The sequence below is a fragment of the Malus domestica genome, chromosome 07 (assembly GCF_042453785.1).
Source record: "Malus domestica chromosome 07, GDT2T_hap1".
NCBI lineage: Eukaryota > Viridiplantae > Streptophyta > Magnoliopsida > Rosales > Rosaceae > Malus > Malus domestica.
The window spans coordinates 2,517,546-2,586,371 of NC_091667.1; the positions used below are offsets into that span (position 1 = coordinate 2,517,546).

The 68,826-nt window shown below is 39.0% G+C and overlaps 5 protein-coding genes across 7 annotated transcripts in view; 2 read left to right on the plus strand and 3 right to left on the minus strand.

Annotated features, from left to right (window-relative positions):
* Nucleotides 1-3,137: 3,137 nt before the first annotated feature.
* Nucleotides 3,138-7,485, plus strand: LOC103438481 (putative disease resistance protein At1g50180). Of its 2 annotated transcripts, none has more exons than XM_070824396.1 (4): nucleotides 3,138-4,230; nucleotides 5,121-6,870; nucleotides 6,985-7,057; nucleotides 7,155-7,485. In XM_070824396.1, coding segments are annotated over exons 1-3 (2,793 nt in total). In that variant the 5' UTR covers nucleotides 3,138-3,188; the 3' UTR covers nucleotides 6,986-7,057; nucleotides 7,155-7,485. The 2 variants fall into 2 exon arrangements, with proteins under 2 accessions (XP_070680497.1, XP_028960945.2); XM_029105112.2 differs by having other exon boundaries at nucleotides 6,985-7,061; nucleotides 7,155-7,360.
* A 9,994-nt stretch (nucleotides 7,486-17,479) lies between these two features.
* LOC103438482 (putative disease resistance RPP13-like protein 1) lies at nucleotides 17,480-32,914 on the minus strand. 2 transcript variants are annotated; one of them, XM_070824398.1, is made up of 7 exons: nucleotides 29,067-32,914; nucleotides 20,082-20,196; nucleotides 19,754-19,886; nucleotides 18,384-18,570; nucleotides 18,070-18,263; nucleotides 17,875-17,962; nucleotides 17,480-17,783 (listed from the first exon to the last, which is right to left on the minus strand). In XM_070824398.1, exon 1 carries the CDS (start codon nucleotides 32,817-32,819, stop codon nucleotides 31,038-31,040), a length of 1,782 nt encoding a protein of 593 aa, XP_070680499.1. In that variant the 5' UTR covers nucleotides 32,820-32,914; the 3' UTR covers nucleotides 17,480-17,783; nucleotides 17,875-17,962; nucleotides 18,070-18,263; nucleotides 18,384-18,570; nucleotides 19,754-19,886; nucleotides 20,082-20,196; nucleotides 29,067-31,037. The 2 variants fall into 2 exon arrangements, with proteins under 2 accessions (XP_070680499.1, XP_070680498.1); XM_070824397.1 differs by having other exon boundaries at nucleotides 18,070-18,570.
* LOC114825743 (putative disease resistance protein At3g14460) lies at nucleotides 29,082-30,776 on the minus strand. Its single transcript, XM_029104767.1, has one exon. It carries the CDS (start codon nucleotides 30,774-30,776, stop codon nucleotides 29,082-29,084), a length of 1,695 nt encoding a protein of 564 aa, XP_028960600.1.
* A 10,338-nt stretch (nucleotides 32,915-43,252) lies between the features above and the next one.
* On the minus strand, nucleotides 43,253-49,377 carry LOC103422401 (probable inactive purple acid phosphatase 27). The gene is made up of 13 exons (XM_008360465.4): nucleotides 48,909-49,377; nucleotides 48,680-48,767; nucleotides 46,706-46,972; nucleotides 46,312-46,420; nucleotides 45,922-46,036; nucleotides 45,579-45,711; nucleotides 45,282-45,469; nucleotides 44,579-44,765; nucleotides 44,408-44,475; nucleotides 44,163-44,253; nucleotides 43,881-44,069; nucleotides 43,667-43,750; nucleotides 43,253-43,575 (listed from the first exon to the last, which is right to left on the minus strand). Exons 1-13 carry the CDS (start codon nucleotides 49,232-49,234, stop codon nucleotides 43,522-43,524), a joined length of 1,899 nt encoding a protein of 632 aa, XP_008358687.2. The 5' UTR covers nucleotides 49,235-49,377; the 3' UTR covers nucleotides 43,253-43,521.
* Nucleotides 49,378-53,267: 3,890 nt separating this feature from the next.
* LOC139197505 (DNA polymerase delta catalytic subunit-like) overlaps nucleotides 53,268-68,826 on the plus strand; it is a 15,727-nt gene continuing 168 nt past the window's right edge. The window contains exons 1-22 of the mRNA XM_070825076.1: nucleotides 53,268-53,523; nucleotides 53,613-53,723; nucleotides 54,131-54,361; nucleotides 54,690-54,882; nucleotides 55,000-55,135; nucleotides 55,261-55,398; nucleotides 56,470-56,532; nucleotides 56,646-56,717; nucleotides 58,305-58,391; nucleotides 59,871-59,990; nucleotides 60,074-60,172; nucleotides 61,910-61,975; nucleotides 62,283-62,355; nucleotides 62,452-62,531; nucleotides 63,500-63,613; nucleotides 64,295-64,409; nucleotides 65,332-65,402; nucleotides 67,450-67,524; nucleotides 67,611-67,700; nucleotides 67,851-67,990; nucleotides 68,466-68,539; nucleotides 68,642-68,729. Of these exons, the coding sequence (XP_070681177.1) occupies nucleotides 53,268-53,523; nucleotides 53,613-53,723; nucleotides 54,131-54,361; nucleotides 54,690-54,882; nucleotides 55,000-55,135; nucleotides 55,261-55,398; nucleotides 56,470-56,532; nucleotides 56,646-56,717; nucleotides 58,305-58,391; nucleotides 59,871-59,990; nucleotides 60,074-60,172; nucleotides 61,910-61,975; nucleotides 62,283-62,355; nucleotides 62,452-62,531; nucleotides 63,500-63,613; nucleotides 64,295-64,409; nucleotides 65,332-65,402; nucleotides 67,450-67,524; nucleotides 67,611-67,700; nucleotides 67,851-67,990; nucleotides 68,466-68,539; nucleotides 68,642-68,729 (2,492 nt within the window). The remainder of the gene's footprint in view (nucleotides 53,524-53,612; nucleotides 53,724-54,130; nucleotides 54,362-54,689; nucleotides 54,883-54,999; nucleotides 55,136-55,260; nucleotides 55,399-56,469; nucleotides 56,533-56,645; nucleotides 56,718-58,304; nucleotides 58,392-59,870; nucleotides 59,991-60,073; nucleotides 60,173-61,909; nucleotides 61,976-62,282; nucleotides 62,356-62,451; nucleotides 62,532-63,499; nucleotides 63,614-64,294; nucleotides 64,410-65,331; nucleotides 65,403-67,449; nucleotides 67,525-67,610; nucleotides 67,701-67,850; nucleotides 67,991-68,465; nucleotides 68,540-68,641; nucleotides 68,730-68,826) is intronic.

Consider the following 68,826-nt stretch of genomic DNA (forward strand, 5'->3'; position numbering starts at 1 on the left):
TGGTGAATGTTGGTTTAAAGGGAAGCTAAAATGCCATGGTTGCAATCGATTTGGTCACTTCATCAAGGACTGTGATTAACCAAACAAGGCTGGAAAACTTGTAAACTTTGCCAATCAGGTAACAGAACCTGCAACAATGTTTTATGCCTGCCATTCTGCTACTATTGGGAGAAATATGAACATATGGTATATTGACAGTGCATGTAGTAATCATATGACCTCTCATGAATCTTTGCTTATTGATGTTGATAAGAATGTGAAGTGTAGAGTTAAATTGGGCACTGGTGATTTAGTGCAGTCAATAGGCAAAGGTACCTTGGTTATAAAAATGAAGTGGGTAACTAGATATATTAAAGAGGTTATGATTGTACCTGTATTGGATGAAAATTTGTTGAGTGTAGGACATATGGTAGAACATGGATATTGGCTTGTGTTTGGTGATTATATAGTTGATATTTATGGAGATAGACAGATGGAAGATTTGATTGCAAGTGTCCAAATGAAAGGAAACAGATGCTTTCCCTTATGTCTAGAATATGTCAATCCTCTTATGGCTAGTAGAGCAATTGTTGAAGAGTCATCTTGGTTATGGCATAGACGATATGGACATCTAAACTACATTAGTTTGATGCTCCTGCAAGAGAATGAAATGGTGCAGGGTTTACCTAGACTACAAGTCATTGACCATGTTTGCTTTGGATGTGCTATAGGGAAGGGTCACAGAGAACCATTCGATAAGGAAAAGACTTGGAGAGCAACACAAACTCTAGAACTGATTCACTCTGATATATGTGGTATGCAGATCACTACTCTTGGAGGAAACAAATTCTTTCTTACTTTTATTGATGATCACACTAGAATCCAAAACGTAGTACCCCATTTCCGTCAACCACCCCACCTCTGCCGAAAAGATTTCGCGCCTCCACCTGCACCAAATGAAGGCTAGCACCATTACCAAAACCAGCCATTTCTTATTCTTGAAGGCCCGATCGGTAACTCCATTGCAAACACCAAAAACCTAGCCCTAATTTCTCAATCGATTTGAATATAAATTGAATGAAGAATTCTTGTTTTCTAGAGAGATTCAAGAGATTGAAAGAAGATGGACGAGAGAAGGTCCAAAGCCATAAATGCAATTTTCATTTTTTCTTTTCATTCTTTCGGTGGTGGGCATAGGCTGATTCAAAAATTGGATTAGGGGATTAAGGGGTTTACATGGGAGAGGGAGAATAGCAGAGAGTTATGGAGGTTTGGAGGGAGAAAAAGATGAGAGAGAGAGAGAGGGAGGGGGAAGAAGGAGGAGGAAAAGGAAGATACTTTCATGGGTGTGCGGAAGTTTGAGAAGGTGCTGGGTGAGAGTGAGAAAGAGAGAGTGTTACGACAACTATGGGTGGATCTGGGTTCTTGCAAAAAGCAAGAGAGAAGGTGAAGGGCCGTGGGTCTGCTGTCCCCTAAATACGTGTCTCGTACATGTCTCGTCTCTAATTACTTGACATGTGTCCACCCATTTAACTAGAACTTAACACTGTTAAATTTAATATATAAAAATAAAATAAAAACATCAACAATAAAATAAAAACCCACCACACTGAGTCATGACCTTCTTCCTCCTCTCCAATACCACGACTTCCTTAACCCCAATCCAACACATCAGCGGCAACCACCCCACATCGCCATGACCTAGCCTCCTTAGATCAGGTATCATGGTCATCGTTGGTAAGAATACACACTGATTCCGTACCCATCGACAACCACCTTCACGGAGTCTCCATTGATTCTGGCCAATCTTCCTAGCACACACGACACACAACCCCATCACCGCTGTCGCTCCACCTTACCGCGGGCAAAGCTTCTTTTCTCTCTCTTTCTTCAAATCTTGCACTAGATCGTGATTGATCCAGCACGTCAAAGAACAAATATTCTATCAAAGTTTAATATTTGGGATTCAAGGAGGATATTAATCGATGCTTCGTCGGTGGTGAGCAATGGCAACCACCAGACCCACACCTAGATCAACCCAACTTTTAATTTCATGCTTTCTCTTCTCTTTCCCCGATTGAAAGCTGGAAGCCCCAACTTCGTGTACTAGCTTGAATTTCTCCATTATCTGAAACAAGTCAAGGGTGATGTCTCCTCTAATGAAATCTTCATTTCATTCAAAGGGCATAGGAGAAAAGCGAGTGGGGGATGCTGAAGGGGTGGTTGGCTCAAAGGTGAACTCTGGGAGATCAAGTGAGGAAAGATGAAGATCGTTTCAGATTTTTCATTTTATTTTTTCGATTTTTTTTTAACTTTTTAAAGAAAATGTAATTTATCTTTAATTATATGAAAAGTTAACACTGTTAGTTTGGAATAAAGTTAGAGGACACGTGTCAAAAAATTAGAAACGAGACACAAAAGAGACATGAAATTTGGGGACAGCAAACCCTTACACAAGGTGGAGAGGGTGTGCATTTTATAACTAAAAATTATTTTATTTGTTTTTATCCACGTAGCACGAATTTTGTATGGTCCCTTATGGCCATGTAAGCAGATAACAAAATGATTGACAGAAATAGTAACGGTTGTATGAAATTGAAATGAAATAGTAGTGAACATATGAGATTAAAATGATTTAAAGATGTAGTAAGAAGTTGTAATTGACCCTAAACTTGAGAGGATAAAATGTAATTTACCAAATATAAATTATTCGTTTAAGCATATGCACTCATTGGAAATAATTACTTTATGCACTCATCAAAATATAAAATATTCCTTTATGCATATGCACTCATCCAAATGTAGATTATTCATTTATGCACTCATCAAAATGTAAAATATTCCTTTATTCACTCATCGAAATGTAAATTATTCCTTTATGCACTCATCAAAATGTAAATTATTCCTTTATGCACTCATCAAAATGTAAAATATTCATTTATGCTCTCACCGAAATGTAAATTATTCCTTTATGCCCTCATCAAAATGTAAAATATTCCTTTATGCACTCACCGAAATGTATATTATTCCTTTATGCTTTTATACTCCGTTTCGCGTCTTGTTAAAGCCAACTGATTCGCTAAACAATTGAATAAAGAACATGTGAAGGAGGAGAAAAACACGAGAGACTCCTCTAGTTAACCACTTGAATCATTCACAGAAACAGAATTCGAAAAAGAAAGCTAGTTAATTTTTTTTTTTGGGGAAATATGGCCGAGGCGGTAGTTTCAATGGTAATTGAAGGGCTCAAAGGCGCTCTTATTGAGGAAGTGAAGTTCTTGAGTGGGGTTGGCGATCAAATTGAGTATGCACAAATCGAGCTACTTTTGATGCATGGCTTCCTGAAAGATGCTGATGCAAAACAAGGAGACAATGAAGTAGTACGCATTTGGGTTCAAATTATAAGAGATGCTGCTTATGATTTGGAGGATGTCATTGAATCTTTTGCCTTGAAAGTGGCTCTCAAAAGGGGAGGAAGTGGGAAGCTTGTTCTGAAAAGGTTGGCGTGCATCTTTAACAAAGGCATTAATCTTCACAAGATCGGTTCAGAAATTGAGAGCATTACGGTCAAGCTTTCCAAATTGAGGGCGAGTTTGCAAGGTTATAACATCAAGCAAATAACGGGTACACAATATGGAGGTGCCACTTCTTTTGAGAGGCAAAAGGAACAAAGGCAAACGTATCCACATGTTATTGAACGTGATGTTGTTGGGTTAGAGAGCGGTATAGAGATACTAGTCAAGCAGTTGGTGAAAGAAGAAACCCAAGTTGTATCTATTTGGGGGATGGGCGGTTCAGGAAAGACCACTCTTGCAAAACAAGTTTATGATCACAATGTTGTTAAGTGTCATTTCGATTGTTTTGCTTGGGTGTGTGTGTCACAACAATGTCATGGAAAAGAGGTTTTGGAAGATATTTTGATCAAGCTTACTCGCGCCACCAATGATCAAATAAAAGAAATTTCGAAAATGAAGAAGGACCAAATAGTAGAGAGGCTTTGCATCATCCAAAAAAAGAAGAAATGTTTGGTGGTTCTTGATGACATTTGGACTCGTGATGCGTGGAACTCTCTAAAACCTGGATTTCCAATAGGTGAGGAAACGAAGAGTCGTATATTACTCACCACTCGCAACAACGACGTTGCTACACATGCTGGAGAAAATCGTTATGTTTATAAATCGCGTGCGCTAAATACTAAGGAAAGCTGGGAACTGTTTAAGAAGATAGCAATCTTTGGGAGAGATCAAGCAGGTATGTTTCTCAACTCTATTATCATTCATTGCTTCTTTTTGTTTATATGTTAAGCCTAATAAAATAGAGATCACTGCATTTCACTTATGCTTTCGATATAATACACACATCATTGTCCCTATTTGTTAAACTTAGTGTGCGTTTGATACACTGGATTGGCTTGGATATTGAAGAGAATAATACAGTTCCAGCAAATCAAGCAGATAAATCTGTCATTATAACCTGATCTCCTGCGGATATGACTAATTTTAGGGACTGGCTTGGAAACTATTGATGAGAGGTAAGGTCATTGTCCTAATCATTAAGAAAATAGATGAATGTCTAGGACATTAGTAAGAGATTTGCTCTAGTTAAATTATCCAAGGCAGGTGTTAGTGTTGATATGCAGCGTGTGTTTAGCTAATTAAGTATCTAGATATTTTTACTTAATATTTTTATTGCTAGCAAAAGTCTAAGCAAGGATGTTTTTATGGGTGGAGAGCTCACTTCTAACCTTCCAAGATAAATGGAAAAAATGCATGTTGTACAAAGCCCTTGTACAGAGCAGGTCGTGAGTTGCTCTCTCCCTGCACAGATGAGTGCCACCAACTGGCCGGCCCCCTTTGTATTTCCAGATTTTCAGTTTACTCCTCTTCTTCCTTGTTATCAACCAAAACTATAATTACTTTAGTTTAGTTAACTACTAAGCCTAATTGATTGAGATTACTACATTTCATGTAACTATGATTTCGCCCTTCCAAAACTCATTGTATTGAGAAATCAGACACTAATATTTATGTTCTACTGTCAAAAACATTCAAGAATCCAAAAGGACACTGCAACATATATAGGATACTTTAGGAATGACTAAAAACATAATAGTTGACCTGCTTTTCTTAATTTTTTTTCAGACTCTGAATCTTATGCTGAGAAGGAGAAACTAGGAAAGAAGATGCTTCAACATTGTGCTGGTCTGCCACTAGCCATTACTGTGATTGCGGAACTTCTAGCAAGAAAAGTCACAGTTGACGAGTGGAATACAGTAGACAAGAACGTTGATGTGCATATACAGAGAGGAACTGATCTTGACCAAGAATACAAAGGCGATCAAGGATATACAGGTGCATTAAGGGTGTTGGCATTGAGTTATGACGACTTACCATATCGTTTAAAACTATGCTTTTTATATTTATGCCAATTTCAAGATGATTATGAGATACCGGTCAAAAGACTGATTCAGTTATGGATAGCAGAAGGTTTTATATCTCCGGCGTCCCAACGACATGGTTCATCCGAAGTATTGGAAAATGTAGCATATTCTTGTTTAAGTGAGTTGGTGCAAAGATGTATGGTTCAAGTTGGAACACTTGGTTCAACTAAGAAGATCAAAACATGCCGTGTTCATGATCTTATGCGAGACTTGTGCTTGTTAAAGGCAGAAGAGGAGAACTTTCTTCACGTTGTAAATTTTACTGACACGATAACCAAGGTAGCAACAATTACTAAAGTTCGAAGACTTGCTGTATATGTGGAAACAGAATTTGTTGATAGATTTGCTCCCACAAGAAATGACCATCTTAGGTCTTTGTTATTCTATGTCGACCCAAAATATGATTACTCCAATTGGAAGAAAAAATTATTGGGGTCAGTACTATTCAACTCCAAATTGCTCAGGGTACTAAAGTTTGAAGGCATAAGGGGAGATGTTGAGTTGCCGAGTAACATTGGGAATCTTGTCCACTTAAGGTTTTTAAGTCTAAAGGGAAGTCATGTAAAACAGTTGCCATCATCTTTAGGTAATTTAGTATGTTTGCAAACTCTAGACTTACGAGGTGTTACCCGGGTGAAAGTACCAAATGTGATTTGGAAGATGAAAGAATTGAGACATTTATATTTATGCCATTTTTACGAAGGGGGTGGGAAATTGTCCTTGGCTACTCTTCACAATTTGCAGACTTTAGTCAATATTTCAGGTGCTGATTGTGATTTGAATCATCTTGCTGAATTGACCAATCTCAGAAAACTGTTCATACATGGGGTGAAAAATATGGAGGAAATCTTGAAATCTACTAGCATCACATTTAACCATCTTCGATCTCTATTTGTGCACTCTGGTCTCGAACTTCTACCAATGAATATGGCATTGAGTTGTCCTCATATATACAAACTTAAATTGGACGGGGCAATCAGAGATCAATCATTGGAAGGCCTTCAGTACTATCGGAACCTCACTAAGATGTCTCTGTCTCGTACTCTTCTACGGTTGGACAGTCTCAAAATACTTGAGAAGATCCCAAACTTAAGAATGCTTTGGTTTGGTTTTGGTACTTTCGAGAATCTTCCAGAACTGGTTTTCTCAGAAGAAGGTTATCCTAATCTTGAATTTCTTTCACTTTCTGGGATGGCTGAATTTAAGACTTGTAGCATAGAGAAAGGAGGCATGCGTAGTCTCTGCAGTTTGTCTATTGACTATTGCTGGGAATTGACGGCAGTCCCTGAGGGGCTTCAGTATGTTACTACCCTCAAGGAATTAACAATCCAAAAGATGCCTGGGACATTCTGTAGTAGGCTTCGGGAAGGAGGAGAGGATTCCTACAAAATTCAACATGTGCCTTCTGTTGTCATTACAAATATTGAGGAGGATAGAGAAGTGGATAACTGGTAAGTATGCTACTTATATTTTCTGTATTTTTTTCTTTGCTATTTTCTCGGTTTCTCATGGAAAAAATCATAATGTGTTTTTTTTTTTTTCCTACTTCTGGTTGTTCCTTAAAGAAGAAAGTGGTGGGGAGTGGAGTGGGGCAAAGCTGGCGAATGCTGCTGGGACGGCAAGGCCAATATCGCAATAGTAGGTCAAAATTCTGTTCTTAATGACTTAATAATTGAAAGCAGTTTGCACATAGATGTGGTATATGCTTTGCTTAATTTTGTTTTATATTTGTTAGTTCATGGCAAACGAGAAGCAAGAAAGGGAAGCAGTGTCGGAACTCGGAAGCTGTAAGCCTTGGTGATTAGCAGCTACTCATAAACGTTCATATTTTGTTACGAGAAATAAGTACATATACATTATAGAACTTGTTTAGGACACTCTATTTAATTCATGTACTAGCCTTTCTACACACGCCTTGCATGCGTGAAAGACTTTTTTTTACATCATGGTGCACTACGCGCAACATAGAGTGTATATTTTGTTATATTGTTCATGGACAAGCATCAATATTAATGTACATGGTGATCTTTAGAATGAGAAAATAAGTGTTTCCAACCACTGTTATATAGCAAAATACTCTATACTAAGGTTTTTTGCCGTCTTGTCTTTCAATAGAACAAAGCTCCACATATTACAACTTACAACATATAGGACGCAAATTTCCAATGTCCATTGTAAAAGATACAAAGATTTAAGTTGATCTCGAATATTTTAGAGAATAGAAAGATTTATGTAGATCCCAAAAGACCTAAAACAAAACCCTCATACATAGCTGAATGTCAAAAGACGTAGTACCTTATTTTGAGCATTCCTTGATCCTTCCCAACCCTCATACATAGCATCATTGAAACACTCAACATCAACTATTAATCCTCGTTCATCTGCCATCAACTGTAGGAAAAAGTACAAGTGAGCAAAGTCATGTACAAATAAATATCCAACAGAACACCGATTCCAAAGTATTGAGTAAAATGCAATGGAAATCCATTCGTGTCCCGCAAAACAAAAGCATTCTGAAGCAAGAGAACAAAGTAACCAATGGTAAGGAACGAATGAATTACCATCAAAGATGAGTAACTTTCCATAATCTGATAGTAAAGATAATGGAAATGAGAAGTCGTTCCTTATCTTCTTTTGCATAACATATCAAAATCCCAGAATGATCCAGTGGTCCATTCATTCTATATCTTCGAAATACTATTACAGCCTTGAAATCTGCAGAAAATCGGACAGACATGTTACGAGCTTTGAAGCTCCAACTTCCCTTGCTCAAACAGACATACTTTCTTCATGAAAAATGTTTTTCATCCTCAATTCTATAAAACTTTCTATATATCAAACGTTGGGAGAAGGACTTGAATATACAACTGGTCGTCGGGGAAAGTGCCTATATAAAAAAGTGAAAATTGAGAATTTAATTATAAAAATTGGGTTTAAGGGATGAATCATGAACGGATGTTAACTCATATTATAAGTTGTTTAGAGCCAAGTGGTATAAGCATGGTATGCGACGTGCAAGCTGTTGCGAGTTATATATTAGTTAGAGTGTAAATAGTAGTTTATTGTCCCACATTGGTGAAATACATATGTAATACCAATTGTAACTCCTATATATACTCTACTTTGGAAATTAATGAATATATTAGAAATTCCCAAATATTGTCATATATATTTTTGGTATTTACCATGTTTAGTTTAATATTGGTATTTACCATGTTTAGTTCAATATGGCATCAGAGCAGTTCGCTCTTGGTGACCTGTGTGCTTTAATTTTGTGCCCACATTTTTCGTGATTTCATTCCTAAAAAAAAAAATTTTAAAAAAAAGTGAATAGTGGCGCTACAGTACAGTGCGTGAACAGTGGTCCTCTATAGTACCGTAAACAGTGATTGCTATAGTGACGTGAATCATTCCGCTGCGTATCTTTTGTGCCTTTATTGTTCGTGATTTTTGTACAATGGCTTAATATAATCATAGTGTTGTTATGCATCTTGGTGGAACAAATAAATGGATAATAGATATTGGGGCCACTGATCATGTGACTAGTGACCCTAGAGTGTTTGATGAGTTATGTGACTATGTTCGTGATCTGTATGTTACTAGTGCAAATGGAGCACATTCCCCTGTGAAGGGTGAAGGCACTATCTCTCTGACTCCAACCTTATCATTGGTCAATGCTTTACTTGTTCCTGATCTTAAGTGCAATCTTTTGTCAGTAGGAAAACTTCTTGATACCTTATATTGTTCTGCTCACTTCTACCCTACGTATTGTTATTTTCAAGATATTCAAACTCAGAACATAATTGGTCATGGTAAAAGAATAGGGGGTTTGTACATCTTGACTATGGAGAATACTGTTGTTTCTGGTTCAAATAATCATCAAGTTTTAAGTTCTAAAGTGGATGACAGACATCAAATTTGGTTGTGGCATCGACGATTGAGACATCCATCATTCAGTTATATGAAAGATGTATTTCCTTCTTTGTTTCGCACTTGTAGTGATTCAGAGTTCAAGTGTGAAACATGTGTCATGGCTAAGAGTCATCGTGCTTCATTTCCTGTAAGTGATTCTAAAGCTACTTTGCCATTTGATTTGATACATTCTGATGTGTGGGGTCCAGCGAAAGTTACTTCTAATGGATTCCGTTTGTTTGTTACTTTTATTGATGATTGTACTCGGTTAACTTGGGTGTTCTTGATGAAGAATAAGAGTGATGTTCCGTTACTTCTTCAAGAATTTTGTATAATGGTGTCTACTCAGTTTCATACCAAAGTTAAGGTTTTCAGGTCTGATAACGGGGGAGAATATGTGAATCACACTTTGTCATGTTTTTTTCGTGATGATGGTATTATTCACCAGACAACTACTCCGTTTACACCCCAACAAAATGGTGTGTCCGAACGGAAGAATCGTCAAATAATGGAAGTTGCTCGCTCCTTGATGTTGGATAAATGTGTTCCTAATCATTTATGGGGTCATACTGTTTTGGCTGCTGTGTATTTGATCAATCATGTTCCAAGTAAGTTCAGACACCGTTCGATGTGCTACAACAACATGCTTCTCTTGTTTCTGTATCAAAGGTTCCTCCGAAAGTGTTTGGGTGTATTGCGTATATGCATGTCTACTCTCATCAGCGGAGTAAACTTGATGCATGTGCTCTCCGGTGTGTCTTTATTGGGTATGCTAACAATCAGAAAGGCTATAAATGTTATCATCCTCCGACTCAAAAAACTTATATTACCATGGATGTCACCTTCCATGAGGAAGTTTCATATTTTGTGAAGCCCTCTTCCGACTCTCCACTTCAGGGGGAGAGGGGAAGTGAAATGCAGATTCGAAGAGATGGTATGGATGATGTGTTACAGGCAGAGTTGGGAATAGAACCTATTATGTTGCGTGATACTGATCAGTCGACTATAGATAGTGATCGGTCACCTGTTATTCCCAGAACTATTTCTACTGACGATGGATCAGATGTGCCCAGTGAGTTGCCTGTTAGTATGTCTGACGAATTACCTTCTAATGATCGGTTGCCTGCTGCTGATATGTCTAACGAGTTGCCTGATGATGGTTCGTCCAGTGATGATTCTTCTAACAGTTTGGAACAAGATGGTGGCATACATGAGGTAAATTCTGACAATTCTTCTACTTATCAGTTGCCTCCACGAGCTAATCGTGGAAAACCTAAAGTACAATATGAGCCTGATATGCATGCCAAAGCCAAATATCCTATTAACAATTATGTGTCTACTCATCGTTTATCCAAACCATATGCATCTTACATATGTCAGCTATCTAGTGTATCAATTCCAACAAAATTGCAAGATGCCTTGTCTGACCCTAAGTGAGTTAATGCCATGCAAGTTGAGATGGAAGCTTTGGAATAGAATTCTACCTGGGATTTGGTTCCTTTACCAAACGGAAAAAAAATCGTTGGATGTAGATGGATGTTTACTATTAAGCACAAAGCAGATGGTTCTATTGACCGGTATAAAGCTAGATTAGTTGCTAAGGGTTATACTTAAACCTATGGGGTGGACTATCAGGAGACATTTGCTCCTGTTGCCAAACTTAATATTATGCGTGTTCTTCTGTCCTTAGCAGCAAACCAGGATTGGCCTCTGTTGCAGTTTGATGTTAAGAATGTTTTCCTTCATGGTGATCTTAAGGAGGAAATGTATATGGATCTCCCACCTGGTATTGGAACATCTCTTGGAAAAGGTGTTGTATGCAGGTTACAAAATGCTTTGTATGGTTTGAAACAATCTCCTAGAGCGTGGTTTAGGAGGTTTACAAGTTCAATGAAGAAGTTTGGGTATATCCAGAGCCATTCAGATCATACTTTGTTTCTAAAGCGACAAAATGGTAAGCTAACTGCATTGATTATTTATGTTGATGACATGATAGTGACTGGTGATGATCAGAAGGAGATACAACGTCTTCAAAAGTACCTAGCTACTGAGTTTGAGATGAAAGAATTGAGTGAATTGAAGTATTTTCTTGGAATCGAGGTTGCACGATCCAAGCATGGTATTTTTCTGTCTCAACGGAAATATGTTCTTGATTTGTTAGCTGAAACAGGTATGTTAGATTGCAAACCTGTTGATACTCCGATTGAGCAGAATCATCGTCTGGGCTTATTTCCAGATCAAGTTCCTACTCATAAGGAACGGTATCAGAGGCTTATGGGGAGATTAATTTATTTGTCTCACACTCGCCTTGACATTGCTTATGCAGTTAGTGTGGTAAGTCAGTTTATGCACTCACCTAGTGAAGCTCATATGGATGCAGTAACCCGTATTTTGAGGTACTTGAAGATGGCTCCTGGCAGAGGCTTGTTTTTCTCCAAGAATGGTCATTTGAATGTCGAAGGGTATACAAATGCAGATTGGGCAAGTTCTATCACTGATCGGCAATCTACATCTGGATACTTTACGTTTGTGGGTGGTAATTTAGTTACTTGGAGAAGTAAGAAACAAAAAGTGGTGGCTAGGTCAAGTGCAGAAGCTGAGTTTCGTGGTATGTCGCATGGTGTATGTGAGTTGTTGTGGTTGAAAAAATTGTTGAGAGATCTTGGGTTTAACCCCAAATGTGCTATGAAACTTCATTGTGATAACAAGACTGCTATTGAGATTGCTCATAATCCAGTGCAACATGATCGAACAAAACATGTGGAGATTGATCGACATTTCATTAAGGAAAAATTGGATGCTGAAATTATTATGTTTCCGTTTGTGAAATCTGAAGATCAACTTGCTGATGCTCTTACTAAGGCTGTGTCTAATAGCGTGTTTTCCAACTCGCTTGACAAGTTGGGCATGCGTGACATCTTTACACCAACTTGAGGGGGAGTGTTGCGAGTTATATATTAGTTAGAGTGTAAATAGTAGCTTATTGTCCCACATTGGTGAAGTACATATGTAATACCAATTATAACTCCTATATATACTCCACTTTGGAGATTAATGAATATATTAGAAATTTCCAAATATTGTCATATATATTTTTGGTATTTACCATGTTTAGTTTAATATTGGTATTTACCATATTTAGTTCAATACAAGCTTGGGTCACTTGTGTATATGCTAGCGGGATTAGAAGGAAGTCGGTAAATTCATCCATCTCCTATGCACATAATTATGTAATGCAAGAATTACTCATTTCAATTATTATTTTATTGGTACTTTTGGTTGTGCACTAATTTGTGCACTAATTTTATTCTGTTGCTATTTGATAAATTTTACATAGTAAACTCTAGTGTTAAATATGTAAAAAATTTAACAAGTGTTATATGATGTACTGTGTTTCATTTACAAATTGTTATTATTTTAATTGTTTTCCCCACCATGTCTTGGTTAAAAAATCTATTTCTATAACTAAAATATGGCTCACACCTTAACTCGTGAATAGTCTTTATTCACAGGGCAGGACGTGACAAGTTGGTATCAAAGCTTAGGAATTAGACACTTTGCGGTGGTTACCATTTGTCGAATAGGCTTTAATTTAACATTTCTTTGTTACGTTTTAATTTTTATTTTAAGTTGGGATTAGACTTATGCATATGGATTAAAGTGTATTGATTAGACTAGATGGGTAGTTTCTTGTGAACTAGATTGCGTATGGACTTGTACTGCTGTGCTGCATATATAATGAAATGGTGATCATTTCAGGTTTCTGGGGAAGGATTACAAAGCTTAAAAAGTTATATATATGTTTGGTGATCTACATTGTTTTGAAATTTGACTTTTGGTAAGGATTCTACAATATCTATCCCTGGATATTCTCAGACATTTTCTCGTTTTAATAAGGATTCTACAATTCTAAAAGTCTCATCCTCGACTGCTATAAATACGCCATTAGAGTTCATATCTCATACCGCAATTATCACATACTTATTCTTTTGCCCACTGCTTCAGTCTTATATTTTTTACTAACTTGATCGTTGGACAGCCTTTGACCGGCACACATCGCCGGTCTTTGGCGATTAACGATTGTGCTCTATCTTGCAAGTAAATGGATTTGTGCATCTCCACCCTTCACCGCAATACTCGAATTTGGTCTCAACAATTGGCGCTCTCGTTGAGAGTGTACTTATATTCCTCTTGACCAGATCAATCTACAACAAACATGACTATAGAGGAAAGCTCTGTTAACACCAACGTTAACATGACACCGGAAGACAGTGTAAACCCCATGTTTCCACTGCACTAGTCAGGTTTTAAACTAACACCACCACAACTCAAGAGTATCTAACCAAATACCTGATGTTGCAACCACTCTAGGAAACGGCCAGGCTCTAATCCAAAGACCCCTTCCCCTATTGAGCAAGTTTGGAAGACTTTACTAAAGATAACACCTGTGTTGATAAGTTGCAGAAAGCTACACCACTTCACGGGCGGAAAGTCACGCAAACTTCATGGACGTTCAATGGGACCCTCCTACAGTCTCAGATTCCTGTCTTTGGTTATGGCAACATAAGTACCATGACCCCAGACCTATCGTTCAACTTCTACTCGTCCTAACAAACATTCTTGATTTACGAACCTTCCGTGCAATGTACAAGCCAACAACCACACTATTGTCGGTGGGATACAGGCTTCATGTAATCAAACTTCTGATCCTTTAGACACTATGTGAGTGCCTCATATTGAACCTTGTCATCCAAGCTTCAACAATCTAGAGTCCTCAGAAGAACCGGATATGCGCCAACCTCTAAAGCGAGACAGGGCTGGAGACTCATCAAGGGGAGTTTCACCTTACATCACTAGTAAAGTGGTCGCGAAATCTAGAAGTCTACTAGAATGTGTTGGGTGTTCTTTCTGCAGCACAAATCACAAGTCTTCAACATTTTTAAACGGTTTAAATCCATGGTTGAGCTTCAGAGTTGCTATCAAATTAAGAAACTCAGAAATGATAGGGGTGGAGAATACACATCACTAGAGTTTTCAAAGATCTGTGAAGATATTGGACTAGAAAGGCAATTGATTGTTGCCTACTCTCCACAACAAAACGGTGTTGCAAAGAGAAAGAACTGTACTGTGGTTGAAATGGCTAGGACAATGATGTTTGAAAAGAAGATTTCCTTGAAGTTTTGGGCTGAAGCTGTGAACACAGATGTGTATTTGTAAAATCGGTGTCCAACAAGTGCTTTGAACAACATAACTCCATTTGAGGCATTTAGTGGAAGGAAACCAGGTGTCAAACACTTAAAGGTATTTGGTTCTATATGTTACATTCACATTCCTTCACAGAAAAGACACAAATTGGAGGAAACTGGTGAGAATGGAGTATTTGTTGGATTGGGAATTGTGAAAAAGGATATAGAGTCTTCAACTTGAGAACTCAAAAGGTTGAACTATCAAGAAGTGTAATCTTTGATGAGAAAGCAATGTGGGACTGGGAATCTAATGAGTCAATGCAAGTCTCTATTCCTTGGAATGATGAAGGAAGCTCAAGGATATCTGAATTTGATCCAGAGTCAAGTGATTCACCTCAGTCTATGCAATTTCCTCTGAGATCACAAACAACTAGAGACCTGTAAGCATCTCAGGAATCTGATTCACTTGGTTCTTCCAGTTTCAATCTCTGGAACTTATGATCATACTCCACATAAATGGAAGAGTTTGAGTGATGTATATGCTCAATGCAACATGAGTATCATTGAACCTAAAGATTTCAGTGAGGCAGTCAAAGATGAAGCTTGGAAAAAGACTATGATAGAAGAGATGTTGATGATTGAAAAGAATTCCACTTGGGAATTAGTTGACAAACCAAGTAGCAAACCGGTTGTGGGAGTGAAATGGATATATAAAACTAAGCTGAATCTTAATGGCTCCATTCAAAAGCACAAGGCAAGGCTTGTAGCCAAGGGCTACACACAGAAACCAGGGATTGATTTCAATGAAACCTTTGCTCAAACGGCAAGGTTAAATACTATTAGGACACTCATTGCTCTAGCTGCACAGAGAGGTTGGAAACTATGGCAATTGGATGTTAAATAAGCTTTTCTGAATGGTGTTCTCGACGAGGAGGTATATGTGGATCAAGCTGATGGTTTTATGATTAAATGAGCTGAAGACAAAGTGTATAGTTTAAGAAAAGCACTATATATTTAATTCACTGTGGTTTTAACAGAAGCTCAAGTGAAGCAATCCTTTATGTGAGAACCAAAGAAGGTGTTGGGACTCTAATTGTGTCAATCTATGTAGATGACAAAGTGTATACAAGTAGCAGTGATGAATGATGCAAGAATTCAAGACTGAAATGATGAACAAGTATGAGATGTCAGATTTGGGTTTACTCCATCATTTTCTTGGAATGTATCTGGAAAGAAAAGAACCAAAATCCAGAAACAGTGACTTAAATTTCAGAAACAGTGACTTAGATTCTAGAAACAGTGTTACTTAAAATCTTGAATCTTACCCAGTTTTCGACAACCTCCAAGGCTTTCGAGGTGTTTTCCGGCCAAACTACGGCGAGTAGCCATCGTACGAGGTACCATTCTCTTCGTCTCTTTGAGAACTACGCAGCGTTTAAAGTTTGTCCAACTTTCCCGCCGAAATCCAGCCTTCCTTTCCGTTTAGCTTCGGCGAGCAGCAACCACACCAAGCCGCCGTGCACAAACAAACACTGTATTTGTAAAGAAAAGAACCAAAATCCAAAAATAGTGACTTAGATTCCAGAAAAAGTGACTTAGATTCCAGAAACAGTGACTTAATTCCAGAAACAATGACTTAGATTCCAGAAACAGTGACTTAGATTCCAGAAACAGTGTTACTTAAAATCCAGAAACAGTTTATTTTTACATTCCATAAATAGTGCCCGTCGTTCTTTTTGAATAGTATGCAGATCTCAAATATTTTTTCTGGAGAAACAAATGATGAACTTCACTAACGAAGAAAAATTGAAAAACAGTACCTCGAATACACTATGAATAATAACGACGATCACATTTCAACGAAATAATACAAAATATAAATTAAATAGCATGAGGATCTATATTTTTGTTTCAAAGAAAAACAAGAAGGTCTGCAACCACATCATTTGAAAAAATTGCAAAACCCAAGGAAAGAAAGGAGAAAGACAAAAACTTATAACATGGTTTTTTTTATTAAAACTAAAACTTTTCAATCCCTTTTCATTAGTTTTTTTTAAAATATAAGGTATAATATGGACTCATCAGAATTCCACACGCACATGGGAGACACAAAAGCGCATCAACGTTCCTTCTGTCGCCTCCTCAAGCCTCAGCAAATGGTATTTTGGGTAAACCTGGCTGCAAGCAACCGGGATCGACCCCAAATGTTATCATGCGGACGTTGTCAAAAGTCAACCTCATAAGAACGTCTTGAAAGTCGATTGGGGTCTAGTGTTTGATGGAGTCCTCTAAAACAGGTAAAAGCCAAGCGTGAACAAGCAGCTCAAACAACGAATCCACTGTCAGTTTCCGGAACTTGGCTGAGTGAAACTCAAAGCTCGCTGCCTTCCTTGGCGCTGCCATTTATCGCTGTCTGCGCTGAATATGCCATCCCCGAAGATCTCGAAGGTGTCTTAGAAATAAGGGCCTTTGAGGAAATTGGAGAACTTGGTCTTGAGAAGGTACTCCAAGTTACGAGGCTCGCAAGTGATGACGCCAAAGAGGCTGCTAAACCAAGGGCCTTTGAATCTAATCGTTCCATTTTGGCGGCAAAGAACTTCGTAGAGCAACTCATATGGGTTGGTTTGGAGTAGTGCCAGAGACAGGGGAGCATGCCAAACACGGGCCAAACGGGCAAGCCATGGTACCTTTTTTGCCTCAACGAGTTATGATTACAAAAACATAAACAGCGAGAAGGAGCCCCAACATTGGGACACGGTGGAGGAAAAACCATTGCTTCAGCAGCAACATAAGTCTCTGAGGAGGACATGAGAGAGCTGAGGTTATTGCTAGGAGGAGGGCGTGATGGGGGAATGAAATATAAACGGATGATAAGTTTATAAACTATATATATCAGAATCAGAACCCTCCCACTTTCACTCTTAAAGAAGTTGGACAAAACAGGTAGAGTAAGAAACAAATATTTGATAAAAGTAAGCACTCTGATTTGTTGAATGATTCTGAAAAAGGAAGAGATCTACATTATCTATATATGTTTAAACTACAGTAATTTTTTCGCAATACATTAACCTTATAATCTGTACTGAAAATACTAAGTGACATTTCAAAACAACTTTCTCCGGGCATGATGACCGGCACTCTCCTCTTCTCACCTCTTCTCCTGTTCAAATTATCTATACATTGGACGTAAATCTTCCTATTAGATGACCTTGCTATTTTGTAATGTGGAATCTGTCTTCAACCTTTCTTGTATCTGCATTCACAAGCTGGAAACATGAAAGCAATTTAGTGAACATACAAGACTGCCACAGTGAGATTTGTTCAAAGTTTCAGTCTCAAACTTGCATACTTACTGACCTCTAATTTCATCTCTTTCTTTGTCGCATATCCTCTTAGATAACCAAATTCAGAAATCTTGGATAAACTCCAAGGATTAATTATTAACCTGTTTGTTCAGATTCCAATTCCATGTAAAGAACGGTACAAAAATCCTGTGTGTGCGTGTAAGAGAGAGAGAGAGAGAGAGAGGGAGGGAGAGAAAGAGTGACTTACACCACTTGAGAACCCGTCCAAGGTAAAGCCAGCCATACCAATTACAGCGTGCACTGGGGCACTGCAGTTGCTATGATCATATGTGTCGATCCCATTTTCATCTTTTTGAGGCAATCGTTTGCATTCACTCTTATAAACCGCACAAGTTCGCTCGTAGTTATGGTCATGACCAAATAGGACTAAATCAACTTACACTTCAAATTTCCAACAGTAATGTACGTCAGAATGGAACTAACTAGCTAGAAATATGTGACCAATAACAAGCTGGTGAAGGGATGTTACTTTGCTCTCGAGCAGTACTGATTCATCTTTACCTGCTCAGAATTTGTGGACCAGTCATGCTCTGTTGAAGTCACCGTAATGTGAACACTTGCTTGTTCTATGGAATACCATGGCTTTTCCTTTGCTGAGGTTGGCATAGGAAAGTAAGTCTCATAAGGAACTCCAGATTCTCCACCTGAATCTGGTAAAATATAAACTAATCCAGTGTCTATATAGTCCCTGCAAATTGTACGTATAATGCATATACGTTATGAATCCCACAAAGCAAAGCAAAACATAGGGAAACAGTTTGGTCATTGACATTTAAAAATTGGCGAAATCAACCCTGAAGTTACAAACTGTAACAACATTGTTCCCGAAGTCCTCCTGATTATCAAGTTATTGGCCAAACTTTTTCCTCACATAAACCCTAGAGCAATGCTATGTCAGCATTTTTCATCTCTCCTTACATTCAAAAGGTTATGATATATTTATAAAAAAAGAAAATCATAGTTTTTGTCAAGTGCAAGATGTTAGCCAAGCATCTTGCTCAAATCTAAAGTTATTCGTTTGTTTGAATGTGTGCTCTAGATTGAGAGTTTGACTATAATAAAAGAGCATACCTCTCATGGTTTCCTATTGCTGTCATGTAAGAACAATGTTCTAAAAATCCCCGCCTAGCACCGCCTAGGCGCTAGACAGTTGGTCACCGCCCCGATTAATGGCTAGGCGTTTGAAAATTATGAAAGGGAGCCTATACCTACTGAGGCACCCGCCTAGACCGCCTAGGCACTTGCCTAGCCCGCCTAGGCACCGCTTACGTTGCGACTCACTTAGATAGAAAATAGATAACTTTCATTTTTATTTTAATTTTTTTTCAATAAATTGTAAGAGACTTGCTGAATAGTTAAATGAACACACATTACATGCTTGTTCCCCATGTTTTCATTATGTTCAAATACTTCATAATATACATGTCATTTTATTTTGTAGTTTATGATGAAATTATATATATTTTAAGTATAAACAGACACTTATTTACACGAAATATAATAGATTTACTTAAATCCGCCTAGGCGACCGCCTAGCCGCCTAGGTGCTAGGCCCACCGCCCGCCGCCCGACAAGCGCCTAGCGTCTTTTAGAACCTTGTGTAAGAAACTCAAGAAGCGACTGGACTGATTTGTTGAAGGAAAAGATCCCATTCAACTAAAAATCCTGTGGCATAGCTAATGTCTCCAATGTGGAAGATAGAGTCTACAATCCTGGAATTTATTTCATCGGCCACGGCTTGAATCATTGAAAGAGATCCTGGCTATATATTCATGCAACAAGATTGAAATTCTCGGTAGCCTTTACTTTTCCTTCAAGGTACAAACATGTGCCAGAAATTTGAGTAATTGGCAGAAACTAATGCATCATACCTGAATGTAATGCATCGCCCAAGAATCACGAGGAGCCTTTCCCATGTCGCCAAATGCAAGAAATTTGAGTTCATCAGATCCTCCTGCTGGTGGAGTTCAGAATTGGATTTGATCACTCCAACCAACTGAATCGCTGCATTTTTGTTCATGAATTTGAAAAAAGATGAAAGGGTCTTTTGTTAATAACAAAATTATATATATGTATATATATTGATCATTGTCATCATACACCATATTCGCCTTCATCAAATATTTTGAACATTGTTTCTTCTTTTTCTTTTACCAAATATTAGTTATAAGGTTAAAACTACATCATAACGATTCATACCTTCCGTATCGGTAAGAGAAACTAGATGAAGGATTAAGCCCTCTCATTACTACTGTATGAATGAATTCTGGATCATGCCAGCCGAAGTCCTTGGCTGGACTTGGTAGAGCTGAACCTATCAATTATAAAGGTGGCACAAACACGAAAACAAACAGATTAAAAAGACCTTCGGAATGAAACCCCAATTGGACCTGTCTGGGGTGAGTTATAGCTAGTGCATCCAAAGATTAGGAGAAAAATTATTACCATTGATCCATCAACTTATACAACTTGGTATACGCAATTTGTAGGTTTCATGTATATTGATTACAGTTCTGTTATAGTCATTGAATTTCAAGCAAAGCAACACAAACAACAACAACAACAACAACAAAGCCTTTTCCCACTAAGTGGGGTCGGCTATATGAATCCTAGAACGCCATTACGCTCGGTTTTGTGTCATGTCCTCCGTTAGATCCAAGTACTCTAAGTCTTTTCTTAGAGTCTCTTCCAAAGTTTTCCTAGGTCTTCCTCTACCCCTTCGGCCCTGAACCTCTGTCCCGTAGTAACATCTTCGAACCGGAGCGTCAGTCGGCCTTCTTTGCACATGTCCAAATCACCGGAGCCGATTTTCTCTCATCTTTCCTACAATTTCGGCTACTCCTACTTTACCTCGGATATCCTCATTCCCAATCTTATCCTTTCTCGTGTGCCCACACATCCCACGAAGCATCCTCATCTCCGCTACACCCATTTTGGGTACGTGTTGATAATTCACCACCCAACATTCTGTGCCATACAACATCGCTGGCCTTATTGCCGTCCTATAAAATTTTCCCTTGAGCTTCAGTGGCCTACGACGGTCACACAACACGCCGGATGCACTCTTTCCATCCAGCTCGTATTCTATGGTTGAGATCTCCATCTAATTCTCCGTTCTCTTGCAAGATAGATCCTAGGTAGCGAAAACGGTCGCTTTTTGTGATCTTCGCTAGATTGCTCCGGTCATTAGTGTGGATAAGTATATAAATGGATAGAGATAGGAAAGCAAACCAATATGTACGTGGTTCACCCAGATTGGCTACGTCCACGGAATAGAAGAGTTCTCATTAGTTGTGAAGGGTTTACACAAGTACATAGGTTCAAGCTCTCCTTTAGTGAGTACAAGTGAATGATTTAGTACAAATGACATTAGGAAATATTGTGGGAGAATGATCTCGTAATCACGAAACTTCTAAGTATCGGAGTGTGGTGTCGTCTTGACTTGCCTTATCTGTCTCATAGGTAGATGTGGCATCTTCTCTGGAAGTACTCTTCCTCCATCCAGGGGTGGTATCTTTAACTGGTGGAGATGCACAAGGTAATGTATCAATTTCACTTGAAGCTTACTTGTAGTTTCAGGCTTGGTCAAGCGCGATACAAACCATGTAGTAGGAGTCCCCCAAGTCGCCGAGCTAGGGGTCTGCTGAAAGAGGTGACAGACAAGGTAAGCAATCAGAGCTCCGACTGATTGTTCACCTTCTCCCCATCTTGCAGCAGCATGAAGGATAAAGAGAAGAAAAATGAGAAGAGATGATATGAGATACTTTTGCTTTTGAAGAAGTAACTTTCCACAGGCGTATTCTTGAACTGAGCTGGAGGGTTTTCTGGTTTCCTCCAGAGTATAAGGCCGACTGAAGAATTTGAGGGTCAAAACAAGTCCATCAAATCTAGAGTACGTTCCACCCTGCTGATATGGGATACTTTTGCTTTTGACAGAGTAATGGATGTATCGGCACGTGTGCTGTTACGCTTGTCTCCACATGCTTCCTTGTATCCTTCGCACTTGCCCTATCTGTTCCTCAAGCAGATGCGGAATCTTCCCTGGAAACATAAGATGTTGAAGATGAGTACTCGAGAGCAATGCCAGGTAAGTAATCAGGTAAGGGGTTCCAGGCAGTCAATTCCTGGCTGGAAGCTTGATTCCAAGTGCTGACTGATTGCTCTCTTTCTCCTTGTCTTGCAGGTAAAAACAAGGCCAAAAGAAAAGACAGGGAAAAAGCATGATATGGGATACTCTTGCTTTTAACCCTGATGATATGAGATATTCTTGCTCTAGTATAGCTTGTTTGCAGAGGTATTATCGGGGGGAAAGAAAGCTGAATATTTCGAAAGGCTTCGTTGGGAGTGCCCTCTCAGGTATGATGAAGGGTTAAGCATTTTTGCAGGTCTGCCTGTCCGTTGGGGATGGAGGTCGACATATATAGGAGTCTCCCTAACAAGTAGTAATGCTATTCCTTTACCCTGCTTGGTCATAGCACGGTAGTGGGAGCTGCCAGTTTCACATGTTTTAACTCTGTCAGAGCACTTTGAAAAAGTGGTCTGTGGTATCTGGCTCTCGAGATTCGGAGAACGATGCCTCTTCGATTTTTGAGAAAGCAATCATGCTGGGGGTCTGACTCTCGAGATTCGGAGAGCAGTGTCTCTTCGATTTTTGAGGAAGTAATCATGTTGGGAGTCTGGCTCTCGAGATTCGGAGGGCGGTGCCTCTTCGATTTTGGAGCAAGCAATCTTGTTGGGAGTGTTGTCTCGAATGTGAGTAAAGGTTGGGCATGTTTGCTAGTCTACCTTGCCACGAAGCACAAAGGTTGACACACAGGGACTTTCCAATTATCCAGCAATGGTACTGTTCCTTTACCCTCTCTTCGATTTTGAGAAAGTAGTCATGTTGGGAGTCTGGCTCTCGAGATTCGGAGGACGGTGCCTCTTCGATTTTGGAGCAAGCAATCTTGTTGGGAGTGTTTTCTCGAATGTGAGTAAAGGTTGGGCATGTTTGCTAGTCTACCTTGCCACGAAGCACAGAGGTTGACACACAGGGACTTTCCAATTATCCAGCAATGGTACTGTTCCTTTACCCTTGTGGGTAATAATATGGTAGCTAGACCTTCAAAATTTATGTGTCTAAACTTTTGTTAGTGATGTTTCTTTGCTATTCTTTTACCTTTTTTGGTCAGAGCGATGTAGTGGGAGCTGCAAGCTTCACGTGCTCAACTTTGGCAGAGAACTTTGGCAAAGTTATTTGTGGTACCCATGAGCTATTGTTGCGTGTGGGAAGTGGGTGATTGAACAGTAAGATTCATGTGCTTTCTACTTCACCAGAAGTCTTTGACAGAATGCCCATAATTTCTGCAAAGCTGAGTGTGTGTGTGACAGGTGCTGACAAGGCTAGAAAAGTAGGTGCCTCTTCGATTTCTGAGATCGGCCCTCGTGGTCTCTGAGCAGCCCAGCTTTTGAGAAAGCGAGCGCCTCTTCAATTGATTCGGAGAACGATGCCTCATCGATTTTTGAGAAAGCAATCATGCTGGGGGTCTGGCTCTCGAGATTCGGGGAGCAGTGTCTCTTCGATTTTTGAGAAAGTAATCATGTTGGGAGTCTGGCTCTCGAGATTCGGAGGGCGGTGCCTCTTCGATTTTGGAGCAAGCAATCTTGTTGGGAGTGTTTTCTCGAATGTGAGTAAAGGTTGGACATGTTTGCTAGTCTACCTTGCCACGAAGCACAGAGGTTGACACACAGGGACTTTCCAATTATCCAGCAATGGTACTGTTCCTTTACCCTCTCTTCGATTTTTAAGAAAGTAGTCATGTTGGGAGTCTGGCTCTCGAGATTCGGAGGACGGTGCCTCTTCGATTTTGGAGCAAGCAATCTTATTGGGAGTGTTTTCTCGAATGTGAGTAAAGGTTGGGCATGTTTGCTAGTCTACCTTGCCACGAAGCACAGAGGTTGACACACAGGGACTTTCCAATTATCCAGCAGTGGTACTGTTCCTTTACCCTTGTGGGTAATAATATGGTAGCTAGAACTTCAAAATTTATGGGTCTAAACTTTGTTAGTGCTGTTTCTTTGCTATTCTTTTACCCTTCTTGGTCAGAGCGATGTAGTGGGAGCTGCAAGCTTCACGTGCTCAACTTTGGCAGAGAACTTTGGCAAAGTTATCTGTGGTACCCATGAGCTATTGTTGTGTGTGGGAAGTGGGTGATTGAACAGTAAGATTCATGTGTTTTCTACTTCCCCAGAAGTCTTTGACAGAATGCCCATAATTTCCGCAAAGCTGAGTGTGCGTGTGACAGGTGCTGACAAGGCTGGAAAAGTAGGTGCCTTTTCGATTTCTGAGATCGGCCCTCGTGGTCTCTGGGGAGCCCAGCTTTTGAGAAAGCGAGCGCCTCTTCGATTTCTGAGATCGGCCTTCGTGGTCTTTGAGCAGCCCAACTTTTGAGAAAGCAAACGCCTCTTCGATTTCTGAGATCAACCCTCGTGATCGCTAAGCAGCCCAGCTTTTGAGAAAGCAAACGCCTCTTCGATTTCTGAGCAGGCGCCTCTTCGATTTCTGAAGCTCCGTCGAGTGCAGATTTTTATAGGGGCTGGCATTAAGTTCCAAAGCACACTTGAATCTCCACCAGTAGAAGCTTCATTCTTGCACTTCTAAGATCTTGATTTGTCCGACCTCTTCTCTCTTCAACACCTTTGAAAATGTCTGGCCCCTCCGACCGTCGTTTTGACTTGAACCTTGTTGAAGAGGCAGCCCCGCCTTCTCCAGACAACATATGGCGCCCATCCTTCGTCTCCCCTACTGGTCCTCTTACCGTTGGGGATTCCGTGATGAAGAATGATATGACCGCTGCGGTGGTGGCCAGGAACCTTCTCACTCCCAAAGATAACAGACTACTTTCCAAACGGTCTGATGAGTTAGCTGTTAAGGATTCGCTGGCTCTCAGTGTTCAGTGTGCAGGTTCTGTGTCTAATATGGCCCAACGCCTATTTGCTCGAACCCGCCAAGTTGAATCATTGGCGGCTGAAGTGATGAGTCTCAAACAGGAGATTAGAGGGCTCAAGCATGAGAATAAACAGTTGCACCGGCTCGCACATGACTATGCTACAAACATGAAGAGGAAGCTTGACCAGATGAAGGAAACTGATGGTCAGGTTTTACTTGATCATCAGAGATTTGTGGGTTTGTTCCAAAGGCATTTATTGCCTTCGTCTTCTGGGGCTGTACCGCGTGATGAAGCTCCAAATGATCAACCTCTGATGCCTCCTCCTTCTAGGGTTCTGTCCAGTACTGAGGCTCCAAATGATCCCCCTCCGGTGCCTTCTCTTTCTGGGGCTCTACCGACTGCTGAGACTTCTCCTAAGCAACCTTTGTGAAGGCTCCCTCTTGTGTGTTTATTTTGACTCATGTATATGTACATATTTGTAGCTTATCGGGGATATCAATAAATAAGCTTTCCTTCATTTCAACGTATTGTGTTAAATACACCAAAGCCTTCTTCGCTAAGTTCTTTGAATTTTCTTTTGTTGAAGCTTGTATGTTGAAGCTTTCTGAGTGGAGCATGTAGGTTGGGGTAGTGTTCCCTTAATTTCCCGAGTGAGGAAAACTTCTCGGTTGGAGACTTGGAAAATCCAAGTCACTGAATGGGATCGGCTATATGAATCTTAGAACGCCATTGTGCTCGATCCTGTGTCATGTCCTTCGTTAGATCCAAGTACTCTAAGTCTTTTCTTAGAGTCTCTTCCAAAGTTTTCCTAGGTCTTCCTCTACCCCTTCGGCCCTGAACCTCTGTCCCATAGTCGCATCTTCTAATCGGAGCGTCAGTAGGCCTTCTTTGCACATGTCCAAACCACCGTAACCGATTTTCTCTCATCTTTCCTTCAATTTTGGCTACTCCTACTTTACCCCGGATATCCTCATTCCTAATTTTATCCTTTCTCGTGTGCCCACACATCCAACGAAGCATCCTCATCTCCGCTACACCCATTTTGTGTACGTGTTGATGTTTCACCGCCCAACATTCTGTGCCATACAGCATCGCCGGCCTTATTGCCGTCCTATAAAATTTTCCCTTGAGCTTCAGTGGCATACGACGGTCACACAACACGCCGGATGCACTCTTCCACTTCATCCATCCAGCTTGTATTCTATGGTTGAGATCTCCATCTAATTCTCCGTTCTTTTGCAAGATAGATCCTAGGTAACGAAAACGGTCGCTCTTTGGTATTTCTTGATCTCCGATCCTCACCCCTAACTCGTTTTGGCCTCCATTTGCACTGAACTTGCACTCCATATATTCTGTCTTTGATCGGCTTAGGCGAAGACCTTTAGATTCCAAGACTTCTCTCCAAAGGTTAAGCTTTGCATTTACCCCTTCCTGAGTTTCATCTATCAACACTATATCGTCTGCGAAAAGCATACACCAAGGAATATCATCTTGAATATGTCCTGTTAACTCATCCATTACCAACGCAAAAAGGTAAGGACTTAAGGATGAGCCTTGATGTAATCCTACAGTTATGGGAAAGCTTTCGGTTTGTCCTTCATGAGTTCTTACGGCAGTCTTTGCTCCTTCATACATATCCTTTATAGCTTGGATATATGCTACTCGTACTCCTTTCTTCTCTAAAATCCTCCAAAGAATGTCTCTTGGGACCCTATCATACGCTTTTTCCAAATCTATAAAGACCATGTGTAAATCCTTTTTCCCATCTCTATATCTTTCCATCAATCTTCGTAAGAGATAGATTGCCTCCATGGTTGAGCGCCCTGACATGAACCCGAATTGGTTGTCCGAAACCCGTGTCTCTTGCCTCAATCTATGCTCAATGACTCTCTCCCAGAGCTTCATTGTATGACTCATTAGCTTAATACCCCTATAGTTCATGCAATTTTGTACGTCGCCCTTATTCTTGTAGATAGGCACCAAAGTGCTCGTTCGCCACTCATTTGGCATCTTCTTCGTTTTCAAAATCCTATTGAAAAGGTCAGTGAGCCATGTTATACCTGTCTCTCCCAAAAGTTTCCACACTTCGATTGGTATATCGTCTGGGCCTATTGCTTTTTTATGCTTCATCTTCTTCAAAGCTACAACCACTTCTTCCTTCCGGATTCGACAATAAAAAGAGTAGTTTCTACACTCTTCTGAGTTACTCAACTCCCCTAAAGAAGCACTCATTTCATGTCCTTCATTGAAAAGATTATGAAAATAACCTCTCCATCTGTCTTTAACCGCGTTCTCTGTAGCAAGAACCTTTCCATCCTCATCCTTGATGCACCTCACTTGGTTTAGGTCCCTTGTCTTCTTTTCCCTTGCTCTAGATAGTTTATAGATATCCAACTCTCCTTCTTTGGTATCTAGTCGTTTATACATATCGTCGTAAGCCGCTAACTTAGCTTCTCTGACAGCTTTCTTCGCCTCTTGCTTCGCTTTTCTATACCTTTCACCATTTTCATCGGTCCTCTCCTTGTATAAGGCTTTACAACATTCCTTCTTAGCCTTCACCTTTGTTTGTACCTCCTCATTCCACCACCAAGATTCCTTTTGGTGTGGGGCAAAGCCCTTGGACTCTCCTAATACCTCTTTTGCTACTTTTCGGATACAACTAGCCATGGAATCCCACATTTGGCTAGCTTCCCCCTCTCTATCCCACACACATTGGGTGATTACCTTCTCTTTGAAAATGGCTTGTTTTTCTTCTTTTAGATTCCACCATCTAGTCCTTGGGCACTTCCAAGTCTTGTTCTTTTGTCTTACTCTTTTGATATGTACATCCATCACCAACAAGCGATGTTGATTAGCCACGCTCTCTCCTGGTATAACTTTGCAATCCTTACAAGTTATACGATCCCCTTTCCTCATTAGAAGAAAATCTATTTGTGTTTTTGACGACCCACTCTTGTAGGTGATCACATGTTCTTCTCTCTTCTTAAAGAAGGTGTTGGCTAAGAAGAGATCATATGCCATTGCAAAATCCAAGATAGCTTCCCCATCCTCGTTTCTCTCCCCAAAACCATGGCCACCATGAAAACCTCCATAGTTGCCTGTCTCCCTGCCCACGTGTCCATTTAAATCTCCTCCTATAAATAACTTCTCCGTCTGAGCAATTCCTTGCACCAAGTCTCCAAGATCTTCCCAAAATTTCTCCTTCGAACTCGTATCCAACCCTACTTGAGGTGCGTACGCACTAATCACATTGATAAGTTCTTGTCCTATTACAATCTTGATTGCCATGATTCTATCTTCTATCCTCTTGACATCTACAACATCTTGTACCAAGGTCTTGTCCACGATGATGCCAACACCGTTTCTCGTTCTATTTGTGCCCGAATACCAAAGTTTAAACCCTGAGTTTTCTAGATCCTTTGCCTTACTACCAACCCACTTAGTTTCTTGTAGGCACATAATATTTATCCTTCTCCTCACCATAACTTCCACTACTTCCATAGATTTTCCCGTTAAGGTTCCTATATTCCACGTTCCTAAACGCATTTTGCTCTCTTGAACTCTACCCTTCTGTCCTAGCTTCTTCACCCTCCCCCGTCTAATAGGATCAAAGTACTTCTTTTGTGTGTCCCGGGTAAAGTTGATAGGAGCATATGCTCCCAAACAACTTTGAGTGGAGTCGTTCGAAAAGAAGTTTCTATGGTCCCCTTGCTCATTTAACACTGCATCCGGGTGCCGATGGAGATACAGCGACCCTTGCTCACTTATCACTGTGCTCGGGCCACACAGCGCGCCACTTACGGGTGACGCCCTAGCTTTAGCGCGATTTTGTTCTGGATTCATTTTCATAAGGATTCGACGTGATCATGGAGTGCCGGCTGTCGACTACCTGACGCCCTCCCCCTCCTCCTTTATCCGGGCTTGGGACCGGCCATGTAAGACATAGGCGGAGTTTTCAAGCAAAGCAACAAAATAAATAATTTTAAATTTGGATTGATACGTAAAGGAACATAAACAAGTGACAAATTAATATGCGAAGGAACAACTCACAACTAAAAATGAGGAAGTAGTTGACAGGAACATAGCATTAATGGACTGAAAGATGAAGTTAAATCCACTAGAAATTAACATCAGGTAGTTATAGATTGCATAAATAGTTGAAAGTGAATAAGTGACCGGAACTAATTTTTTTCAGATTCCCTACTAATATTGAACCATTCATAAACTTCAAAAATCATATTAGTGCAAGAAGTACCTGAGAGAGAGTCAATCAGTTTATGAAATCGAGCCCATCAACGGTTACACGAGTGATGTGAGAAATCTTTGGCCAATCTTCCCCTATCTCATTCTGGCACCTTTGTGTCAGCAAAGGACATTTATTGATATCCAAATGAGAAAGAGAAGTGGGAAGGCCTTCTGGCAAGCATTCAAGCTCATTACACCCATCAATGAACAAATGTTGAAGAGCGGTGAGGTTTTGAAAACCCTTAGAGTCCAGGATCTTAAGATTTGGACTATTGAAGATGCAGAGAGTAGTCAAAATGGTAGGCAGAAGCCCCTCCTCTGGAAATGATACAACGTCTTCACATTCGTCAAAGCTGAAGGCCAAGTATCTGAGACAGATGAGCCTATCCAGACCCCAGTGCATGCGGTTGGCAATGAGTTTTTTGGATCCAAAGATACGCAGCATATCCAAATTTGAAGGCAGTCCCCCTTCAGGAAATGACTCTAGTTCAGAACAATACTCTAGGATTACAGCCTGAAGAGATGAGAGACTGGTGCACATATGTTCTGGCAATGACCTCAATTTATCACATTCAGATATATTAAGCACTATCAAGTTGGGGGCGTACAGTCCTCCATCAGGAAAAGATATAAAATTTGGGCAATTAAATATTCTCAAGGAACTGAGGGACAGGATTGTAGGGCTTTCAGAATCCTGGGAATAAGTAAGGGATTCCAGATTCCTACAGTCATATAATTTGAGCTCTTTAACATTTGGGAAGTAGTCCAGCGGGATAGATGTGGTTGAATCACAGCTACTCTTTATCTTCAATGTTTTAAGGAATGCATAGCAGTAATTTAGTGGAGATAAGTTCCAACAGTTTTTTATTTTAAGAACTCTTAAAGCATCAGCCAGACCGTCACAAGGAAATGGAGTAAGAGATGAGTTAGTACCGCTAGTTTTCTCTTCAAGACAAAGGTTGTCTTTCACAGAAGGAATCTCCAAAATGGCCCGAGTTCTTGGAAGTGAACCCAGAAGTTGCTCGCATCTCCTTATCTCAAGTGTAGTCAAGGATGGAAGATACTCAGGTAATTTCTGTGTTAGCTTGGGACAATTTGTCAGATAGAGCTGACAAAGATGAGGAAAAGCTCCACCTTCTTGGCTACTTCCGAAATGAGACCACTCTTGCCATCCCAACATATCTTTGAAGAATAAAACTGATAGAGATCTAAATGGCATAACAACAGAAACACCATTACCATAAAACTCAGGCCCTATCGTCTCCACTTCATTTAACCCACAAACATAAAGCGTGACGAGGGAGGGTAGCTGCCCCAGTGGTGGCAAGGCGCAACAATGTTTACAATCTTCGAGTTGAAGAGAAACCAAATTAGAAAAAGAATGATCTCCTAACCAATCCGGAAATCTTGTACCCCCATAAAACTTAAGACTGAGGGCTTTCAGGTGTGTATGAGGCTGGAGATTATTAAGCACCTCTCTATCTTTTTGTGAATCATCGGTCTCAGCTCCCCATGTCAAAGCTAGTCCGTCAAGGTGCTTATTTCTCATATTGGCAACAAAAGCATCCTCAGAATTCACTATATTATGAAGCCCTGAAATAGCAAGTGTACCTACTATCTGAAGCTCTTTCAACACTACAATGCTAGGTGCAGTTTGTTTGCCAACAACAAAGTCACTCAATGTGTGGAGATCCTTCAACTTATCCATATGTGGTGGCATCTCTTTTAGATTAGTGCTTCTAACATCAAGATGGCGCAAGTTGATGAGTCTCCCCAAGTTGATCGGCAACTGAGCAAGTTCATAACAATTGAACAAGAGCAACGTTTGTAGATTATGCAAAGTACATATCGTTTCAGGTAACTTTTCAAATCTACTGTATGACAAGTCTATATACCTTAGGTGTTTCAAATTGCCAATCCAATAAGGCAACTCCTTGTTGTTACAATGAGATAAAGAGAGCACTCTCAAACAATACAGTGTTCATAAGAGATCATGAGGTACCTTGTTGAAACTGAAAATATTCCATAATGGTCCAGGTTTTATTGCTAGGAAGGTGCGCAAATACTTGGCTTCGCATAAAGCTTCAAATTTATCAAAACCAGAAATCTCCTCCTTTGCAGTCGCATGAACACCTACACCAAGTCCTTCGAGAAAGGGGCTATTCTGAGTGTATGAGAAATGACGAGTCTTGCTTGAAACATTATTGAATGAGTCGCTATCATCCAACCTAAAACAAAATTCTCTTGATACAAACTTTGCTAAATCGTTGATAAGGTCGTGCATGGTAAAAAGTGATTGGTCATCACCTGAATGCTGAAAAAATGACCTCGATATTAAATCATCAAAGTACTCCACTCCAACGTCTTCCATCATTTTCTTTCTTTGGGGTGACAAAAAACCTTCAGCCATCCACAACAAAACTAATTCTGATTTTCCAAATTTGTATCCTTTGGGGAAAATCGAACAATAGGAAAAACATCGTTTTAGATGAGAAGGAAGATGATGATAACTTAATCTCAAAGCTGGAAGAATGGTATACTCATCTTGCAAGTCCCATATTTCACTCTTCAATATTTCATCCCACTCCTCGTAACTTTGTTTACAGCGCAACAAACCCCCAAGAGACTTTGCAGCTAAAGGAAGACCTTTACACTTCTTAATTATTCCGCTACTGATTTCTTCTAGAGTTGGATGCACAGCTGAGTTTATCCTGCCGAAGGCATGCTTGGAAAATAACAACCCGCAATCTTCGTCAGATATGTGGTTTAGATGGTAAGTTGTGACAGTACCCATCATTGATGCAACACGTTGGTTACGTGTAGTCACAATGATCTTACTTCCGTGTGCGACAGACTCAAAAGAACACCGCAATGCATCCCAGTGAATATAATTCTCGTTCCATACATCATCATGAACAAAGAAACATTTCTTTCCCGTCAAAGCCTCCTTGAGTTTAACTTGAAGTAGATTCAAGTCCGTAATACTACAAGTTTGTGAAATGACTGAACCATAAATGATTTGGGTTATTCTAACAACATCAAATTCTTCTGAAACATAAACCCATGCTTGCAAGTCAAAATGTTGCTTCACTCTAGCATCGTTGTATACGAGCTGCGCAAGGGTGGTCTTTCCGATGCCACCCATTCCCACAACCGGAATCACACTCAACTTATTGCCATTCGCATCATCAGATAGCAATAGCTTCACAGTGGTCTCCTTGTCCTCATCCCTACCGTACACACCGTCCTCTTCCACCAAAGAGGTGGCAGATAATCTTGATTGTGGTCGCCGATTCGGAACACCCTCGTTCAAACCAAGCACATCTTTCTCATTTACAATAAATTCTAACCTCTCAAGCATTTCTACAATCTTGGGTTCCATTGTTTTGTCAAATTCATCAATCCAAGTGGAACTGGAGATGGGTACCTGACTTTTTCTGCTGCTGCTGCTTTCGGATTCATCGCCTTCGAGCTTTCGCCGCAGAGCTTCAGTCTTGATCACATCCAGCAGGTCGTCTGCAGCATACAGAGCATCTTTAAGTTCGTCGAGCCACTCCCTCACAGCTGGGTTGTTGAATTGCTTCTCCTCCGCGTCATCGAGCACAGAATTAACTGAAAGCAGCTTAATCCTCAACTTCTTGAGCAGTCCGCTGGTGATCTTCTGTCCGCGGATGAAGTCGACGACGGGACGGGAGGCCAGCCTATCAAACAAGACGGAGAGAAAAAAAGAGAGAAGAGCGCCGCCCACAACTTCCATCGCCATGGATTTCAATCTTCCGATGGATGGGAAGTTGAAAGATTGAGAAGAAAATGGACTCCGAATTTCTCAGAGAATGAAGAGTAACTCAGCGCGGTTGCAAAGCTTTTTGTTTTTCAAATGTTGACTTGACTCGGCGGGGTGAAAGCGCTGGGCGGCGGGGCCACGTGTCCCCCGATTATTTCGCCGCTCGTCCCTTGATTACATTTTCTAGTAAGCATGCTCTTGACCTTTGGGTCGTGCCCTTTTTTTTTGAACGGGAACTTTGGGTAGGAATATTTTTAACTTTTATTTTGATATTTCGAAATTAATTCAAATCGAATCGCAATTTTTTAAATTGAAAATTTTAAGAATTTTCTGAACCGAGATAGTCTCGAAGATTTTAAAATAAGGAACTTTAACGAAAAGCATTCGGTAATGTTCACTTTAATAAAAAATCATATTTTTACACTAAAAAGTCAATCATGGTACTATTCATTTTACCCTTTATTTTATCATTATCATTAAAACTCAAAATTTTCAAACATTTTTCATTAGTTTTCCTTTTAAAATATAGTTTGAAAATTCATAAATTTTATGAGTTTTTTAATACTCTCGAACTGTTTTGGTACATACAATTTATTATTTTTTAATAATATACTTACATGTCAATTCAATTAACTTTTTGGTACTATCAATTTTTACCACGGCATAGTGGTATTTTTACTAAAGGCGAATTTAGACACGTTATTTGTCACATCCTGGTCCGGGTCCCCATCATATTCCGGGCTCGACTTCGCCGTAGCATGATATTATCCGCTTTGGGCCTCGACCACGCCCTCACGGTTTTGTTTCTGGGAACTCAGACGAGAACTTCCCAATGTATCACTCATCATGAAATTGCTCTTACTCGAACTCGCTTTACTTCGGAGTTCTAACACATCCCGTCCCGAAGGAGGGCATGCTGGCGGTCACGTGAGTGTGATGTAACCATTTACACAGTTCGGAAGCTTTAAAGATACAATTACTAAGATGTAACACCCGAGGGTGAATCCTACTTTTGTGAATTATGTCAGAACACCGTTGGATTCCTCGTGGCCACCAAAGCTCTGCTAACTTGAACCTGGAGGGGCGCAAAACAAAGTTGAGTGGGTCAGTAAAACAAAATTTTTCGAAAACTTTTCATTTAAAACATTTCTAATCCCTCGCTGTAAAACCTGTATACTTTCCCAGAAAATAACATAATAGCATATACCTTCAAATATCTCAAATCATCAATCTTTATCAAAACCAGAAAGTATGCCATGCAATAATGTCAAAAACAGAATATGGATGCATCAATATAATAGGTGAAATAAGGAATCAACCGGAGACCCTGCAGTTAGTCCTGTACGGTTAATTCTATAGCTCAATATCCAATCCAACCGGAGTCACCACGGTGACCTGTACGACGCTACTTTGCACATAAGTCGGAACTACCTGAAATAGTATGTACGACAAGAATGATGTAATAATATGCTCTAATGTTTCTCTCATCAATCATATGTGCATATAATCTAAGGTCACCTACCAGTCGGAACCACCTCTAGTGGTCTGTACGACTAGCATGTCGGAACCCTCTATCGGTCTATACGACATGCATCTACTTGGATCCAAGGTGAGCGTGCGGTGCGGTGAATACTATAAGCATTAACACCAGAGGTGCAAGTTATGAGCTCTCAACACAATTCACATTATCAATGATTCACATGAATAACATAAAACTCACCTGATACTCACATGTGCGTCCACAACAACAATTCACATATATATATATGCATCAATTATCAATTCATATATCTCATAATATGCATGCGTGACATTTTAAAACGTATTTTCATTTAAACTCAATTTCTGGGAAAAAATATCAATAGTATATAGGTATAAACAGAAATACTGCCCACTCACCTAGAGTTCGCCCAACAACTCCCTAGCATAACACATCAAGGCGTCATGACGATCGACGCTTGAGGCCAAGGCCAATTTGGCCTGGAAACACTTCAATTTCACCAAAAATCCGTGTGGACCCTAGAATTGGGTGAGTTCCAATTCGTCCTCAAATCAACTTCGATGCTCCAACTAATGATTGGGCTTTGTTATAGGCCTCAAGAGGAAGCTATGGGTGGTGGCAATTGGAAGAAATTGCTTCGGGATTTGGTGATTTGAAGCCAAAGCCGCCGCACCCCTCCTTGCGGTTTTCTCCATTTTCAAAGCCAAATCTCTCAAATTTTGAGATGGAATGGGTAGAGAAAGGCTCCTAGAGTGTTTCCCATGAGGTTTCTTGAAGCAATTCACCGGAAAAACGGGTGAAAATCACCGAAAATCGGTATGGGTGCCGACCGGGTCAAAAACGGGCCAAGGGGATCCGGCCGATCCCCCGCGTCTCTCTCTCCCTCCTTTCCTCCTTTCCTCTTTCCTGGTTGGCCAGATTCTCCTTCTCTCTTCTCCTGATTCGTCCTCTTCTTCTTCTTTCAGATTGGGCAGTTTTGCCCAATCTCATTTTTCCTTTCTTCTTCCCCGATGCCTTCCTCTTTCTTTTCCCATTTCTAATAATAACAACTAAAAAAAATTAATAACACACATATATATATATATATGTATATATATTAACCAAGTAAAAGTACTCCTCAGGTTAGAGTTCCGTAAAACTTTAACCGTAACTCCAAATCACGAACCGTTTGCACCCACGTGTCTGTAGCGACAAGTACTACGAGGATATGTCAAGAAAACAAATCTTAGATGACACGACACAATGATTAACCTTGAATAATGTGCGTGCCTCAAAGGGCATTTTTGTAAAATCCTTTATTAAAACTTTAAAACTCTTAAAATCAGGGACAGGCTGTCACAGTTCCGTTGAACTCGAAGCCAGTAAGCTTTCAAAATGCCTCGTGCTAGGTATGGATGAGAATATACATATAAGGATCACTCCCCTGGGCAATGTGAGATGTTACAATCCACCCTCCTTAGGGGCCCGATGTCCTCGTCGGGACACTTTCGACCATAGATTGACTTTGATACCAATTTGTCACATCCCAACCCGGGGTCCACCACATCCCGGACCCGCTCCACCACCGTAGCACGATATTGTCCGCTTTGAGCCTCGATCACACCCTCACGGTTTTGTTTCTGGGAACTCATACGAGAACTTCCCGGTGGATCACCCATTATGGGATTTCTCTCGCTCGCTACTCGCTTAACTTCAGAGTTCCGATGGAACCCGAAGCCAGTGAGCTCCCAAAAAGCCTTGTGCTAAGTAGGGATGAGAATATACATATAAGGATCACTCCCCTGGGCGATGTGAGATCTTACATTATTGCTAGTCTATTGAGAGTATAAGCCCAAGCCCACCTCATTCCATTAGTGTAAATAATATCATTTGTTTAAAGAAATAATAATTTTGGTACACTAGTGTGCTTATCCTATTTAATATATATATATATATATATATATATATGTTTAAATTGTTACAATGAACCTAAGGTATCCAAAACTAACAATAAAATACTATGTTGATTACAAAATACATAATTTTAGTAAATAACTATAAAAAAAATTAAAATATTTCAAAAAAAATATTATCAGAATTTTTGGATTCTCTAAATGCATTTCAATTTTCATAACAATTTTTCAAAAACTATTCGAATTCGAAATTTTTGAGTTCGGATTCAAAAACTTTACTATTACCGTTAGAATCAGAAACACCATTCCAACTTGCACGGCTAGTTGCTACACTTATAATATTTTAATTTTTTTTTCTCATGAACAAGAAAAGAACCTTGCAAGTTAAATTTCATTTTATTTTATGTTAGTAATTAATATTGAACTTGTCATTTATGAGAATAGAATCTAAGACATCTCAATTACTAATGAAGAAGAATACCACACTAGATTATTGGTACTAAATGTTGGACAATAAAATCTCACATCGGACATATATGGCAAAATAATATACAACTTATATATTGGAGATTCCATCCCTAATAGTTGGGACAATATTGGCGATGTTGGTGGTAGAACATGCAAAGCCTAAAAAGGTTCATCATGGTATCACAACAAACTATTTTTTCAACACAAGTTGAGCCTGAATTATTGGGCTCGAATCTGCTTCTTTAAGTTGGACTTTCAAAAAGTTGCACTAGCTCCATTAAGGATATTGACAGAACAATTGAGCCTTCAAAAAAATTAACGTTGACTCCAATAACTGAATACCGACCAAGATGACTTGGCCTTAGAAAAGCTTGGCATTGGCTCTCTTTATTTAATGACCGGATGACATTGTCTGCGAATTCATCCTCTCCGATATTATGGACATCTGAAGCTTCCTCTCTGCGCCCAATTTGAAGTACATCATGGCCTTCCACACGCACATGGGGCCACAAAAGCGTATCAACGTTCCTTCGGTCGCCTCCTCAAAAGCTTGAGCAAATGGTATTTTGGGTAAACCTAGTTGCAAGCAACCAGGATCGACCCCAAATGTGATCATGCAAACGTTGTCAAAAGTCAACCTTATAAGAACGTCTTGGAGGTCGATTGGGGCCAACTATTTGATGGAGTCCTCTAAAACAGGTAACAGCCGAGTGTGATCCAGCTCAAACAATGAATCCACTATCATTTTCTGGAACTTGGCTGAGTGGAACTCAAAGCCAGCCGTCTTCCTTTGGCGCTGCCACTTATTGCTGTCTGCGCTGAATATGCCTTCCCGGAAAAGATCTCAAACGGCGTTTTGGAAATAAGGGCCTTTGAGGAAATTGGAAAACTTGGTCTTGAAGGTACTCCAAGTTACTAAAGACTCTAGTAGTAATTGTATAGTTGGAGTCAGTTAGACAAGGGTGAATGTGTAATTAGTTTCTGAATGTTGAGGTCAATTATGTCAATAGAATTGTATCTATATATACTGATGTAAATGTATTGTTGAGTAAGAAAGTGAAATAAGAAGAAGATATTTTTTATCTCTGTACTCTCTGGAAGATGAGACTCAATATGGTATCAATCGCCACCGCCTCACTGCCTTGGTGAATCGTCGATCCCTCTCGTCATCGCCTTCCTGCTTGGTGACTCTTCGATCCTCTCGGCATCTTCGATCTGATCTCTGGTTTGATCTGATCTCACAGTCTCACGGTTTTTCTGCTCAGATCTCAGATCTCTTGGCTTCTCCGCTCCGATCTCTGGTTCGTTCTGATCTCTGATCTCACGGCTTCTCAGCTACGGTCTCTGGTTCGATCCGATCTTTGGTGCTTCTCCTCTGTCATTTGTGTGGTTATTTGGTTGAATCTTGCCTGTATCTTCCACCATGTCGTCTGATTCGTCATCTTCTCTCCCAAATTCCTCTTCTCCAAACCCTAATTTGGTGCAAAGCTATACCTATCTCACGATTCAGAACATTGGCAATATGGTTCCGATCAAGCTTAAGAGTTCGAATTATCTTCCATGGCGAGCACTCTTTGCCCCAATTCTTCGTCGCTACAAGCTTCTCGGTGTTATTGATGGTTCTGAACCTTGTCCCTCTCCTCTCTTGTCTGATCGCTCAGTCAATCCTGCGTTTGAACAGTGGTACGAAAAAGATCAAAATCTCTTGATTTGGTTGAACTCTACACTCTCGGAGGAGATTATTCCTTTCACAGTTGGAGTTTCTTCTTCTCGTGATTTATGGCTCAAATTGGAACAGAGGTTTGGTGGCATCTCCGATGCTCATATTCATCAGCTTCGCTCTCGCCTTCAATCTCTTCAGAAAGGCTCTCAATCGATCTCTGAGTATCTCCAGCAAATTAAAGCAATTTCTGATTCTTTAACAGCTGCTGGTGCATCTGTGTCCGATCGTGACTTAATTACTGCTACATTGCATGGTTTACCAGAGGAATTTGACTCATTTGTTGATTCTATTACACTTTGCCTCTCATATACTACTTTGGATGAACTGCATGGTCTTCTTCTTACTAAAGAATTGTCAATGGCTCGTCGTAAGAAATTAGTTGCGGCTGAACCGGTTCATGCTTATGCTGCTCAGAATCAACCACCTCTCATTCCTACACCATATTCTTCTCAAGCTTATGCCGCTCAACATTAACCTATGCAGAATTCTTCTCGCTATAACTCTAATCGTGGACGGAACAATAATCGCTTTCACAACAACAGAGGCAATCGAAACTATCAGGGCAACAATAATAGGGGCTCTCATTCTAATTCTGGTTTCCAAAGGTCCAACAATCCTGGTTTTCGTTCTTCTAGTACTCCTGGAGTTCGTAACAATTGTCAAATTTGTGGATCCTCCAGTCATGAAGCTATTGATTGCTTTGATAGAATGAATCCCGATATCTTTGGTAGAGTACCCCCTACTAAACTTGCTGCCATGTATACTCATTATGCTTCCAAACCGTCTCCTTCATGGATTTTAGATTCTGGTGCTACATCTCATATCACCTATGACATCTCCAATATCTCTTATCCTACTCCTTACACTGGTGAAGATAAGGTGTATATCGGCGATGGAAAAGGTTTGTCCATTCATCATACTGGCAGTACATTGTTAAATACTGCTCATGCCTCTTTTAAGTTGAACAATGTGTTACATGTTCCGCAAATGAAGCACAATTTACTCTCTGCATATCAATTTCTCAAGGATAATTCCTGCTCTTTGACTTTGCATTCCAATGGTTTTGTTGTTAAGGATCGTTCTACGGGGAAGATGCTTTTGCAGGGAACGGTTAACAATGGTTTCTATACTTTTCAAGGTATCCCTGTTTCTTTCTCTTCATCTTGCTCATCCCCTCATGCTTTAGTTGGTACTAAAGCCCCTGTGAATATTTGACACAGTCGCTTGGGGCATCCTTCTTCTGCCATCTTCAGGCGCGTTCTATCTGCAAATAAGCTTGCACTGCAGGGAAAACACTATGTTGATTTCTTCTGCTCGGACTATGCAGTTGCTAAGAATCACAAGCTCCCGTTTCATCCCTCTAGTTCTATTTCTACTACTAGTTTAAGTTTGTTACATTGTGATGTTTGGGGTCCTGCTCCTGTCATTTCTGTATGTGGTTACCAATACTATATTTTAATAGTGGATGATTACAGCAAGTACTCTTGGTTCTTTCCTTTAAAGGCCAAATCTGATGTATATTCTACTTTTGTTGTATTCAAGACCTATGTTGAGAATTCTGTTGGTAATAAAATCAAATGTTTGAGGTCCGATTCAGGGGGTGAATTTACTAGTAACAAGTTTAAATCTTTTCTTCAAGATCATGGTATATCTCATCAGCTCAGCTGTCCTCACACACCTGAACAGAATGGCTGTGTTGAACGGAAGCACCGCCATTTAGTTGAGACAGCACGAACTCTATTAGTTGCCTCGAAAGTTCCTCATTTGTATTGGGTTGAATCCTTCTCTACTGCAGTCTACCTGATCAATCGCCTGCCTATTTCCAGCTTGCATCAGTCTCCATGGGAACTTTTATTCCACTCTGTCCCTGATTATTCCAAGTTGAAGGTTTTTGGTTGCTCATGTTATCCCTGGTTAAAGCCATATGTTCACTCCAAGTTAGATGGGAAGAGTACAGAATGTGTATTTTTGGGCTACAGTTTGTAGCACAAGGGCTATAGGTGTCTTGATCCGACTACTCAGAGAATCTATATCTCCCGCCATGTTCAATTCAATGAAAACAGGTTTCCATTTCTTTCTTCTTCATCTGTGGCGGTTTCTCCGGGATCTCCCTCTCCCCATTCCCCTATTGATTTGCACTTCTCTATTCCCCAGCGACCTTCTCCAGTTTAATCCACTGTCCCATCCCCTGAGCATGTTTCTTCTCCACCATCATCCTCAAATTCTGTCTCCCATTCTACAGCTCCTCATACTCATCCTCCTGTATCACATTCTACAGCTCCTAATACCCATCCTATGCTTACTCGCTCAAAGGCTGGTATCTTTAAACCAAAAGCATATTCTGCCACCAAACATCCTTTACCTGTTGATGTTGATTTTGTTCCTTCCACATACTTACAAGCCTCCAAGTATGCCCACTGGAGACAAGATATGCAGGAAGAGTTTAATGCTCTTCAACTCACTGGTACTTGGCATTTGGTACCCCACTCTCCGTCTCAGAACATTGTTGGTTGTAAATGGGTGTTCCGAATTAAGAGGAAACCTGATGGTACGGTGGACAGGTATAAGGCTCGGTTAGTAGCCAAAGGATTTCATCAAAAAGAGGGTGTTGACTATCAAGATACTTTCAGTCCAGTAGCTAAGCCAATCACCATTCGTATTTTATTAACCTTGGCTGTTCAACATGACTGGTTTCTCCATCAATTAGACATTAGCAATGCCTTTTTACATGGAGATCTCAAGGAAGCTGTTTTTATGACTCAGCCACCTGGTTTCATTGATTCCAATCTTCCTACTCATGTCTGCCACCTCAAGAAATCTTTGTATGGTTTAAAACAAGCCCCCAGGGCTTGGTTTGATGAACTGTTCCACGTCCTGTGCACTCTTGGGTTTAAGCAGTCCTCCTCTGATGCTTCTCTCTTTGTTCTTCAAGCTTCAGCTCCTGTTCTTGTTTTGGTCTATGTCGATGACATTCTTGTCACCGGACCCAATACCATTCTCTGCCAACACTTCATTCGCAAACTTAGCCAAGCATTTCCTGTTAAGGATATGGGCCATTTTCATTATTTTTTGGGTTTGGAGGTGCAACGCAATTCTGAAGGCCTCTTCATGCATCAAAGTAAATACTCTCTTGATCTTCTTAACAAGGCAAATATGGCAGGTGCCAAGCCTTGTGTCACTCCTCTTGGTACCACTAAACTTGATCACAGTGGCCCTTTACTCTCTAATCCCACTGAATATAGATCTCTAGTGGGTGGTTTGCAGTATCTCACTTGGACTAGGCCTAATCTTTCCTTTGCTGTAAACCAAGTTTGTCAGTTCATGCATTCCCCACGGGAACAACACCTGCAAGCTGTTAAACGCATTCTCCGGTTTCTTAAAGGCACTCTTACCCAAGGTCTTTGGTTTAAAAAGGGTTCTCTTGCCCTCACTGCTTATTCTGATGCTGACTGGGCCGGTTGTACTTTTGATAGACGATCTACTACTGGATTCTGTGTGTTTTTGGGTCCCAATCTGATCAGTTTGAATGCTAAAAAGCAACCCACTATTGCCCGGTCCTCCACCGAAGCTGAATATCGTGCTTTAGCACATACTGCAACTGAAATCACCTGGATTTACAAAGTTTTTTCTGATATCCACTTTCCTCTGTCTACTGTTCCAACTCTTTGGTGTGATAACATTTCCGCCATTTCTCTTGCCTCCAATCCTGTGTTTCATGCTCGGACAAAGCATGTAGAAGTGGATTATCATTACATTCGAGAGTTAGTATTGGCGCATTTGATTAAAGTGCTTTATGTCTGCAGCCAAGATCAATTGGCTGATATTCACACCAAATCCCTTTCAAAACACAGATTCTGTTTTCTGCAATCCAAGCTTCCTCTTGGTCATTTTCCTGTCCCAAGTCTCAGCTTGAGGGGGTGTAAAGACTCTAGTAGTAATTGTATAGTTGGAGTCAGTTAGACAAGGGTGAATGTGTAATTAGTTTCTGAATGTTGAGGTCAATTATGTCAATAGAATTGTATCTATATATACTGATGTAAATGTATTGTTGAGTAAGAAAGTGAAATAAGAAGAAGATATTTTTTATCTCTGTACTCTCTGGAAGATGAGACTCAATAGTTACGAGGGTCGCAAGTGATGGCACCAAAGAGGCTGGTACACCAAGGCCCTTTGAATCTAATCGTTCCATTTTTGTGGCAAAGAACTTCGGAGAGCAACTCATATGGCTTAGTTTGGAGTAGTGCCAGAGACAGAGAGAGGAACATGCCAAACACGGGCCAAACGGGCAAGCCATGGTGCTTTTTTTGCCTCAAGGAGTTTATCATTACAAAGACCCAAAGAGCGAGAAAGAGCCCCAAGATTGGGACATGGTGGAGGGAAAACCTTGCGGCAGCAGCAACAGAAGTCGAGGAGGAGGTGGAGGAGGAGGAGGAGGACATGAGAGAGCTAAGGTTATTGGTGTTGAGAGTTGTCCCATATCGGTGAGGGACAAGGTTTGCTATGTGTTTGTATGGTCTTGAACTACTCCCCATATTGCTAATTGGTTTTATAGTGGAACCCCAATTTCATCATGGTATCATAGCGGGTTGTCCTCGTGTAAAGCCAAACGGCCATACGCGCTCCACGTCACCCAGTTGTTGTCCACTTGTAGGCTTGAAAATCCGCCACACATGCGGGGGTGTGTTGAGAGTTGTCCCACATAGGTGAGGGACAAGGTTTGCTATGTGCCTGTATGGTCTTGAGTTACTCCCCATATTGCCAATTGGTTTTATAACCAATTGGTAGGAGGAGTAGTGATCAAGGTGTGATACATAAGTTGTGCCGGAAATTTTTAGATTTAAGAGTTGCCATTAATCTGATTGAATGATTCTGAACAAGGAAGAGATCATTGTTCGAGTACATTATCTGTAGATGTTTAAATTATCTTTTAGCTTAGATGACAATATTTTCGCAATACATTAACCTTATAATTTGTACTAAAAATACTAAGTGACATTTCGAAACAACTTTCTTCTGACATGATGACCGGCACTCTCCTCTTCATATTGTTCAACTTATCTATACATTGGACATAAATCTTCCTATTAAATGACCTTGCTATTTTGTAATGAGGAATCCGTCTTCAACCTTTCTTGTATCTGCATTCACAAGCTGGAAACATGAAAGCAATTTAGTGAACATACAAGTCTGCCACAGTGAGATTTGTTCAAAGTTTCAGTCTCAAACTTGCATATTTACTGACCTCTAATTTCATCTCTTTCTTTGTCGCATGTCCTCTTAGATAACCAAATTCAGAAATCTTGGATAAACTCCAAGGATTATTAACCTGTTTGATCAGATTCCAATTCCATGTAAAGAGTACGAAAATCCTGTGTGTGTGTAAGCGAGAGAGAGAGAGAGAGAGAGAGAGAGAGAGAGAGAGAGAGAGAGAGAGAGAGAGAGAGAGAGAGACTTACACCACTTGAGAACCCGTCCAAGGTAAAGCCAGCCATACCAATTACAGCGTGCACTGGGGCACTGTAGTTGCTATGATCATATGTGTCGATCCCATTTTCATTTTTTTGAGGCAATCCTTTGCATTCACTCTTATAAACCGCACAAGTTCGCTCGTAGTTATGGACATGACCAAATAGGACTAAGTCAACCTTCAGTTCAAATTTCCAACAGCAATGTATGTCAGAATGGAACTAACTAGCTAGAAATATATGACCAATAACAAGCTGGTGAAGGGATGTTACTTTGCTCTCGAGCAGTAATGGTTCCACTTCGTTGACAAATATTTTATCAACATTGAGGAATCCAGGTGAGGAGGAATACATGGGTCTATGCCTGCAGTTTAAAAAGTAACATGCATTATATTTACTACAACATAAAAAGAGTGAAAAAGAGAGTTAATTACTGGAACACTTGATTTTCGAATGTGTACGTTAAAATTAGTAGACTAGAAAACAACATAAACTTGAAGGTCTCTTAGTTAACTTACCCCATAACAATCAACCAAGGAGTTTTAGATCGATCAACTGAAGCCATGTCCTTTCTCATCCATTGATACTGTAATATATAGTGCGTAAAATAAAAGCATCGAATAAGCTGAGAGTATAGTTGCTATTAATGATATGATTAAGCAAATGCAGAAGTGCTGATTCATCTTTACCTGCTCAGAATTTGTGGACCAGTCATGCTCTGTTGAAATCACCGTGATGTGAACACTTGCTTGTTCTATGGAATACCATGGTTTATCCTTTGCTGAGGTTGGCATTGGAAAGTAAGTCTCATAAGGAACTCCAGATTCTCCACCTGAATCTGGTAAAATATAAACCGATCCAGTGTCTATGTAGTCCCTGCAAATTGTACGTATAATGCATATACTTTATGAATCCCACATAGCAAAGCAAAACATGGGAAACAGTTTGGTCATTTACATTTTAAAAAAATGGCTAAATCAACCATAAAGTTACAAACTGTAACAACAATATTGGTCCCAAAGTCCTTCGGATTATCAAGTTATTGGCTATACTTTATCCTCACATAAACCCTAGAGTAATGCTATGTGAGCATTTTTCATCTCTCCTTACGTTCAAAAGGTTATGAAATATTTATTTAAAAAAGAAAATCATAGTTTTTGTCCATATGGTATCCTTTATAAACTCAAAACAGTAAGGGTGCAACGTGTAATTAAGATAAAATTTAAGAAAGTGTAAGATGTTACGTTTGTAGCCAGGGAATCTCAACCAAAAAAAAGTGAGTCGTTTGTTTGAATGTGTGCTCTGGATTGAGAGTTTGACAACAAAGCATGCCAAATATCTAGTGAGGTAACATTAACCGATTAATGAATTGGCAATAATAAAAGAGCATACCTCTCATGGTTTCCTATTGCTGTCATGTAAGAAACTCGAGAAGCAACCGGACTGATTTGTTGAAGGAAAAGATCCCATTCAACTAAAAATCCTGTGGCATAGCTAATGTCTCCAATGTGGAAGATAGAGTCTACATTCCCGGAATTTATTTCATTGGCTACGGCTTGAATCACTGAAAGAGATCCTGGCTATATATTCATGCAACAAGATTGAAATTCTTGTTAGCCTTTACTTTTCCTTCATGGTACAAACCTGTGCCAGAAACTTGAGTAATTGGCAGAAACTAATGCATCATACCTGAATGTAATGCATCGTCGAAGAATCCCGAGGAGCCTTTCCCATGTCGCCAAATGCAAGAAACTTGAGTTCATCAGACCCTCCTGCTGGTGGAGTCCGGAATTGGATTTGATCACTCCAACCAACTGAATCGCTGCATTTTTGTCCATCTCCACAATAAGGTCACTTTGGTTCATGAATTTGAAAAAAGATGAAAGGCTCTTTTGTTAATAACAAAATTATTATTGATCATTGTCATCATACACCATATTCTCTTTCATCAAATATTTTGGAACATTGTTTCTTCTTTTTCTTTTACCAAATATTAGTTATAAGGTTAAAACTAGATCATAATGATTCATACCTTCCATATCGATAAGAGAAACTAGATGAAGGCTTAAGTCCTCTCATTACTGCTGTATGAATGAAACCTGGATCATGCCAGCGGAAGTCCTTGGCTGGACTTGGTAGAGCTGAACCTATCAATTATAAAGGGGACACAAACATGAAAACAAACAGATTAAGAAGACTTTCGGAGTGAAACCCAAATCGGGCCTGTCTGGAGTGAGTTATAGCGTGACCGAGGATTTTGAGAAAATTACTACCATTGATCCTTCAACTTATACAACTAAATTCTTATACACAATTTGTAGGTTTCATGAATATTGATTACAATTCTGTTAATGTCATACTGGTATGTGTACAGCGAAACACATCGATCTGTATGCATGGAAGTAGGAGATGAGGAACTCACTTTTCATATCGTGTTGTGAAAATGTAGTAACTCCTGATGTCTGCTTTTTCCCGTTGCCATATTGCACTTGCTGAGGTTCCTTGTGCCCACTAACCCATGTTACTCTCATCTGCAACATAAGTGAATAATGCTTCGTAGCAATATAGAGTATGCAACATATCTAGAAAGATATATAACACTATGCCTAACATTACCCCATAAGTTTAAGCAGAAATTAGGTTTTCAGTACATAACTAATTAAGCGGTGAATTGCTCTCGTGGTAAAGGTCTTCCTCTTCAACTTATTGCATTCTGAGTTCAAACCCTCCTCTTAGTGTAAATTAATGTAGAATATCGCTTTTACTAATAAAAAATAATAGTGAAATTAATTGACAGATGGTAGAGGGTTGATTACCGATGTTCCAGTTGAATCGATGCTTGAGATATGTCCATATAATGGCTTGTTCGGATTGGTAAATTTCAGAGGGTTTGACTTCTTGAGAATACAAGGTGCCACAAATCCACCGGAAAACAACACAAATTCAATGTCGGTTCTGATGTTGATAACATGAAATGATAATGAACCACCACAAGTGGACACCACGCATCGACCATTCTGATACTTTTTGCATTCCTTCTTCTTGCAGCTGAGATAGTCAGGATCATTGCTCATATATGCTGCCTACAAAAATTTTAAAAATTTCAATTAAAGGTCAATGTTTTTGTTAATTTTTTTAGAACATATTGATGACGAGTTGTTGACGAATTACGATTCAAATGATTTTTTTTTTGTAAGGATGATCTTCAAATGAATTAAAAATTTGAATGATTTTGATTATGAATTTTTTATGGTGAATATATGTTATTTGAAGTGGTGAAATGAGTCACAGTTCATTACTAATAGTATCGATATTACCCCCACTTAATCACCCGTGCAATCAATAAGTGTGAAAATTTTATGCAAAAGGTCTCGGTGCAATTAAAAGTATAACCATTTAACGTATGACATAAATAGACAAAAAAAAAATAACATATGACATAAATGACAAATATACGGCCTCACGTAACACATCTCACCATTCAAAATTAATTAATATGAATATCAAAACTTGAAAATTAGAAATGAGTTAGGACAAAAAAAAAAACAAAAAGCCGTCCACAAAATGCCTTGACAAAGGCAAAGGGGATAAGCCCTAGGCCGATGGAAGGCATCAGCTAAGTTGTCCCGACGTCAAAGCAAAAGCCACTTGTTGCTTTTCTACGTAAACGTTATGGGTTTTCTTAACGCCACTTTGTTAGTAACGTAAAATTGCACCTTAAAGACAATTATTTGGCCTTGGCTGTCCCATGCTTCTTTCATCACCCTATGTGGCCCTGGGTTTTGACTTTTATTTGTTTGGCCTTTGTTCATTCGAATTTATTGATTTCGGTTGCTACCTAAAAATGGCTTTTGTTCGTTCGAATTTAATATTTTGCTTACTACCTAGAAACAGAAAATTCAACATTAAATGGACACCGAAAAAAGTAATATTGTTTGTCAAATGAAAACTTGCGCTTGATCCGAAAAGCTATTATTTCGCGACCTAACTGATTAAGGGCAAGTGATGGATTTCAGCACCATCCGGAAGGGAGGAAGCATGTGGGGAAGACTTTAGCAAGATCAACCAGCTGTATCGATTCTTCCAATAGCTGGACTTTGATAAAGAAAGGAACTGATTGACAACCGAGGAAGTGAAGTCAGAAGCGAATCGATCTAGTGAATGGAGTTTTTTCTCTTTAATTCAATGTCTATCGGGTTTGATCCACATCTCTCACTGGTCTAGCTTAGAGTAGCAATATTGCTTGTTATAAAAAGTAAAATAAAAATCTGATCAGGGCCACATGTTAGGACCTGCATTGTTGTAAAAGAGGCACTAGCATTATAGTGTAGGCGTTCCAATTTAATAAGAGAATGTGTTACTTTAAAACTCTCGTAAATGACAAGTTCAATACAAAATTATGGTTTGTCCATTCTGTCACGTAGCCCAATCAACTATCTCCAATATCGCTGTATACTTTTTTTTTTAAGTAAAAAAATAAGCTCTTTTCTCTCATACAGAGATCTCATTCTCACTTTCAAATCTCTAAAGTAGTAGTTGAACACGAAAAAGTTGGATAAAAAGTTAATGAAATCCACACGATGCCAACATATATGGCCATATGAAGAGGAGAGTGATTGGTGGCTCTAATCAGTCGGTTATTCTTTGCTATTGATCACAAGGTATTGATCAGATATCAATCCGATACGAAGAAAAATCTTTTGACTATTCACTCATTCAAACCTAGCTTCTATCTTTTTCTTTTTGGTATAAAAATACGCATAAGAGAAAAAGGTTGATAATTTGTTTACCTTGACAGGATAATGGCAGAGAAGAGGTAGTTTTTCAAAATCTCCAGTTTGTGCATAGAGAATTCCATTGGCAAGGCAACTTGACATACTGCATATTTCCAACATGCATGTGTAAATAAACAACGTGTTAACATCTGAACTATCTAAAAACACCATGAATACTTAGCAGACGATATATTTAACGTGTATAATTACTAAAACATAATCCACATTTGTATAGAATTCTTACTCAGAATGAGAAGGTGATATCATGGCGACCCAATCGTCTTTGGAAGGACGCAGGACGCCACTAACATTGACACTCACATATTCTTCATCTCCAAGGCCAGAAGCACTTGAATTAGTACTAATTTTCAGATAAGGGCTCGGATTCGGACAGTCGCCTAGAAATCTTCTGTTAAGAACCCTAAACTCAGATATTGCTGTGTGATTAAGGTGTTCAACTTTGGAATTGAAAACCAAAGGGTGCAAGGATGATGAAAAAGAAGAAGCAAAAGAACCCAGAAACAATATGAACAAAACGAATGAATAATTGGAAACCCTATAGGACCCCATTGGAAAATCAAAGTGGAGCTTTGTGGTTATCCTAAGACAAAGGAACGAGGTTTATATATACACACATGGTTCTTGCCTTCTTGGTCGTTGGCCTTGTATTTTTTTCCACTACTTTATCTTTGGTTTCCCACTTGAGTACGTATGAGTTTAATTTGCAAATTTGGATTTATTTTTAAGAATTTGGGGTTTGAAAAGAACGTGGCTTGTTCTATCCATCGTATAACTTTTAACAGAGAGACAGGTCATGAGCTTTAATTTAAAATGATGTTCCTTCACGCAACGCTGTTTGATTATGTTGATACCACGCAGATGCGGCTGGTTGGTAATAACTAAGTTTAGGCTTTAATGTTGTTTTGTCTTCTTTCTTTTTCTTGGGTAGATAATACATGAGTTAGATGCACATATTCTCTTAGTGAATTCGAATAACGTATCTTTAACGCACAAATTTTACAATCGGAATTATTTAGTTTTTAATCTTCATTTGGAGATTCTTTCTACACAAAGTCATTCAAATTGAAAAATCGTTCAATCATTCAAAATTAGATCAAATCGATGACGTAAATACTATAAATAATATAATCATGATGAGTCGTCATTTATTTGATACATTTTGTTAATGCTCAAAAATTAGTGAGGTCAACAATGGTAAAATTGGTCAAGCGGTTGCCTTTGATGGACTTGGGCTTTGCAAACAATAAGGAAAAGACAAAGGATTTAAGTGGTTCCGTCCTCAAAACTCGGATACATCCTCTGAATTTCTTAGATAAATAGAGAATGTACAAGTAGCGCTCAACTAGTAGAGTACAATTTCTCTCTCAATTTGTCCGACCTCATCAAAGGAGTATTCATTCTCCTTGTATAAGCCTTTTCTAAGTCTTCAGTCTCTTGGCACAAGCCTATCATTTCTTTGCATTTAATGTGCCAAATGTACAGATTAAACCTGTTAGTTGTCTCTGCGTTCCTTTACTGACACGTGGCAACGAGGTGACATTTACGCAGGTCCACTTATGTCCTATCATGGGATAATGTAGCCGAGCGTCTTGCTCGGCCTTGAAGTTGGTGGGAACTCATACCCGAGCGCCCTACATGTTAGCCCTTTATGCCCTTTAGTAGGCCTCCGTTCCTTTGCATGTGGCTCAGAGTTGACATGTAAGTAGGTTTGTTCTTCCTAGGACCTCATGGCCTTAAAAACTATTAGTGGTGTCACATCCCGACCCGAGCCCCCACCATATTCTGGGCTCGACTCCGTCGTAGCACAATATTGTCCGCTTTGGGCCCCGACCACGCCTTCACGGTTTTGTTTCTGGGAGCTCACACGAGAACTTCCCAGTGGGTCACCCATCATGGGATTGCTCTCGCGCGAACTCGCTTAACTTCAGAGTTCTTATGGAACTCAAAGCCAATGAGCTCACAAAAAGTCTCGTGCTAGGTAAAGATGAGAATATACATATAAGGCTTACAGGATCCTTACCCCTGGGCGATGTGGGACGTTACAATCCACCCCCCTTAGGGGCCCAACGTCCTCATTGGCACACTTCCGGCCAGGGATTGGCTCTGATACCAAATTGTCACATCTCGGCCCGAGCCCCCACCACATCTTGGGCTCAACTCCGCCGCAGCACGATATTGTCCACTTTGGGCCTCGACCATGCCCTCACGGTTTTGTTTCTAGGAACTCACTCGAGAACTTCCCAGTGGGTCACCTATCATGTGATTGCTCTAGCGCGAACTCGATTAACTTCGGAGTTCCTACAGAACCCAAAGCTAGTGAGCTCCCAAAAGGCCTCGTGCTAGATAGAGATGAGAATATACATATAAGACTTACAAGATCCTCACCCTTAGGCGATGTGGGATGTTACAAGTGGCCACTTTACCTTATAGTGCTTGGAAAGCACTTTTATGGGGAAGTGATAGCCTTGATTCCTGATCAGATGCGTGGAGGCCATGGGCTCCTTAAAGCGTTCGGCTTCATCGTTCCATGCTCATTGCACCTTAACTTTCCTTTGGGTATGTGTTCCTTTGGGCCTATTAGGGTCGGAAAGGACATGTGTTAACACATTTGAATGACTAAACAATCACGAATTAGAATGATTTTTTGTACAAATGAATTAAGTGATGGTTAAGAAATTGAACAGTTTGTACGATAGAAATAGGTTTTCCGCATGGGTAAATATGTGCATTCATCCCATAGGATAGATGCAACTATATATTATCCTTAATAGCTGGAAGCGAGATAACCGTTAGCAAGAGAACCATTCTTAAAATCATACCCCAAAAAATACGGAGCTGCAAGATACATGGACTGCATAGTGCTTTGCAACCTCCCCTCTCGGATGCCTACATGATTTCTCCCTATAAATAGCTAGGTCAAATAAAGGAAAGCTAATCACTAATCACTACTCAGAACTTTCTCAAATTCTCTTTTTCTCCTCACTACTTTTCTGACTTACCATGAGAGATCCTTTTGCGGACACTCTTCCTGTTTCCTTTTTAGGGTGCTAGTCAATTAAGCTAACAATGTTTTGTTCTCTTGTATGTGGAATTTCGTCGAACCAATCGTTACTTGTTGAAAAGGTGAAAGGTTTCGGTATGTACTTGCCTGAAACTTTATTAAGAGATTGTGGGGTGTAAATATTCTATCCCAATCTATAGACATAGAGATGTTGGATTGAGATTAATGCAACTCATTGCAGGCCATAGTTGCATTAAGCTGTGTCTCTTTTAGTAACTTTCTCTAATTCGAAACAATAGAGAAAGGAAATGAAATTGAAATGACCAAAGAGGAATGGACGAAGAGTTCCAATCTTTATAAATGTGACCTTTGAAGTTTACTTAAAAAATGTCTACATTTGTGTGAAAAAAACAAATCCAACCAACAAAAAATTGTCTAAAACCACATGGCCCAACTTAAATCAAGCTTATAATTGCCAAATGTTATGTTGTGGTGCTCAAATTTTAACACAAGGAGGAGACACAAATTATATTTTCTTTTAAATTTTAATATTGTAATGCATGTTTTCCAATTTCGGCGGTCAGGTTGATGAAAATTGAGATGAGAAGTGCTTTTGTTAATCTTCTTAATGAGAAAAGGAAACAATTTGGTAAAAATGAACTAAAGTATGTTAAACTCTCTGGTTTCACATACAGAACATGTCAAGACTACATCCAACAAGAAGGTTTGTATCTCTGTTTTATATATCCATCAACACCAATACAAAAGCAGAATCTGTAAATTCCCTTTTGTTTTAGAGTCCTTAACTTATTGCAAAATTGAATATTTGGTTGGTTTATGTTTTATAATCCATGAAATACTGTGAAGCTTTATTGTTTTTAATTTCTTTTGTGTTGCCACTTATTATTACGGTTTATTGATTTTTTTTCACTTGTAAGTAAGAGGTTTTATGTTTGAATATCGTGAATGATCAATTCGATACCAAATTAGGTTACTCATTGTGTGATTTAGCTGGATCCTCTGCATATAGTTTAAAAATATTAGTGTACTAAATTTTTTTTTTTCTTTTCTGTTAAATTGTGGAATTTACTGCAAAACTTTGGGCCAAACAGTTCTAACGCTTTGGGCCTCCAATGACTAGAAGTCCATTATTCTTTGTGGCCTATCTTCGTCGGCAAACCCAAATGACCCGCCAAAGAAACGGCGCCGGTGACGGAAAAAAGGAAACCGATATTCAGACGCAGCGGCATCCCAAACGCCATCGCTCTCGCCCAGTTCGATCCCGCATCCGTTTCTCTCCAATCAGCTGGTATTGCTCCAATCCCCAATCAGATGTGGGTGGGAGAGACCATTTGGTTTTCTCAGGCAAAAATCGAACTTTCTGATCAGAGTTGCAATTTCAGGTCAGTTTTTAGTCTGTCCGTGTTTTTTTCAGAATTCAATTTTCTCATCTGGTTTTTTTCAGAATTCGTTTTAGCTACATGCCTGCTTTTTGTCGAATCATGAAAAAGTTATGTGCTTTCTGGTTGTTTTGCAGGGATTTTAGGTCATTAGTACATTCGGAAATCCAAAGCAAAGGCGATGAACAAAGGCATAAGCAGAAAACGTCCAGCGCCGCCACAACCGGCGGCGAACCCAGCGGAGCAGCAGGCCACGTCCCCAGAAGAAGAAGAAGAATTCGTAGACGAGGACGTCTTCCTCGACGAAACCCTTTTCGAGACTGAAGACAACCTTGTTCTCCGCGACATCGAGCAGCGCCAGTCCCTCGCTTCCCGCCTCACCAATTGGGCCCGCCCGCCTCTCTCCCATGCCTACACTTCCGCCTCCCGAAGCATCGGTCTGTCAGCCTTTTCCAATTTTGCTCCATTCTCTATTTTTATTTTTAGACTTTTAAAAATCTCTTTCTTTCCTTGTTGTGTGTTGTAGCTTTTCAGCAATTGGAGATTGATTATGTAATTCGAGAGATCCATAGAGAATTGCTGCCTAATTGGTCCGGGTCCGCTGCCATTATCCGAATTTTTCGGGTTACAAAGGAAGGTTAGCTTGTGCTCCTAATTTCTTTTAGGGTTATTATTCTGCAGTGAAAATGTGAAATGTTTGGTTGGTGACTGAGAAACCTGAATAAAACTGTAATTTTGTATTGCTATAGCATCAGCATTGTTGTTTCGGTAAAGCATGTTGGTTATTTGTTCTCAGAAATGCAACTTTTACTGAGTATTCTATGTTGCTGCATGGGAGTCAAATGTGCTACTAAACTAAACTAAGATAATGCCTTTTCTGAGTCTGATAAGTTGTAGCATCATCCTAGGACATAGTGTTTGCTGCCATGTTCATGGATTTGAGCCATATTTCTATATCAACTGTTTCCCCGGAATGGGCCCTGACGATATTTCCAGGTTTCATCAAATTCTTGAGGTATTGTTTTGACTTTATTTCTTGAGCAGCTCAGATGTCTTTGTTTTTGTTATTGCATTACTTTAATTGGTTATGTCTTTTGTGTTTGGTAATTCAATATGGGAGGATGGGGGAGGTCAACAGGAACAGCAAGGTTCCAAAATTCATTCGCCGTATTGAAATGGTGCAGAAGAGGAGTATCATGTATTACCAGCAGCAGGATTCTGAACCCTTTCTCAAAATTGTTGTTGCTTTGCCAACAATGGTGGCCAGCTGCCGGGGTAAACTCAGTTTCATTAACATTTGATAACATGTAGGATCTGAATTACTTCCTAGATTGAAACACCTACATGCAGGGAAATGCATTTTATGGGTGATTACCACATATATTTCTTTGACGATAATCGTTCTCCCACTTCTTTCATGTCTGTCTTTGTGTATCATTGTACTGATCTAATTTACTCTATGTAAGGACTATATTTGGAGCAGTTCTCATATTGTGCCTTGCACCTTGCATGTCAACGTGTACTGCAATGTTTCCAACTTTCCATCATGTGGCTTATGCCTAATAATGGTTTATTCCTCTTCTATGATTTCCCAAACTGCCAGGCATTCTTGAAAAGGGCATACAAATTGATGGCCTTGGTATGAAGAAATTCATGACATATGACAGCAATGTTCTTTTTGCTCTTCGTTTCATGATTGATTGCAACATAGTTGGTGGAAATTGGATTGAGGTCCCTGCTGGTAAATATAAGACAACTAAGCCTTTGTCGTACTGCCAGTTAGAGTTCCATTGCCTGTATCCTTACACATTCAAGGCACTATCTGGGGTTTGGTGAACAATTTAATGAATGCCATTTACATTATGAGCTATTTCGTACTTGGTATATCTTTCCTTGACAAACCATTTTCTTAGATATTTAGACTTGATCAGCCATACTCCAGAAGGGGAATTTTCGAAGATGGCTCCATTTCGCATATTGAGCGTTGATATTGAGTGTGCTGGCCGTAAAGGTCATTTTCCTGAGCCTACCCATGATCCTGTTATCCAGGTTCAGTTCTTTTCATTCTGAGTATCTGAAATAAAATGTTTAAATGATTTTCGTGTTGCATGGTAAATATTTTATTTTTAAAGAACTTTTTCTGAAACGAATTGCTTTTTTTCTTCGTTTTATAGGTGGCCAACCTAGTTACCATGCAGGGAGAGAACCAACCATTTATACGGAACGTCATGACTCTTAAGTCATGTGCTCCAATAGTTGGTGTTGATGTGATGCCTTTTGATACAGAAAGGGAAGTCTTGCTGGCTTGGAGGGTAATATTATTGAACCTAGATATTCTTCTTACTTAAAATAGAAAAGGGAAAGAAACCTTGTAATTTTGATGCAACACTTTTGAGGACACATAATCAAGTCATGACACAACTATGAAATTGGCATGAGATATTGTGTAATGTTTGGATTTTTGGCCCAAAATTAAATTTTATCATGTTTGTGTCAACAGACATTATAAAAATAAATAAATAAATAAAGATAGGGTACATGAATTTGACAAAAAAGTGAAACAAGTCCGAATTGATATCCCATTTCCACAAAATGGGCATAAATTGACACATAGTTAACAGAACTTGACACGAATTGGGACAACAAACTAGAGAATGTATGCCATGTTAAATCAAATGGAATACAAAAATGAAATGTTTCAGTTACCTGAATGAGATATGGCAAATCAAATTTGCAGATGTTATATCCAATTATGACATCTGGATCCACCTCGCGGATTAAATCCTGCAAGCAGAGTTTTATTATTCAACATTAGTAAGGCATAAAGAATGATGGCAATTAGATTTACTTTCTATGAGACTGACACACCTTTTTGTGCATAACATGTGAATGGCAGTAGCCTAGTAATTAGGTTAGCATCTAAATCTTCAAGCCTAGTAATTTGTGTGTTTTTCAATTAATCTGTTATATTTTTTTTGTCAATCTTTTTTACTATACTTGGGAGCAGCCTTTCCATAAATGGGGGTAAGGCTAGCCGACATTCACCTCTCCCAGACCCTGCGTAAAGCGGGAGCCTTGTGCACTGGGTACGACCTTTAATCTTTTTTACTATACCTCTTGCTATTACACGCAGTAGGATTAAATTCTTCGCTTCTCTCTGGGCTTCTCTGTTTAACAGTTTAATGATGTTCCTTTGAGTTTAATTGTTTTGTATTGGTCTAAGGGTGGGTGTTTCTTCTGGCCTTTGGTTGGTCTATTGGTTTTCTCTATTGTCCTTTTTTCTGTTTCTTGGACTTCTTGGTTCATCTTGCTTTGTACTTCTTTATGCTTTTAAGTAAAATTCTTGTTTCTTATAAAAGGTATAATATTGGTAATACAGGCAGTATGGAACCAGGGAAAGTAAAGAAGTAACAGTTGAAGGGAGGGTTCAATTTGATTTACTCCAGGTATTATCTGTCTTCTTGCTCAATTTACCCTGTTACTGGTCCTTGAGATTTGTTCTTCAGCTAGAGATTCAATAAATGTTCATGTAGATTTCTGTTGTCTTCCTTCCTTGTAGGCTATGCAACGAGATTACAAATTAAGTTCTTATTCATTGAATTCTGTCTCAGCGCACTTTCTCTCTGAGCAGGTGAGGTTTTGATATATTTCTTGTGCATATATTCAATTGCCCTTTTCCACAGCTTTTATTAAAAATCAGATTTAGCCCAGAAGTAATTTTTTGGTGTGGTTGCCTGGTAATATAATTATAGACATTTTTATTTAGCAGCATCGAGAAAAGAGGTACTTGATGCTTTTTTCTTTCTTGATACTTGTTTTTCTCCGGAATTTCCAAAACATGGTTCGATTGCACTCAAAGACCAATGTTTTTCTCTGGAATTCCCAAAACATGGTTCGATTGCACTCAAATACCCTTTTTTTGGTTGGACACTAAAAGGCCCTTTTATGTCCCCAATAAATTGTTTTCCTTGATTATTGTAATGGAAACTGTTATTGGCACTCCGACCATCTAATTGTGCATGTCAAACTTTCTATTTTTAGAATTTAGAGAGAAAAATACACTTACAAGGAGTGCAAAGTGAGACTTTTGGAGTGCCAATAATAATTCACATTTTAATATACGTTGGGATCTGTAAAATATTTTATTTGAGAAAATCATTGATAGAAAATTATATGATATGTTCTTGTGCATCGGGATAGGTAAACATGTTCTTGTGCATCAAGATGGGTAAACATGTTTAATGCATTAAGTCGATATTTTGCATGACAACTTGACAAGTGAATTGTGTTGTGCCTGTACAAGTAAAGAATGCTAGCTTCAGGCTCTGTTTATGTGATGTGCTTTATTTCCATGTTCTACTGTGCCCAAGCATCAAACTGATAGATATGGATTGCCAAGTTGCCAACACAGCCTGTATTAAGAAGACACCAGCAGAGCCTTGTCCTTTCTATACGGTGTCAGATAAATGAGTCCTGGTCCTCCATTTGGTCTTATCCTGGAGCATTATTGAATTTGAGTCACTTGCTATTACATATGATAGTTACCTCCTATTCTATATGTGGGTAAATGTAATTACATTAGGTACTAAATCTCTGGAAAATTCTTCTTGGAACATTACTGAGAGATATCTCATCAAACATGAAATCCACCAACTTTCTTTGCTGGGTAAAGTTATTATCGTCAGTAATGCTTCCTTTGTTTCTCATGTTTCCCGACTTCCTGGGCCACTTTTGCTCTTTTACATTCTATGAGGACATCCAAGCGTTAAACCTTGCTAAATTTATTTATTTATTTATTTGTTAAAATATAAAAAGGTCGTACCCAGTGCACAAGGCTCCCGCTTTACGCAGGGTCTCAGGTTCGAGACTTGGGAGCAGCCTCTCCATAAATGGGGGTAAGGTTAGCCGACATTCACCTCTCCCAGACCCTGCGTAAAGCGGGAGCCTTGTGCACTGGGTACGACCTTTTTTTTTTTATTTATTTGTTAAAATATCTTCTAAGTGTCTTTGGCCCATTCTTGTCAGTTTCCAGGAATGAATGGAATAGACTTCTTAGTTCTGAGTTTGAAACTGTCAATTAATTTTCTTGTTTTATCTTTAGCTCATATAGCTGCCATAAAAAAATCATCCAATAGTCTCTTCGTTTGATCTTTAATTGAACGGGGAAGGAATGAGTCTTCATCGTTAATATGTTGCAACTTTTTTGAATCATGTGCAGAAAGAGGATGTCCACCATTCAATTATATCTGATCTGCAGAATGGGAATGCGGAAACTAGGAGGCGATTTGCTGTATATTGTCTGAAAGTACGTATTTGATTATTTTGTTTCTTCCAACTTATCTTCCTTATATAATCTTCAGGAGTAGTCCTTTTATACAATATAAGAGGGTTGCAGAAAAGTTACATCTGTACCTGTTATTTGTTATTGTGATGAACCTTGTAATGAAAGTAATCCCTGAGATTGTTTAGTATTTTACCTTCTTTGGTACAGAGTTTAGTTTGTGGTAATAGAAAAATAGTGATGTAATTGCATGTCAAATCAGGGGCCAAGCACTTATATTTTATGAGAATATTTATGGCATTGGCAAAGGTGTTAATGGACACTAATGTCTAACACTCTGTTTCAAGCTGGAGCAAAAATGTCCAAGTCCAGCTTGCCTAAAGAAGCACGGGAAGGACAGTTGAAAGGATTTTGAAACATATCAGCTTGCCTAAAGAAGCTCGATTTGATTTTTTCTCTCGTGTTGAGTGTATCCTAAGAAAACATAAAGGAAGAGCTGTTATCACAATATGATGCAGAAGAGTGTCATTACAAATCCCAGAGCCATGGCATGAGACGCAGCCTCTGTTGCTTGTTTGTCAGAGAAGCATAAACTATCAGGGAAGGGGAAGAAAACTATAAGACTTTATGGGCATGTATAGTTTTGGCTTTGTTATGGGTAATCTGGACGGAAAGAAATAGGATGATTTTTTAAGATTTTGTAGGTAACAGCAGAGGTGTTATGAGAGAAACTTCGTTTCTGGTCTTCATTGGCTTCGGTGTAGTCAGATTTAACGATTTGTCATTTTCATATATTTGGCTTGATAGGAAAGCTCCTGTCAGTTATATCTTAGTTTTCTTTTTAGGGGTCCTTTATTTTTGTTTCACTGTTTGTTCTTGAGTTTTTGTGGACTTATAGTCCAGTTCTGTATTTTTTGAGGCAGCCTCAATTAGATAGATACTAAGCTTGCACATAAAGCTTTCTTGGGGCCCATGCTTTCTGAACAACAAGATGCTTGTTAGGCTCCATTCCGACACAATTAGTTTAGATAATCATTATAGTTAGTTTATCAATTATGATTGATTGAAATTGTCGTTTAGTTGGACAGTATAAAAAGAAGACAAAAGCAAAAGTTCTGAGAAAGGGAGCAGATAATTTTTTTCTTTATCATGACGTAGGATGGGGGGTTTCTGGCTTTTGCATCTCATATGGAGAGGGCACACAGAAGGAATAATGGAAATGGAATTAGCATCCTGAAGTAGGATGCCTGTTTCTGGCTTTTGCATCTCATACGGAGAGGGCACACAGAAAGGAATAGTGGAAATGGAATTAGTGAATATGAAACATATAAACCATTTATTGTCCTATTCTTGGTATCCTGATCATAGTTCTTATAGATTTGTTGCACACTGTATCATACTTTTTCTGTATTCCATTCCATATAAGCGTAATATTGACAAGAATATTAACAGTTAAACTTCAAATAAAAGACACAAGTAATCAACTTTGATGTTTCATTGCAGGATGCTTACCTCCCACAAAGGCTTTTGGACAAACTGATGTATATTTACAATTATGTAGAGATGGCTAGAGTGACAGGTGTTCCAATGTCATTTCTTCTTTCCAGAGGACAGAGCATCAAGGTTAGTTTTGAGAATGAATACCTGTGAAGAGCACAATAGTTCAGCTCTGAAGAGGTTCAATGCATCAATGAAACCTTTTTCAGGTACTTTTGCAGCTTCTTAGGAAGGCAAAGCAAAAGAACCTGCTTATTCCATATGTCAAAAAGGCTGGATCTGAGCAAGGAACGTATGAAGGTGCCACTGTAAGTTCACGAATGCTTAATATGTCATTATCATGGTTGTTGTTAATTAATTGCATTTCTCTTGACAAAGTGGGTCAGGGGTGGGGAAGGTTTCTGACGTTTATGATCTGATCTTATACTGAGTTTGCTTGTCGTCAAATTGTTTATAAACGTTCTGCCTGGTTGTATAAATATAACTGCTGGGCTGGTGTTTCAGCCTATAAAGTGTAGTTTTGTTTGCATGCATGTATGGTGGCTGCTCAAAACTTTAGAGTTGGATCCTAAATCTAGCATCCATTAAGACGTTCTGTACCCTAATTAAGCAACACTGTCGAAAAAATAGATCAAAACTAACAAAAATATCTTGAAAATTCACAGCTAGTCGATGGAGCTAGGTCGTACCCAATTCACAGCCAGTCGATGGAGCTACAATAATAAAATTAATTCCTGGCAGGTCGCCTGTCCCTGATGTAGGACAGTGAGAAGAGTTGGGCTAAAAATCACAGAACTCTTATTTTAAGGGCTTACAAAGTAGCACCTTTTATAGGCTAATGGGTAAATGAATCTGGAAAGATCCACAACAATATACTTTGAAATTCGGAAGTTGTACTTTTGACATACAGAGAAACTCAAAGACAGTGAACCTGCACATGTATGTGTAAATTTCTGTTGTTATATAAGAAACTAGAAGGATATTCACTCGTTAAACTTTTGAACTAGGCTCCTGCATCAATCCCCCTTTTCCATGTCAACCTGCTCCTCATCTGGATTTTAAAAAATCTGGACGTCCTGCACTGAGAAATTTGTGTGTGTGTGTGTGTGTATATATATATTATCTAAATACTTAGAAAGTGAGTTTCAGTTAATTTTCCAATTTTAGTTTTGAGTTGAGCATAGATGCCTAGGGTGAACATTAGTTACATCATTATAACATTTATACTTGTACTACAACAAGCATTGTTGTTAAAATTGTTTTATATTTAACAGTAATTGATAACAATACAACATATTAGTCCTTTGCCAATCTACGGTTCCCTCCCACTGTTTGAACCTAGAGCCAATTTCTTGATTGGTTATAAAGCGGAAGATATTCAGGAGAGTGTTATGTGCTGTAACAGAGTGCATAACTTGCGCATAGTAACCTGGAACTTATTATTTCAGATTTTTCTCTCTTTGTATATTTGATGCTTTTGGTTTGTTCCTTAAACTGGCTTTGAATGGCATGAGATATCAGATTCATATGGGCTTTGATATTCATAGTTTAGAAATCCAGGTTTTGGAAGCAAAGGCAGGATTCTATGAAAAGCCAATTGCCACTTTGGATTTTGCATCTTTATATCCATCAATCATGATGGCCTATGCTATTGCACTTTGGTAAGTCTCCTGACATTTTTTTTTATATTCTGCCCTTTCTGTATTTTGATTTCTTAATCTAACATCAAAGAAGCTCATAGTGAGAAACTTTGGCCAAAATGGTATCCCTTTTTCTATGTGAAGGTGAAACCTGAAGTTGTCCACAAACTCAATATCCCTCCAGAATGTGTCAACAAAACTCCATCTGGAGAAACATTTGTTAAATCCAATTTGCAGAAGGTCATCTTTATTTTATGTTACTCTATGTTGCGTTTTCTGTTTTTTTTATTCGACAAAGATTCCTAGTTTTGAATTTTTATTTATTTAATTATCTGTATGACATATAATTACTTCATCTCATCAAGTAAATCATTTACATTAATAAGATTTTAATATGCTTTCCAGGGAACACATCCTGAAATTCTTGAAGAATTATTAGCTGCTCGGAAGAGAGCAAAAGCGGATTTGAAGGTACATTACTTTTACTATGTATTCAATGGCTTTTGCCGACTGTTTTGGAAAGAAAAACAATGTGGGATGACATATTATTTGGTTACAAGCTTACAAATCACTTCTTTTGTGCGTGCAATTTTATGAACTACCATTAATTTTTTTTGGGCAAAAGATCCACTTGAGAAGGCAGTGCTTGATGGGCGACAATTGACCTTAAAGGTATATTCTGAACTATTACATTCACATTATCTTTATCGAATAGTTTGCAACTAATAGTATGCATGTATTTACATATAAGTATACATTCATTTGTCCCTTAATCCAGATAAGTGCCAATTCTGTATATGGGTTTACTGGAGCCACTGTGCCAATTACCATGTTTAGAGATATCATCAAGTGTCACCAGCTATGGTACGTTTCAAACAGAATTGTTATAATGCATTGAACTTGTTGAGATGTGCCTGATGTTAATGTTATGTGGTTGTTCTGTAAAGGTCGACAGATGATTGAGCACACAAAGAACATTGTGAAAGACAAATTTACCACCCTTAAAGGCTATGAACACAATGCTGAGGTATGCCAGCTCAGATTTTCTCGGTAATTGGTTCGTAATTGTTCGAAGCCTATGTTAATTTACTATAGTATTGTTCTTCCTTGGTCTTCTTTACTGCTTCTCCTGCAAGGGTTTCTTCTCATGGTGTATAATATAAACTATGTGGTAGGACTCTTATTTAGCCAATCAATTAGAGCTATAAGTTAACATTAACTCTTTTTTCTTTTTGATATCATATGCGCTAGGACTCTCATAGTGTAGGCCCATTCATGACAACCCATATGGAGGCTCTTTCCTTCGTTGCTTCTATTTTGGGTCTGCAAGCCCTATTGGGGGCGGTGCACTTTTGTTATTTTTTTTGTTATTGTTTATTTTTATGTATTTGTCTTGGCATGTCATGATCTGTGTTTCCGGTGGAAAATGTTGCTGGACTTCTGTTCCTTTTATAGTTTTTTTTCTGTATCAAATTATTTAAACTTGAAATTAGTTCTGATAAATCTTTTGTTATGAAATCAAGTCAACTGATCTCATAAACGAATAAAATTTTAATTTAAAAAAAAAATGTCAAATGCTCATCTTTCCGGGGTTTTTGGCTTAAAAATTTTATTTTGTGGGAAAGTAGGAGAAGGATATATTATTTTTGAGTTGGTTAACTAACCTTGGCTTGGTCACTGTTTCTTTTTTCGGTCTTTTTGGTGTTTAACGTCGGTCTTTATTGAAGTTCTATGCTCCCTTATCATCTTATAATCTTCATCACGTTTCAAGTAACTGCTCAAAAATAATATACGCTTCACATTTCTACTGCTGCATGATGTCAATGATTCTTCCTTTTTATATACGCTTCACATTTCTACTGCTGCATGTATACTATGTATGCATTAATAAATTTATCGAATTGCTGTTTCTTCTCATGCATGATGTCAATGATTCTTCCTTTTTATACTGCCTTTATCCTACTTTAATAATTTGACACTAAAATATTACTTTAGGTTATATATGGGGACACAGACTCAGTAATGGTGCAATTCGGGGTTCCCACTGTTGAAGCAGCAATGAACTTGGGGAGAGAAGCTGCTGAATACATCAGTGGAACTTTCATAACAGTAGGAGTTGATGCCACTTGATTTCCTGTTTAGTTGGTTTCTTAAAGTCATGTGTCTTTGTTTGCTCTTTAGTATAATAGTGCTAAGCTAGAGATTCCTGATGAACCTCTCATACACATGCACGCACAGAAAGTTCTTTGCAACATCTTAATAAATACTTTCAAGCCGGAATGAAGGAAGGTGACTAGAGAAAATCAAAGTTGATTAATATGGTGTTTATCTAGATTATAGACTTCACATACTAATCTTTTGGTGAAATGATTTGAATGATATATATGTGAGATTATAGAGAAAGAGGGCATTGATGTGCCATAAACTAATTTTTTTCACACAAGTGTTACTGCAAATAATGGGGATAACAAAGCTGAAACCTTATTAAGTAGACTACTTCTTGTCAATTGTATTTGTTTGTGGTGAAAAGGAGGGCAAAATGGGAGGGGTGAGGTTAATGCCCTTTTCACTAAAGCTGTAATGCCCTACAGATTTTGTTTGGTTCTTTCATTATCTTTTGTGTAGGGTAATTTTTATAATGGTTATTTAGCTATGAGACTATTACCATGAACGTGACATGATTAGTAATTTGTCCTTTGATGCTTATTTTGTTGTGTATTTTCTTTAAGCTGATCTTTTACCATTCTTTGATTTTAATTCGCTATCTGGGTTTTTTTATTTATTATGAAGCCTATCAAACTCGAATTTGAGAAGGTTTATTATCCATATCTTCTGATAAGCAAGAAGAGATATGCTGGTTTATTGTGGACAAATCCTGGCAAGTTCGACAAAATGGACACTAAAGGTTAATCAGAATCTCTCAACCCCTTTATCATCTTATAATGTTTTGTGCGTGTCACTTATTTTGTATCCATCAATGACAGGAATCGAAACCGTACGAAGAGACAATTGCTTATTGGTCAAAAACCTGGTAAATGAATGCCTGCACAAAATACTGATTGACAGAGATATTCCTGGGGCAATCCAGTATGTCAAGAATACCATCTCAGATCTTCTCATGAATCGCATGGATTTGTCGCTTTTGGTTATCACTAAGGTTGGAATATTGCTTGTTAAAATAGTGCCCTAGCTGTCATTGCTTTGTGCCTTAGCTTCTTGCCCAACTCTGGAAGTGTCAAATGGGCCGCGGCGTGCTGGCCCAACCCATTTACACAGGGGCAATTCATGCGCTCTGTGTCTTGCCTATGCTGGCATCAATTTTATAATCATATCGTATTTATGCCTTGACAAATAGCCAAGACTAGGTGTGGTACTTGATGACTTTTGGTTTGGTGTTTGGAGTTTATATTGGATTCTACTTTTGTTATGATTGAATATTCAACTATAAAAAAAAAAGGTCGTACCCAGTGCACAAGGCTCCCGCTTTACGCAGGGTCTGGGAGAGGTGAATGTCGGCTAGCCTTACCCCCATTTATGGAGAGGCTGCTCCCAAGTCTCCTATGTTTGAAAAAAATGATTTTTCTTGTTGAGTATATTGGTTTTCAAAGAAAAACAATGTTGAGTGCACGGCTCCAAGTTTACGCCTATCTTTTGTTTCCTTCTTTGCTTATTTTGTACTAGCATTGTGGTGCCTGATGAGCTAAGAAACTTCAGTTCAGGCCTCACCATTTACTTGTGTCATGCTTGTGCAGTCCGGTGAATTTTATTCTCTTTTAGAGTAAATTTATAATGAAAGTTAACCTGGTATATTCAAAACAATTTTGTAGGTCTTACAAAAACTGGGGATGATTATGGAGTAAAGGCAGCTCATGTTGAACTTGCTGAACGTATGCGCAAGGTATGCAGCATTGATGTAATTTGCTTTAAATTTCTTGTTTCCTTCTTGTAAAAGAAATGCTTCTAGGAAAAAAAACCTTAAGAACAATGTTTGTTGCTTTTATTGATTGCATGCAGTTGGCATAAAATTTAATTGTTTCAGTATTTTGGTGTGGAAGCCTCCCATTTTTTTGCCCAGGGTAGTACATTTTAACTTACCTTGTATGGTGGCAAATTCAAATGAGTCAGTTACTATGATCTCTGTTACTCTGAAAAGACGATCATTCGCATGTGGAATTGGTTGAAATTTATGAATTGGGTCATAGTCATACTACTTTTAAATCAAATTGTGTTTTTAGCAGTTTTAGTTGGTGGATTTCTTATCCACTTTTGTAATCCTCTGTTATTGGTTTTTATGGAGTTGTGGGTATGTGGCTACAACCAGATATTGTACCAATATCTATTTGCTTGTTCCAGCTTGAAATCTGATTGAAATTCAAGAGTTTTAATGATGTTTCAAGTCGTAAATGCATTTTTAAGGTAGTTATTGAACTATGCTCTATCAAAGAAAGATATGAGGGAGAGTTTCCTTTTTTCCGAAACCAAGAACAAAATGAAAACTTATATGACGGGTATGCCATGAGAAATATCCTAAGACACCCATAGCTTAAATAAAAATCCTGAATGAATTGAGGAAATAAGTTTTAGCCTACATGCTTGATAAGTTGACTACGTATACGAATGAGTCTATCTCCTCTAGAGAGACACCCCTTTCTTCACCTGGCCACACGTTTCCTGACTTTTCTGCTTCAGGATTCCAAAAGCTGAAAGAACTCATAATTAACCAAGAATCCCAACCAATTAAAATGAGGAGGGGCACATGCGTCCATGATTTTATTTTCTTTTTGCTATTTTTCTTCCACATAAATGCATAGGAAGTTGCAAGAATACTCATTTATTAAACAATCATCCCTAGTTACCAAATTCTTGTTTCCCTTTAGATATTTGTTTTGTGTCTCTCCTAGAGGAAATGTCGCACTTATTACCCTGATTTTTCACGTATGGAGCTTATTAGCAGTGTTATAATCTAAAGGGGGAGGCAAAAGTCTAACCCTTGTATAAAAATGTAAACCTAGATTGAATCTTCTCATGATTCTTTACAGGTCTAATCGTAGATTGAACACGAAGTTGTCTGTTTATTATTATTTTTTAATGAAATTCTAAAACACATACTAAACTAGGGGAACAAGGTGTCCACCAACAAGATGATACTCATAGAAAACAAATCCATGCTACATCTTTGATATTGTAAGACATTGTCATACAACTCTGAAAATCACCGTAGCTCCACCAATCTGAATAAATTTTCAGTAACCGAAGATGCCTTTCTTTTTTCTTGGTTAAGAAAATGAGAGTTGCCTGAAGACTAGAAAGAGAAACTCATAAGGATGCTTCAAACTTGTCTCTTTCCTAAGTGTTATCTTCATCCCCACTATAATTCCAATAATTTTTTCTATTTGTCACAACCGAATTACCCAATAAACCGGTAGTACTATAAAGCTCCACAAAATTCTTGCCCTCTACTAGAAGACATAGTTATTACAAATTATGTTTGAGGGGTAACCCAGTTAACCCCTGCAATCTCAACTAGCCACCTACACAGCCCCAAAGCATGTGCACAAGATTACCCCTCCTTTTTTTTCACAAAATTCCAGTAAGGAGACGGACAAACAGGGTCTTCTTTCTACACAATAATTAGCGTTTGCTCTTGCATGAGCTATGATTGATGTCAAAAAAGTGAACCTTAGGAAGAACTCTAGGATTCCTAGTCACTTTAGTCTTTAGCAGGCTAGAACACATAAATGGATTGCTTATCACACAGGAATGTGAACATTCTTTAAGATAAAGACTTAATTCGTTTCTGTTCAACTTTGTTTAAACTAGTTATAGTTAGTTTTTCAATATATTCCCCATCTGAAAGTCCTAGTAAATTGCTCATGTCTTTGGAGTGGACTATTAAATAAGGTACCTCATCTCTTACCTATTCTTCTTCAATTTGGCATTCACAGCGAGATGCTGCTACTGCTCCAAATGTTGGGGATCGGGTACCTTATGTCATTATTAAAGCTGCAAAAGGTGCCAAGGTAATCTTTGTGTAGAATTTTTCGTATATTTTCAGTGCAAATGCTGTAGGCTGGGGTATGAATATTAATGGATAGATGACAATCAGGCTTACGAGAAGTCAGAGGATCCCATCTATGTGCTTGAGAATAACATTCCCATAGATCCTCAATACTATCTTGAAAATAAAATTAGCAGGGTAAAGTTTTTGCTACTACTATTTTCATTTTGGCAAGCTAAAAGTCAGTCTAAAGTACTGCACTTTAAATACTCTATTATATAATATATTTTATTGTCCTGCATGCTTTGATAAATTTTCATCATACAGCCACTTTTAAGAATTTTTTAGCCCATCTTGAAGAATGCTAGCAAGGAACTTCTCCATGGAAGTAACACAAGATCTATTTCAATCTCCACCCCAGCAAACAGTGGAATAATGAGATTTGCAAAGAAACAACTCACATGCGTTGGCTGCAAAGCTCTACTTAGGTACTACTATGTACTGATTTTGTTGTCCTTTATATGAGTATTTTTATTGTCGGGCCTGCTCAGTATATAAACGGCACTGAACTTCCTTAAAAATGTTGTTTATCATAATACAGTTCGAAGTTTAATCACAATTTCAAGGAAAAACTTAGTTTGGACAGAAATTATGGTAGAAATTATCTTTGGTCACTGAGTTTCACCAAGTTAAACATGCATGGCTTAAGCAAATTGTTCGTACGAGTTGAAAGACCAGGAAAGCTATGATTTAACTTCCAAAATATTCTTAAAATTTATAGAGGACCGCCAACTTGAGAAGTTTTGAGCATGCGTGGGAGGGACAATGGACAAGGTTTTAACCTAGTTTTATGGCTTTTGTAAAGCTTTTATCTAACTCTAAGCAATCTAAAACTCTTTCTAGCATCTTTGAGGTTTTAGAGGGGTAAATTTGAAAAGCTTGTTTATATTGTGTTATTCTTAGCAAGGCGGACCGTACTCTTTGCTCACACTGCAAGGGAAGAGAAGCTGAACTCTATTGCAAAACAGTGGCTCATGGTATGAATCGATATCATACCTGTACATTATGCTAATTTTTTATTATTATGCATTCATTTATATTTGGACCAAAGTACTCAACTTTTTGGAATGTTGCTGCAGTCTCTGAGTTAGAGATGCTTTTTGGGCGGTTATGGACGCAGTGCCAAGAGTGCCAAGGCTCTCTGCATCAAGATGTGCTCTGCACAAGGTATTGTAGTTGATGAGTTTGAGTGATTTTTATACGTTAGTATATATTGTTCTCCTGTCCTGTGGGTATTTTGGGAACATATTCATGCATTTGGAGT

Excerpts from the sequence above, each read along its gene's own strand:
- LOC103438481 (XM_070824396.1), top strand. The coding sequence starts at position 3,189 with ATGGCCGAGGCGGTAGTTTCAATGGTAATTGAAGGGCTCAAAGGCGCT. Across the intron at positions 4,231-5,120 it reads CTTTGGGAGAGATCAAGCAG|ACTCTGAATCTTATGCTGAG; the intron begins GTATGTTTCTCA and ends ATTTTTTTTCAG.
- LOC114825743 (XM_029104767.1), bottom strand. The coding sequence starts at position 30,776 with ATGCCACCACATATGGATAAGTTGAAGGATCTCCACACATTGAGTGAC.
- LOC103438482 (XM_070824398.1), bottom strand. The coding sequence starts at position 32,819 with ATGGCGATGGAAGTTGTGGGCGGCGCTCTTCTCTCTTTTTTTCTCTCC.
- LOC103422401 (XM_008360465.4), bottom strand. The coding sequence starts at position 49,234 with ATGGGGTCCTATAGGGTTTCCAATTATTCATTCGTTTTGTTCATATTG. Across the intron at positions 48,768-48,908 it reads ATATCACCTTCTCATTCTGA|TATGTCAAGTTGCCTTGCCA; the intron begins GTAAGAATTCTA and ends GGAAATATGCAG. Across the intron at positions 43,576-43,666 it reads AGAAAGAGATGAAATTAGAG|CTTGTGAATGCAGATACAAG; the intron begins GTCAGTAAATAT and ends TCATGTTTCCAG.